General features: G+C 45.8%; 1 protein-coding gene across 2 annotated transcripts; it reads left to right on the forward strand.

The window, feature by feature from the left end:
* The first annotated feature begins 1,871 nt into the window (after positions 1-1,871).
* Positions 1,872-56,757, forward strand: LOC132388389 (NACHT, LRR and PYD domains-containing protein 14-like). 2 transcript variants are annotated; one of them, XM_059960735.1, is made up of 13 exons: positions 1,872-1,980; positions 19,639-19,790; positions 24,134-24,225; positions 25,822-25,988; positions 28,612-28,783; positions 28,882-28,947; positions 33,673-35,422; positions 49,928-50,014; positions 54,690-54,860; positions 55,016-55,186; positions 55,342-55,512; positions 55,668-55,835; positions 56,000-56,757. In XM_059960735.1, the coding sequence occupies exons 3-13, from the start codon at positions 24,216-24,218 to the stop codon at positions 56,085-56,087; spliced, it is 3,021 nt and encodes a 1,006-aa protein (XP_059816718.1). In that variant the 5' UTR covers positions 1,872-1,980; positions 19,639-19,790; positions 24,134-24,215; the 3' UTR covers positions 56,088-56,757. The 2 variants fall into 2 exon arrangements, with proteins under 2 accessions (XP_059816718.1, XP_059816719.1); XM_059960736.1 differs by lacking the exon at positions 1,872-1,980 and adding an exon at positions 6,165-6,350.
* Positions 56,758-72,089: the final 15,332 nt, after the last annotated feature.

The following is a 72,089-nucleotide window of genomic DNA, read 5'->3' on the forward strand; positions in this document are numbered from 1 at the left end:
CGAGGCTGGGGAGATAGCTAGATGGTGGCATTACTTTGGTACTGGTACAGGCCTCTAGGATTAGTGCGTGTCCCCGTTTACGAAAGGTGGGTGCTAGTACAGAGTGAAGCACACTAAAATACGAATTTTACTGTAAAAATTTTAGTATTTATCAAAAGTGTTAGGTTCTGTGTTGTTCCATAAATAGCTAAAATGACAAATCGAGCTAACCCCACCCCCCCCCTCATCCCTCCATCCAGTAGCTCCCCCTAACGGCCCAGCCCCGCATTCCCATGCTTTCACTCCAGCCTTCCTTTGACCTCCAGGCTACGGAATCCCCGAGCCCAGCAGCACGGCCAAACACACGAGTGCTCTGACTTCTGATCTCCCACCCACCGGACAGGCTCTCCCCCGTGGATCACGAAGTGAGGTAAATCTCCAATCTTCCCTCATCTTTTCTACAGTTTCTTCGGCCTCAGGACCTATCGACCCGAAACACTTCGCAAGCGAGGCCCCTCTGTATACACACTAGGGATGTTCCCGCTCCTTCAGCACCCTTACCGCCTGGAACAGGACTGCATACTGGAAAGAGGGCTGGCTGTATCCCATCCGCGTCCAACCTCACCCCCCCCCCGGGGCACTCCACCTCTCGCCGGCAGGCGGACACGGTCCCGATCGGGAAGGAGAAGGGGCGCCAAAGAGGGCAGGAAAGTCGATTTCAGTGGAGGGTCGCAGAGACAGTGAAGGTCAGGTCGGAGAAGGGAAGGGAGGGCGTCATGCAGAAGAGGGTAGGCGGGAGAGGAAGGGAGGGTCGTCGCGAAGGCGGGTTAGAGAAGCAGATCGCGAGATGGGGTGGAGCAGCGGATCAATCTGACAGGGAGGGATGGAGTTGTTACATACCGCGTAACGGGTTAAACAATCAGCAGAAATGGACACACCTGGATTCTGAGTCTTCCGTTATAAACTCTATTTTATCAGTAACTACGTGAATAAAGTAATATAAAACAAGATAAGGTGAACAGGTTAGCAAAGTATACAGGTGAGTAAATAAGCTTCCCCAGCTCAGGTGATTGGGTGATACAGTCTCACGGTGGGATGGTAAGTAATCAGTTCAGTTCTGGAATTTGGTTTGAGTAGAGTTGGAGAGAGAGAGTTCGAGTGTTGGTTTGTCTTTCACTGCCGATACTGATCCTTCACGTCGTCCTACTTGCTTCCAAAACTTATTTAAAGTCACCAACTTGTGGCCACAGAAAGGGGACCGTTTCCACGGTAACGCAATCCACCCAGGCCAGGATTAAACACACCGATATCTCCCCACCGGCCACTCCTTTGTCACACTGTGAGCAAAAACCCCACCCTTGTCGTGGGCACACAAAGCTCACCAGTGTCCTCCTTGCCTCTGGAGTCGTGTGTCTCCTGTGATGTGTGTCTGATTAAAATGTGAACTGACCTTGTATATATCTCCAAGTGCTGAACGCAAGCTGTCCATCACATTGCTCCGCCTTTCAGTTTCCAAGGCAACTCACAGACATTCTGTCTCCCTGCTGCTGAATTATCAAACAAGCTGTTCGCTCCCCCTCTCTCACTCGTTTAAAGGAACAGTCCACTTTAGAATAGTCCTTCAGATCTCGTCACAGTCTAAACATAGCTACAAGATCTGTGATATATTCGCAAATTCTTAAGAAAGTTTTGTTTATATATTCTCAGCTGACGGCGGAAATTGCAAATATTTGCAAAATTTCATGGACCTACATGTATGTGTAAGTCACGTGAACCTTTCCCCGCTCCCATTTTACCGCAGATCTGCCTTGTTTCCGAGGCTCCGCCCCCAGCTCTGATGACATAAATTACAGTCCGGACTTTCCTTCAGTTCTGTGTTGAAGCGGGTCGGCGGCGGCGGCGGATCGTCTGTAGGGTCCGGATTAGGAGACGACCATCACCCCCAGAGTCGGGAATCCGGGGGAGGGTTCACTGTCCGTGCGTGAAAACAAGTTCTCATCGGTGAGTACCGAGGCCCGTCCCGAGTGTGGACGTCTGATGTAAGGTAATGCACCCAGTTAACTTCCCCGATCTGGCGGCCTCTCTGCGCTTGCTGGACAGAACCTGCCGGGGTCGGTCTGTATTGTGGGACCTTCACAACATACCGACTGAGATGAGCCGCCGCTCAGCCCCTCTTGCCCTGGTCCGGGGAGTGTGATGGGGTGGTGATACCGAGACTGCACTCATCCATTGGGGTTTATCCCGGGAACTTTACCTTCATCACCCGGCCCCACATCGGGTCCAAACTTCACCTGGATCGATATCCGGTGCCTACAATGGAACAGCTTCTGCACTGCTGAAGATCTGCAGAACTGGAACTGCCAGCAGATTTATTGCACCTCGAAGGGGTTAAAACAGCAACTGGCATTTTAGTTTAACCGTTACAGAATGTCAGAGTGTTCAGTGTTCATTGTGGTCATAAGGGAACTCAGAGCATGTGATGTTGAGAATGTAACTTCCTTTTTTTGTTTAGATCTGGTGGGCCTCTTCCTCAGTCACCAGGGAAACAGCCCAGCACAGCTTCAAGGAGTGTTGAAGATCTTTATCACTCTACACAGCCCTTTAGCAGAAACTCAGTGGCCACAGGATCCAGTGTGGATCCGAGGATGATTTGAGCATTTACTGTACGGAATATATAATGTCTGTGCTGGAATGAACAGATGACTAATGAATGTTGGGATTGTATTTATGCAAATCTTTTTTAGAATGTCACAAACATCTTGTAATCGGTCACTATTTGTGAATCAAAAAAAAATAGATAAATCTCTATACTCTGTTTCCAGGCCTATATTTACGATTTAATATTGAAATATATTGTTCCTGTTCCACTAGGGGAAACGTGGCGGCCAGCTGATTTGGTGTAGATTTCACTCAACAATATAATAATCAATAATATGCCCAGAGACATGATGAAATGTATCCGGGGCCATTTTGTAAATCACGGAACGAAAGTCAACTCGACCCCCGTCCAGACAATGGGTTCCTCAGGTTACAATTCTGTCATGGGTTGGTGTAGGAGTGTTATTTATTTTTTTTTTTGAACTGGGAATAGCTGAGGCACTGCACGGCAGAAAAGCCCTGGGAGGGCTGGGCCATTCGTTATCATCCTGGGATGAGGAGTCCAGGAACATGGAATTGTCAATGTTTGGTGTTCGCCCGATCTTGTTGCTTCTACATCTGGACTGGACATTCCTCCTTCAGCGATGAAGCAGACGGGTCACAGGTTGCAGGGAATTCTGATTACTGTGTGAGACAGGGGAAAGATGTGTGATCATCTTGAGGTAGGTTGGGACCCTGTGAGGATGGGTCCTGGGATATCACACACGTTTTGATACATGTATAATGGACCCGTCGTTCAAGCTGCCCAGGAGTATGAGGTGATGCGTTAGTATTAATGTTCTGTGCTCAGATGTTTGGTTCTGGAGTTCCTTTGGAAGCAAAGAAGGGAATAATTTGCCACTCCTTCCCTCACAGTGACAGGCTGTGAGTTAATGGGCAGTTCCGTGTTTGCAGCAGTAAACCCGGGGTTTAGTGTTCAATCCGTGTTTGGGAAGTCCCTCTCACTGTCCCCTACAGGCAGCTAGTGGGACTCAAATAGAAACTGCAGAAGGAGAAGATAAAGACAGACGCATTGATATTACAGAAGTACCAGCTTTGCAGTGGTGTACAGGGAATTACCGAGGCAGGAGAGGGGAATTGGCCAGAATCACTCGCAGGGATGGCAGCAGAGCAGCAACTTGTGGGAAGTTGGAGGATTGGTGTGGTTGTAAAAACAAACAAAAGGCAACAAAAGTTGTTAAAAAAGCAGAGGTAGTATACCAAAGTAAATGAGCCAATAACATTAAAGAGGTTCCTGAACGTTTCTTCAGATACATAAGTTGTAAAAGAGAGGCACGACGGGATATCAGAACGCTGCAAACTGGGGATATAGTAAATGGGACAAGGAAAGGCGGACAAACTGAAGAAGTATTTTGCACTGATCTTCATTGAGGAAGTCACTAGCAGTATATTGGAAGTTCAGGGGGCATCAAGTGTGTGAAGTTACCAGACCAGAGAGAAGTTTCTTGGGAAACTGAAAGGTCTGACATTAGATATGTCACCTGGACTTCATGGCGGGTACGACAAAATGTGGTCTCAGGGTACTTGGAGACCCGTCATAAAATAGGCCATAGTCTTGTCTGACAAAACTGATCGAGCTCTTTGAAGAAATAACAAGCAGGATAGACAAAGGGGAATCGGTTGATGCTGTGTATTTGGATTTTCAGAAGGTCTTTGTTACGCTTCAGCACGTAAGGTTGCTTAACAAGCTATGAGATCATGGTATTACAAGAAAGATACTAACATTGATATAGCAGTGGTTGATTGCAAAGGGGCAAAGCGTCGGAATAAAATGAAGCTTTTCTGGATTGGTCCCAGTGACAGTGATTTTCCACAGGAGTCTGTGTTGGGACCGATTCTTATACGTCATATGCTAATGATTTGGACGATGGAATTGATGGCTTTGTTGCAAAGTTTGCAGACAGAACGAAGATAGGTAGAGGGGCAAGCGGTTTTCAGGAATTAGAAAGTCTACAGAAGGACTTACACAGTTAGGAAATTGAGCAAGGAAATGGAATAATGTGTCGAGAAATGTATGGTCATGCACTTTGGCAGACGAACGAAAGGGTTAGTTATTTTCTAAGTACAAAAGAAAACTGAGGTGTCAAGGGATTTAGGGGTCGTTGTGCAGGATTCCCTGAAGGTTAATTTGCAGGTTGAGTCTGTGGTGAGGAAGGGAAATGCGATGTCAGCATTCATCTCAACAGGACGAGAATATCAAGCAACGATGTAATGTTGAATCTGTATAAAGCACTGCTGAGGCAGCACTTGGAGTATTCTGAGCAGGTCTGGGCCTCTTAATTTCGAAAGGAATGTGGTGAAACTGCAACGGGTTCAAAGGGTGTTCGCAAAAGCGATTCGAAGATTGAATGGCTTGTCATGTGAACCGCGTTTGATGGCTCTGGGCCAGTACTCACTGGAATTCAGAAGAAACATTGGTGACTTTATTGAAATATATGGAATGTTGAATAGCCTTGATAGAGTTGATGTGGAGATAATGTTTCCTCTGGTGGGATACTATACGAGCAGATAACCCTACTTCAAAATACAGGGCCCCCTATTAGAACATGGCGAGCAGGGATTTATTTTACCAGAGAATGTTGAATCTGTGGAAGTTTTTTTTTGCCTCAAGCAGCTATGCAGGTCATATCTTTATATATATTTAAGACAGTGGTTTATTGGCTCTTGAATGGTGAGGGCATGAAAGGATTTGATGAGATGGCAGGAGATTGGGAATGTCAGGCAAACTGGACCAGCCATTCTGAAAATGTGGAGCAGACTCGATGGGCCAAACGGCCTAATTCTGCTCTTCTATTGTATGGTCGAATGGAGATAGGACATAACTTAGGACATAGAATAGTACATCACCGGAACACGCTCTTTGGAATCAAATCTGGAATCATTTTCCTGAAACACCTTTTAACCCTCCCCATTCCAAACATCCTTTCTCATGTTATCGGCCCGAACCTGCGCACAGTACTCTCAGTGTCGCCTCATCAGGACTCTATAAATTCTCAACAGTACCTCCTTTTTTTTATTATAGTCCTCTTGAAGTAAATGCAAACATCACGTTTACCTTCTTCATCACTGGCACCGCCTGTATAATAAACCTGTTGGGAAAACTGCTCAAGCACTCCCAAGTCTCTTTGTGCCTTGGTATTTTTTTTTTAATTTCGAAATTTTGGCCCAACCTGTCCATGATCTCCACACAATTAAAATGGGAAATCTGTTTATTTTTATCTTGTACTGAGGCGCAATTAAAATATTGTTTTGCATACCATCCATACTGATCAATAGAGCACAACAGAACATTGAGATTATATAGGGTAAGTGGAGCTACAGAGTGTAACAAAGCATCATCGTTTCAGAGAAACCAAAGTGCACTTTGGCATACGGTGCAAGGTCATAGTAAGTTACATTGTGAGGTTAAAGTGCATCTTATCCTGCTGGGGTCCATTCAGTATGCTTAAGGCAGCAGAATGAAAGCCGTTCTTGAGTAAGGTGATTTGTGTTTTCCAGTGAGTGCTTAATCTTCGTCCCAGGTGGAAAGCGAGAATGTCCAAGACTGTGAGGTTATTCTGCCTGCTTTACTGATACAACAGGAAGTTCATACACACCTCATGGTGGGCAGTCTGGTTTTCGCGATGTCGACAGCTCTCTGCAGTTCCTGGCAGTCATGAGTAAAACAGTGGCAGTATGAACGCGTAAAGTACCCTCTTGGGATACTTTCTATGGTAGGTTGATGAAGTTTAGTGAACGAAAATAGTTACATGCCAAATTTCCTTTTGTTAGTTCCATCTCTGTCATTTTAGAATCTTTTCCATGCAATAGTAGGTGTTGTAAATTTATTGACTGTGTATTGCTGGAGGACCACTTGTGATTGAGCTTGATCCCTTCTCCCACCTGTTTCATTCAGTATATTCCATGCCGATTTTGTTCAATCTCTGTCCAGCCTGTATCCCACCACCACAATGATATATATCAGTCATCTTGTTCAAGCTCTGTCCAGTCTGTATCCCACCACCTCAATAATATCCCACCACCTATTAGCACCAGCTAAATGATGTATATCAGTAATATTTCTTCCAATCTTTCCTTTCATTGTGAAGTACAGTTTTGCACCTCTCATAGCAATGGATCATCCCGGACTCGATTGTTGTTAGCTAGAACTACCAGCGTTTTAATGGAATAAACACAAAGCAAGGTAAATCAGACATTACAATACTTGTTTCACAGTTACAAATTTTCTGCTGTGGTAATCTTTGTGATATTGAAACTCACAACACATGATGTGAAGTTTGTTACTTCGCCTTTTGTTTATTTTCGGTTCCTTATCTTCTGACTGTGCCTTGCATTTGTAGCTTCTGAAAGCAGCTAACAGTGGAGTCATTTTCAAAGAATTGTGGATCTGTATTCCATGTCAGTTTCTTTTGTCACTTAGACAGACCATTGGGATTCACAATATCAGTTATCGAACATAGAACATAAACTAGTACAGTGCAGTACTGGCCCTTCGGCCTTCAATGTTGTGCAGACCCTTAAGCCCTGCCTCCCATAAATCTTCCACCATAAATGCCTCCTTATACCTGCCCAGTATTCTCTTAAATTTCACTAGTGTATCTGCCTCCACCACTGACTCACAGTGCATTCTACGCACCAACCACTCTCTGGGTGAGAAAACTTCCTCCTACATCCCCCTTGAACTTCCCACTCCTTACTTTGAAGCCATGCCCTCTTGTCTGAACAGTAGTCCACTAGGGAAGAGACGCTGGCTGTCCACTCTATCTATTCCTCCTAATATCTTGTATACCTCTATCATGTCACCTCTCATCTTCCTTCTCTACAAAGAGTAAAGCCCTGGCTCCCTTAATGTCTAATCATAATGCATACTCTCTAAACCAAGTAGCATCCTGCTAAATCTCCTCTGTACCCATTCCAATGCTTCCATTTCCTTCCTATAGTGAGGAGACCAGAACTGGACACAAGTGCTGCCTAGTCAGAGATTTATAGTGCTGCCTCATTACCTTCCGACTCTTAAACTCTATCCCTCGAATTATGAAGGCTAGCATCCCATAAGCTTTCTTAACTACGCAATGTACCTGTGAGGAAAATATCAGGGATCTGTGGACATGTACCCCCAGATCCCTTTGCTCCTCCACACGACCAAGTATCCTGCCATTTACTTTATACTCTGCTTTAGAGTTTGTCATTCCAAAGTGTACCAGCTCACACTTCTCCGGGTTGAACTCCATCTGCTACTTCTCAGCCCACTTCGGCATCCTACCAATGTCTCTCTTCAAATTTAGACAGTCCTCCACACTATCCACAACTCTACCAACCTTTGTGTCGTCCGAAAACGTGTAAACCCACCCTTCTACACCCTCATCCAGGTAGTTAATAAAAACATTCCTCAATATACCCGTCTGTTCCTTGCTTCCTAAAGCTCTGATATTCTGCCTTCTTCCACCTGACTAGATTTTCCACCTCACATGTCACACATGGTTCCTTCACCCTACCGTCCTTTATCTTCCTTACCGAGCCAAATTTATCCCTAACATCCGGCAAGAGATCCCTAAACAATGATCACATGTCCATAGTACATTTCCCTGCCAGAATACATCATCCCAATTCACACCCGCAAGTTCTAGCCTTATTGCCTCACAGTTTGTCCTTCCCCAATTAAAAAAAAAACTTTTCCTCTCCGATTCTATTCTTTTCCATGATAATGGTAATAGCCAGAGAACGGTGATTACTGAACCCATATGCTCACCCACTGTGAAAACTGTGACCTGACCCCGTTCGTTACCTAATACTAGATCTAACATTCGCCCTCGTCGGCCTGTCAACATACTGTGATAGGAATCCGTCCTGGACACACTTAACACACTCTGCCCCGTCTAAACCATTGGAACTGATCAGGTGGCAATCAATATTAAGGAAGTTAAAGTCACCAATGATAACAACCCTGTTATTTTTACATGTTTCCAAAATCTGCATTCCAATCTGCTCCTACCAAGGGGCCTACAGAATACTCCCACTGGATTAGCTGCTTCCTTCCTGTTCCAGATTCCCACCCATACTGACTCAAAGGGGATCCTCCTACATAACCTACACTTCCTGCAGCTGTAAAAGTATCCCTGACCAGTAATGCCACCCCTCCTCCCTTCTCCCCCCTCTCTATCCCATTTAAAACCCTGAAACCCAGGAATATTGAGAATCCATTCCTGCCCTGGTGCCAGCCAAATCTCCGTAAAAGTCACTACATCATAATTCCATCTGGGTATCCAAGCTCTCAGTTCATCACTTTTGTTCCTGATGCTTCTTGCATTGAAGTACACACACTTTGGCCCTTCGCCCTTACTACCTTTATATCCTTTATTCTGCTTCTCTGTCCTCAAAGTCTATCAATATGTTAGATCTGGCTTTACTCCATGAACTTCTTCTGCTGCTCTTATCTTTCTCTATTTGAGAGCCAGACGCCTCTTCCCCAGTCTTTTCAGTTTGACACCTGAGTACATTTCTATCACATACAAACCTTTGATTTCAGTCCACACAAGCAGTCCTCGCATGACTTTTATTTTCCTGCTCTAACACACTGCTTCCCTTCCCTCTGCAAATCCAGTTTAAACATCCCGGAGCAGCACTAGCTAACCTACGCGCAAGGATATTAGTTCTCCTCAAGTTCATGTGTAACCCGTCCCGTCGGGACGGCCCCACCTTCTCTGGTACAAGGCCCTATTATCCAGAAACATGAAGCCACCCTCTGCACCATCTCCTTAGCCACGTATTTAGCTGTATTATCTTCCTACTTCTAGCCTCATTAGCACTTGACACAGGGAGAAATCCTGAAATTGCAACCCTGGAGATTGTGTCATTCAACTTTGCACAAAACTCCCTAAACTCTCTTTGCAAGACGTCCTCCTCCGTCTTCCTATCCACATCCTACGACATCTGTCTGCTCACCCTCCCTCCTGAGAATACCAAGAACTCGATCCGAGACATCTTGGACCCTGACACTGGGGAGGCAACAGACCATCCAAGAATATCGATCTCTCCAACAGAACCTCGTATCTGTCCCCCTAACTATCGAATCCCCTATCTCTACTGCTCTCCTCTTTTCCTTCCTTCCCTTCTGAGCTGAGGGTCCAGTCTCGGTGCCAGAGAGGCCACACTTCAATTTGTCCATGGTAGGTCGTCCCCACCAACAGTATCCAAAACGCTTTCCTTACTGTTGATGAGAACAGCCACAGGGGTGCTCTGCTCTTCCTGTCTATTCCCCTTCCCTCTCCTGACAGTCAGCCAGCTACCTGCCTCCTGACGCTTAGGGATAACTATCTCGCTGAAACTCCTGTCTATTTCTGCCTCTTCCTCCCGAATGATCCGACGTTCATCCAGCTCCAGCTCCAGCTCCAGTTCCATAATTCGGTTTGTCAGGAGCTTCAGCTGGATGCACCTTTTGCAGGTGTAGTCATCAGGGACAATTGCCCTCTCCCTGACTTCCCACATCCTGTATACGGAGCACTCCACTGCCCTAACTGCTGCCTCCATTACCTACTCCTAATTTAATTAATGGAACTTAATCGGCCTTACCTCACTGGCAGCAACCTCGTCCTCAGTTGCTCTCCGAAGCCTTTCGAGCCAAAGCTTCAAAGCTCCACTCCTACGCTGAGCCACTGATACACTGGCCGCTCCTCTTCAGATACCCTTCGTTTTATTTGTTCCTGCCAATTATCTTACGAGCTCCTTCACTCCTCCTGTTCCTGCTGCAACGGTTTCTCGGTCAAAATGTCATACCCTGTTTTTTTTCAATTTTTTTTCAAATTGCAATAGCCCACTGCTTCAGTAAATTCCCTCTACTAGAGTGTAACCTAACTTATCAGCTGCTCCAGAGCACAATGTACATTTGGTAGTCTTTCCCTCTGCCTACTACATCCCCATCTCGGTTTAATCCACATGTTTGCTGCTCCAGTTTGCCACAATTTCATCTGATATCTAAATCATTAACATCACTACCAAGCACCCAGTCTCTTTCCCTGCTGCATCCCGCGAGTCTCATGCCTCCATTGGGAGAGACGACCATCTGCAAGCACTCCCCAGCTTCTCCACTTGCTTCATCCTGAAATCTAACCACACTTACCTTTTGGACCCGACAGCCCTGTCAAACGCCCTGTTAATGTCAATGACCGCCAGATTCCTTCATCAGGCTTCTTGATAACTTCCTCGAATATCTTAATAACTTGATTAGACATGATCTGTCAAGTTGACTATCCTTCATCAAGCCCAGTCTTCCGAAATCCTATGGATTTCGTTTCATAAATTTCCTTCCAAAGACATACCCAAAACTGAATTCAGGATCACGTGCCTACGGTATCCCTTTTTATTTTCCGAGCCTTTCTTACACACATGAGTACAACTAGCTATCCTCCCATCCTCTGGATATCACCCATACGTCTCTGCCAGAGTTCGATCCCTTTCGTTCCTTGTCTAGATGAGCACGCTGATCTTCAGGAGATTTTGTTTGACAGTTAATTGACAGTAAAAGAACCAAACGTTTTCTCAATAAATTATCCTGCCACCAAATTGTCTGTATTTGTAGAAATTTGCTCATTACAGTTGTTGTTTACAAAGTTCACAAGAATGATTCTGGAATGGAAAAGTTTTTATATATGAGGAGCATTTGGTGTGTCTGGGCCTCTTCTGAATGGAGGGGTGGCGACTCTGGGAACAGAAACATCAATGAAATCCTGAGGTCTGCATAGAGTGGATGGGGACAATATGTTTTCAACTGTAGGTGAGTCTAGGATCTACGGTCGCAATCTCAATCTATTCAATTGTATCTGGGGACCTTCCCTTCCATCATTCTATCCAGTAGCGGGATCTGAATTGCACCTGTTTCAATTCCTGGGATTAATACAGATACAGGAATATGATGAAATTTTAACAACATTTTTCTACAAAGAAGGAAACTTCATGGTTATCACCACAATGCATTGCGTGAGGACCATTCTAAATATCCCATAGTTGACATTTGGAGCAGACAGAACGATTCCAAGAATGTATTTTGATTTCGGAACAGTTTCAGCGCTGCTGGAAGATCAGCAGAGATGGAAATACCAACAGATTTACTGAATACACCTCGAGGCAGGGTTGAAACAGCCACTAGAATTTTAGCTTCTCCGTTACAAAATGGCAGAGTGTTTGGTATTCATCTTCCTCATAATGAAACTCAGAGCATGTGAAGTTGAGTCTGTTAGTTCCTATTTTGAGTTAGTTCTGCTGAGCCACTTCCTCCATCACCAGGGTAACAGCCCACCAGAGCTACAGAGATTTTTATCGCTCTCTGGTCACCGTCCTTCAGTGGCCTTAGGAGCCGGTGTGGATGCGAGGAAGCCTTGAGCATTCACTGTATGGAGTATATGATGTCTGTGTTGGAATGGAGAGCTGACTAATGGATGGAAGTAGGGATTGCATTTATGTAAATCTGTTCAGAATAGCACAAACATCTTTCAGTCAGTCAATATTTGTGCATCAAAAAGAAAACAAAAACCTGCATTGTTTCCAGTGATTTATTTCCAATTTTATATTAAAAGCATTTTGTTATTATCTTTTCTACGAGAAACGTGGCGCCGAATTGCGCTGCTCCAGATCCCGCTCAGCAATAACTTAGTGAACAAATGTACCCAATTTCCCTGCTGGAGACAAGTTAAGATACTGCATATTCACACCTGCCCAGTTAAAGCATCATCAGGTTCCCATTCTGTTTTGAGCTGGAGGGTGCGTTAATATCAGAACGGGGGATAGCCAAGACACTGCAGTATATTACCGACAGGAAAGTGTCCTGGGAGAGTTGTTGCTCGGGCTATAACGTGAGATGATATGAAACTGGCAGTGTTAGGGTTTGGCGTTGGCCCAGGATTGAGCTTCTACAGATGGGGCTAGATGTTTCTCCTTCTGCAATAAAGCAGTTTTCCAGTCGGGCGGGTGGATATAGGTTGTAGGGCATGAGCTATAATGAGAGGTTGGACAAGCACTGTGCTACAGAGAAATAAATTTAAACTGAGAGTAATTCTCAGGTCCATTTCCCAGGAAATATTCCGATATAAAACCTGGGTTGTTTCTCTAGAGTGATGCAGGCTGTGGTGAGTCTTAACAGATTTCTATAAGATTATGAGAGGCATAGGTAGTGTAGATAGACAATATCTTTATCCCAGGGTTGAAATCTGTGATACCGGATGGTATACATTTAAAATGTAGGATTGGTTCATAGGAGGTATGAGAGGCAAGTATTTTTTTCACACAGAGAGTGGTGTGGCTGGAATGTGCTTCCTGCGCTGGTGGTAGAGGCAGATATATTGGGGATTTGTAAGGTGTGTTTAGATTGACTCGTGAATGTGAGGTAAGTGAAACGATTGGCATTGTGCAGGCAGACATTTGGACATTTGATGACGAACTTAAATGGTTCGGTACAACATTGGGGTCGAAGGGTCTGTTCCTGTGTTGTACTGTTCTGGGTTCAGTGTCTCTTGTCGGGGTAATGGAGGCAAAACAGTGAGTGGGATCAGCAGGTCAACTGGAGGCCTGTTCCTGTGTTGTACTGTTCTAGGTTCTGTGTCTCTTGTCGGGGTAATGGAGGCAAAACAGTGAGTGGGATCAGCAGGTCAACTGGAGCCCATTGTGGAAAACGAGATCACTCACTTCTCTCGGCGAAACAGAAATGCAGAGTGTGTTTTAATGGTGAGTGAATGAGTTGCAGTGGGTAGAGAGAGAATTCAAAGGTACATTGTATTTATTGTAAGCGTTATTGAGTATAATTTAATCCACCAGCTCATAATCCTTTCCCTTTCCTGTTCGCTCTCTGTCTCCATCTCTGGAGATAGATTTTCAACCAACTTATTTTATAAACCTATAGATACCTTTGGTAATCTCGACCGGACCTCTTCCCAACCAAACACCCGTAAAGTGTTCTTTCCTCTTCCCAGTTTCTTTGCTTCCGCCGCTTCTGTTGCCAGGATGTGGCTGTCCTCCCTCCGCTATTGGTGTAGTTCTCACTCATGTCTCCTCCATTCCCCGTAGTTCGTGCTCACCACATCTTTTACCACCGTAATAGTGATAGAGTTCCGCTTGTCCTTACCTACCACACCTTCAGACTGTGCAACTTCCACCATCTCCGAAGAGATCTTACAACTAAACATACCTTAACCTTTCTCGCCCTCCCAGCCTCTTGTTTCAAGAGGGATCACTCTCTCAACAATTGCCTTGCTCATTCATCCCTCCTCCCTTTCTGCTCACCAGCTTATTACTTCCCCCCGGGTCTCCTCTTTCCCTTTTTTCTATTGACAATGTTCCTATTCTTTCTTCACCAGCTCATGACCTGTCCATCACTTGACTTCATCTGTGACATCCAAGCTCGCCTCGTTCTCCTCCCGAAACTTTTTATTCAGGTATCTTCCCCCTCCCTTTGCAGTAATGAAGACTCTTTGCCCAAAATGTTTACTCTTTTCCGAGGATACTGTCTGTTGTGCTAAATTCCGCCAGCATTGTGTGTGTTGCTTTGGATTTCCAGCATCTGCAGGCGTTCTCGTGATTAGGGTAATTATTTGGACTGGAGATAGTAACTTTGTTGGAGTAAAATCCCGCTCCCCGTAAATACGGGTTATACAGACCAAAGAACAAACTGCTGGAGGAACTCAGAGGGTCGGGCAGCATCTGTGGAGGGAAATGGACCGTCAACATTTCGGGCCGAGACCCTCCCTCTGGACTGAGAGTGGACGGGAAATAGTCAGAGAAAAGAGGTGAGGGGTGGGGATGGGGCAAGAGCTGGGGAGTGAGAGGTGGATACAGGTGAGGGGGGATGTGGGGAGGTGGAAATAGTGACAGGGGTGGGATGAGAGGGGTTGGGGCAGCACGGGGCTGCAGAAATGAATTTAATTCCTTGGAGGATTATCCAAGAGGTTAGAGAGTATTTGTTATAGAGATTCACCAGACAGATTCCTGGAGGACGATGAAGATCAGTGAAGGACAGAGGCCGGCAGATGAGTGGAGACCCAAGGGATCGAAGAAATGGTAATCAGGCCATGTGTCTGAGATTGAGGAGCAGCCGTCATCTAGTAGATGGCTTAATGGCCACCTGTTGCTGTTTCTCACTTGATGTTTCAGTGTTCCTGTCCAGTGAAGTCCCGGACGTAGTTTTTCGTGGCCCCGTCCCTGCTTTCACAGTCCCCGGATGGGCGGGGGTTTTCTGTCCTTTCTGTGTTGAAGCAACCCTAACGGAGTTGGTCCGGGTTGTGGGACCTCCACGCCGAACCGCATGAGATGAGCCGCCGCTCAGTCCCTGTTGTTCGGGTCACAGGAGCGGGATGAGGTGGTGATGCCGGGTCTAGTCCATCCGGTCAGTTGTACCTGGGGAACTTTATCTCCATCACCCAGCCCGGTGTCGGAACCAAACTTCAGCTGGATCGATGCCTGGGGTCGACAATAGTTTTACAGCACATTGAAAGCGGCCATTTGGCCTTTTTGTAGTCTTTCAGACAGAGAAGTTTAACCAGAGTAATCGCACCCTCGGGAGACCCCTCCACGTGTATCAGTAGTTCCATCTTTCCCCGTTCAGACAGGACAGTGAGATCCAGATCTCTCACGTCCTCCCGGGGGACTGGGAAGTTTATTTCCATCTTCTTTCCATTGCTACGGCTAGCCGACATGCAGCCAATGTTTCCCGATATATGGCCCTATTAATGCGAGAATTAAGACTTTTTTCATTTATCTGAGTTTCCCGGAAATGTGAACACTCCCTCCAGAATTTCCAAAGGAGCTACCCAGGCTGTCGCACACGGTTAAAATTGGGAATCTCGTTTTTTTTTCATAAACGAACCGAGGGACAGTGAAAATCCTGTCTTTGCCATCACCCATATAGATCAATACATCACACCAGTACATTGAGGTGATAAATGGTTAAATACGTTCACAGAGAAAGTAGAGTACAGGTAGATATATGGTGCAAAGTCACATTTAGTTAGACTGTGAGGTCAGGGGTCTATCTCATCACACTGGGGAACATTCATTTCGCTTCTAACAGGAGAACGGAAACTGTCCTTGAGCCTGGTGTTACGTTTCAGTGTTATTTTATTTTCGATAAAGAATGGGAGACTGAGAAGTGAGGGGGATCTTATGCTGGCTGATAGCCTACATGCATTCACCCGAATTATACCACAATAGGTTTGTATACCTCGAGCAGGGCTTCCCAACTTGGGGTCCAGAGGCCCCACCGTTGACACATAGCATAAAAAAGGCTGAGAACCCCTGCGAGCATCTCTCCTGATTCTCATGTTCTCCAAGTTATCAATTTGTAATCGGTTCAACCTGCCCCTGTAACCCAGTTTCTTAAATGACAGCAACATCTGTGTCTGCCAGTCCTCCTGCACCAGCCTGTCACAGGGTCCGAGGGAGACCTTGTCAGGCCCTGGGGATTTATCCATCCTAATTCTCCTCAAGGCAGCAAACACCTGTGGTGTTATCCGTACACAATCCATGACTTGACTGGATTTCCTCATTTCTATAGTCTCTATCTGTCTCCCAAGTAAACACAGGCGCAAAGATATCATAAACGATCTCTCCCATCGCTTACAGCTCAATGCGTAGGTGAGCACGCTGATCTTTAGAAGATACTTCCTAACTGTTAGCGGGGCGGGGAGGAAATAACGGGTTTTCTCAATAATTTATCCTACTCCCACTTTGTCTGTTATTCGTGAAAATTTTGTTATTGTTTGCAAGTGATTCTGGTCTGCAATCCTTTATCTATGTCGAACTTTTGGTGTCTCTGGGCCTGTTCTCAATGGAGGGGTGGTGACCCTGGGAACAGGAACCTCAATGAAATCCTGAGATCTGGATAGAGTCGATGATGACAAGATGTTTTTCAACAGTAGGGGAGCCTAGAACCTGAAGTCACAATCTCAATCCATTTAATTGTATCTGGGAACCCACCCTTCCATCATACTGTCCAGCATCAGGATCTGAATTCCTCCTGTATCAATGCCGGGGGATGATCGAAGTTGTAAGATATTTGTAGACACAGGAATATGATGAAACGTTTAACCACTTAACTGAACAAGGAAGGAAACTTAATGGCTATTACCACAATGCATTGTGTGATGCCATTTTTAAATATCCCAAAGCTGACAAATGTGTTTCGATTTTTGGACCAGTTTCTGCACTGCTGGAAGTTCTGTAGATATGGGACTACCAACAGATTTAATTGATGCACTTCGAGGCCAGGTTAAACCAGCCACGGAATTTTAGCTTCCATATTACAAAATAGCTGACAGCTCCGTATTCATCTTTGTCATAATGAAACAGAGCATGCGAGGTTGAGTTCCTTATTTCCAATTTTCAGTTAGTTCTGCTTCCTTCATCACCAGGGTAACAGACCACCAGAGCTCCAAGGAGAGTTGAACATTTGGGCTTTATTGAGATTGTACCTGGAATATGGTGTAAAATCCAGCTCCCCATACACACACGGGTTATACAAACCAAATAATTAACTGCCGGAGGAACTCAGTGGGTCGGGCAGCATCTGTGGAGGAAAATGGGCCGTCAACGTTTTGGTCCGAGAACCTCCCTCTGGGCTAAGAGTGGACTGGAAATAGTCAGAGAAAAGAGGTGAGGGGTGGCGATGGGGCAAGAGCTGGGGAGTGAGAGGTGGATACAAATAACGGGGGAGGTGAGAGTTGGAAAGAGTATCGGGGGGTGGGAAGTGAGTGGTTTTGTCAATACGTGACTGCAGAAGATGGAAATTAATTATATAGAGGATTAACAAAGTGCTTGGAGAGTATTTGTTTTAGAGATTCACCAGCCTGTTTCCTGGATGGAAACAGAGATCAACAGATGTGTGGCGACCGAAGAAATCGAGGAGGAACATATGGCTGAGATTGGAGAGCAGCCGTAATCATGTTGATTGTGTGAGAAACAGCACCTCCTGGTGTTTCTCACCTGATGTTTCAGTGTTCCTGTCCAGTAAGTCTCCAGAGGAATGTGAATAGATATTAGTGTTTATAAATATAGAAGTGGTTTGAATGAAACTTGCACAATTCCTGCTTTGGTCTGAATTGTGTGTCAGACAGGAATGAGATATGAACACATAACTCTGACACTGGGCGATGGCGTGTGTGGAGCTAGAGGGACGGGGAAGATACACAGGGAAGCTTTAAATGTAGTTGGTGTAAATATGAAATAATATGAAAAATGTGTCAGGCAGCTTGTGAGGGGCGAGGAGCTGAGTCACCAGTTCAGGTGGTAGACCCCCCCCCCCACATCATGCGTTCCAGCTTGTCACTCCCATTTCAAATGCAGATCTGCAGCATCTGCGGGTTTTTCCTTCAGAGGCCCCGCCCCGCTCTGATGACTATCACTTTGCAGATACTCCAGTCTCCAGATGAGCGGTGGCTTTCTTTCCGTTCGTGTTGAAACGGTTTGCCGGCGGGGAGCCGCGGGACGGACTGCTGTCTGCGGCAAATAGACCAAGTTTCCATCGCTCAGTCCGGAGAGGAAAACGCGAACGACAATTTTCCATCGGTGAGGGGACAGACCTGATGTTGGGCAGTGAGTCCCGTTAATTTCCCCGAACTGATGGCCTTGTCCCGCTTCCTAGATACATCCGGCCAGGGTTGCTCAGTATTGTGGAAATATTACACCGAATCACCTCAGATGAACCGTTGGTCTGGCTCCAGCAGGGGTTGAGGTGGTGATGCCGGGACTCAATGCATCCGTTCAGTTGCACCTCCAGAACCTGTTTCTAGCCACCCCAGTGATATATATCTCTGATTACACCACCCTGAGTGAGATGTGGGAAAGGTGAGCATGGATCTCTGTGTGAGCTGTGACCCTGTGAGGTTGGAGCCTGGGATACCACACGTTTTGACCCAGGTAAAATAGATGTGGGGATGAAGTTGCCCCGGTTTATGAGATGTTGAACGAGTATTTCTGTTCTGTGCTCAGACGTTTGGTTCCAGTGTTCCTTGGGAAGCAAAACAGAGAATGAGTTTCCATTCCGTCATTCACAGGAAAAAGTTTTTAAATACGCTCTTTTGTGGTTCCATCAGTAGAAATGGAGCCGGGGCTTCATTGTCCCATCCATGTTTGGAAATTTCGCCTCACTGTCTATCGGCCAGTGGGAGTCGAACAGAAACTCAAGACGCTGAAGATGGAACAGAACATGGAACAGTACATCACAGGAACAGGCCCTTCGGCCACAATGGTGTGCTACTCCAGCTGAAGAGTAAATCAACCCCCTCCCTCAAAATCTAGGATTGGTGGGGGGGGGTGGGGTTGAAATTAGGGCGGGGGTGATTATTTACCAACTGAATTACAACAAGCCCGGATACATTGGGAATGGAGAGTATGTCTGGATTAGACGGAGAGTCTGGGATCTGAGAGTGCCACCTCAGAATAAAGAAGCTTCACTTTAAAACTGAGATGAGAGACATTACTTCAGCCAAAGGTTGTTTGATCTGTGGAATTTGAAAATGTGATGGAGGCGATCGCTGGTTATATTCATGTTCTGGCTTGCTAAATAGGTTGAGAATTATAGCAGGAAGCAAGAATACGGTGTTGGAAAGTAATCCTCCATGATTGATTATGGAACAGACTAGAATGACTTTATCAGATAATTCTCCTGTTATATATTATGACTTGTATCTTATGTCATGACTGAATGATGACTTCCTTGTATTCCATCACAAATAAGAGAAAATCTTCAGATGCTGGAAATCTAAGCAACACCCACAAAATGCTGGAGGAACTAAGCAGCTGGAAGAGAGGAACATTGACATCCAGATGCTGACTGGCTTGATGAGTTCCTCCAGCATTTTGTCTGTGTTCCTTTGTACCCCATGTCAGGCTTTGTAAAGGCTGAGGGACAGTTACAGATTTCTTCACTCGGATCATGACATATGCGTTCAAAATTGAAATTTCAGGTTAATGCTTTGTTCTCGTTTGTTTTAGTAACATACTTCATTCCTTCTTTCATTGAAGTTAGACCTGCGGTGAGAAGTTTATTGGAAGAAACGCCCACAACTGAAAACGAGTGAACAGCAACAAGTGAACCAGCCCGAGGACTGAGATCATCAATTCAACAGAACTCTTCTGACTCGGAGTTTCCATTGACTCAGTCAGGAGAAAGTTTGGTGAGTCTCACTTAACCAAACACTGTTCCTTTAGACATAACATTTCTGTACCAAGGAAGATAGGAAATAGCTGGAGTGAGACTGAATACACCGAGAAATAGCAGTTATGCCAGTTGCAATAATCACAGATCAGCTAGTGAGCTGTCAGCATCAGCTCTGTGAAGCCACACACATTCCCTCATATCGTTTGCTCATTTAAACTTGTCACTCCTCATGTTTCCTTGCTTTTCTGTGTTACGTCATAATAATCTCAACATGCTTTGAGAATTTCCTCCCTTTATAAGATGCCGCAGTCGTTTCCTGCTGTAGTGATTGCGGAACTGTGGAATTACCATGAACTGCAGCAACATGTCGTTGACTCCTCTGTCTATTGCAAGCTGCAATGATATACTTGCCCTCGAGTATATCGCCTTGCAAGCCTCTGTTAAGAGCAAACCCTCTGGAAGTCAGATGTCCTGGCACCGCATTTCATTCAGTCTGAACTAGCAAATGTCAACCAATAATTTACATATACTTAAATTAATCAAACACTTTTCTGCTAATAAGTTCTCAGAACCTATGAATCTGTGATTAAGCAGAAATAGGTTTTATAATTAAGTTATGTTCCCATTTAATCCTGTATCAAAGCCATGGGTTATACCTGTACTTGAGTTGAACGAATGTACTTGCAGCCAGGACTACTAGAGCTGCCGGAGTCGGTTTAAACTCAGTAAGGGAAGCAGCGTGTTGGATCAGATGATGGAGGAGTTGATATAAAGGTAGATGCAATGTTCAGAGAGACTGTGGAAAGATTGGCTGTGGAGAGGGCATCGCAGCAACAGTTTCCCCTCCCCCCCCCACACTCACCCTCTCACCCTCCTATTCTTTTGCCAGTATTGATCGCGGGAGTTAGGAACTCTTTCTACTCACTGCCCAGAGAAATTAAAGCCTTTGATTCCATTCAAAGCTCTGTTTGTCTATAAAGAGTGGCTTTGAAGTATTATCGAAATGAACATGGGAGAATGCGTAACGAAAGTTTAAATCAGATCAGCAGCATGTTCGGTAGGCCGAGTGGTCTACTTATGCACTTGGTGTGTTGATTAGAAAAATTCTGACAGTTTAATTAGTGTAAGCCAATATAAGTTCAAGTGAAAAGAAATCATACATTGATTAAGTATATACATCAAGATTTGTGTGTTAATGTTGTATCCCAGCAGGTTGCAGATCGACCATGACCCAATCGGTGAGCTGGTCCGCACGGTACGGGACCGAGGGACGCGCTCCCCGTTCCCTGTTACTGACTCTACAGTCTCCCCATCTACCGCGCGCCCTCTCGCGGAGCTTCGTCAGTTTCGGCTGATGTTGAGACGATTTCAGCATGCTGCGCGTGCCCGGTATCTCTCGTGAAGTGACGTGACATTTACTTGTCTCTCATTGGTGACACCAAATACCAATTTAGTATACCAACCAATGGGGATATGGGTTTCGTCATTAAGGGGTTTCCTTAACAAGGAGTTGGCGAAGCTGTAAGGGCGACGGATTGAAATGGGAGTTCAGGGGGTTTATCTCCTCAGTATGAGCAAGGATGGAGAAGACTTCAGCATATTTTTAGTGGACACCGATAAAGTGTTGCCTGCAAGTGCGGAGTCGGGGTGATTTTGACAGCAAGTCACGATCTTACTATCTGACACGGTGGGCTGGAGGGACCCGGTGGCTGCCTTTTGTTTGAGGTGTCTGGGTTTAAACGGCGGAGTAAACAGACCCACCTCGGGCCAGCAGGCTGTCTCAGTGGGTGTTGTGTGGTCAGATGCTTGGAGTATGGTTGCTCCCTGTCTGCATTAGGGACAAAATGCAACAAGTCTGTTATTGACTGAAAACATCTATATCCATTCTTTTTTTTGTTTATGATACAATCATTGTCCAATTTATGTTCAAGTTTAATAGTAATTCAAAACATACATGAAAACACATGAACACAGCCAAATACAACCGCGTTAATGCACACAAAGCCTCCTTGCTGGAAACTGCCTCTCTAAGATACCCCAAGGTCATAGGCATTTTCTGATTAATATTATCTATCCATCGTAGCCTCAGTCATCCTCTCCTTCTTTTGCCTTCTGTTTCCCCGAACATGAGAGTCTTCTCTAAGGAATCCTGTCCCCTCATGATGTGGTCAAAATAGCTGAGCTTTTCAAGCTTCCTAGTGAGCAGTCTGGCGTATTTCTCCAAGTATTGACTTGTTGGATCTTCTTGCTGTCCAGCGAACACTTTCCCCCAACATCCAAGTTCAGAGGCGTTGATTATTTTGTATTCAGCCTTATTAATACTCCAGCTGTTACAGCCTTACATCACAACTGGAAATACTATATACTTGACTCTCCGGTCCTTCGCAGACAATGTTATGTCTCTGCACTTCAGTATTTTATCTAAATTTGCCATTGCTACCCTCCCCAGAAGTAAGCGCCGTTTAATACACTTCATTTACCATTATTTTCAATCTTTCTTTATTGATTAAAAATTTATATGAATAGATACGAATCAGAGGTGAAGTTATATCAAATACATAATAGAATAAACGTACAAACAAAGAAAATGATATACATTGTCAAAATCATGTGTAATATAATATTAGGCTATTATATATAAACAGAGAAACACAACTCCTCTTGACAATTCATTCAAAAAAAGACTGGAAATGTTCTATTTATAGGAGAGAAAAAAAACACTAAACAAACTAAAAACTAAAACAAAAAAAAAAGTGGGGAACTGGGTAGTCCACTTGAGGACAAGATTACAAAAAAAGAAGAAAGCGTCCTTCTAGTCAAATCTGAAACTTCACGGAGGGAGAAAGAAAAGAAAGAAAAAAACTAAAGAAAAAAATTAAAAAAGATAAGAAATTAGATCTTCTGAAAATATTGAATGAAAGGTGGCCAGGTTTGTTCAAATTTGAAAGATGTATCGAACGTCCGACTTCTAATTTTCTCCAGGTTTAAACAAAACATAATGGAGGAGAGCCAGAAAAAAGCAGTAGGTGGATTAGGATCCTTCCAATGCAACAAAATAGCTATTACCGTTACCATCTATAGAAATCTTTGAACCAGGGACGAAAAAATCCGTCTCTGCTTCCACTTCCTTTCCATTTATTACCACAAAATTAATAGGACTGGCTGGTCTTCTTAATATTGAGCAAGAAGCCAGCTTTCAACTTTCTTCTTTCACTTTCATTAGAAGCTTCTTCAGATCCTCCTTTCTTTCAGCCATTAGAATAGTATCACCTGCATATCTGAGGTTGTTAATATTCTGTCTGGAAATTTTCACTGCAACATTTTGAGTCGCCTGGACCAGCATTCCTCATATGATCAGCATATAGATTAAATAAGCTGGGTGACAGTATGCAGACTGGTCATACTCCTTTCCAAATCTTGAACCAGTTTGTTGTTCTGTGTCTGGCAACTGTTGCTTCTTGATCTTTGTACAAATTTCTCATAAGGCAGAACAGATGTCCAGGTATTCCCATTTCTTTAAGTATTTGCCATAGTATATTATGGACCGCACTGCTGAAGGATTTAGAGTAGTCAATAAAACATAGATAAATACTTTTCTGAAATTCTCGCGATTTCTCCATTATCCAGCGTAGGTTAGCAATTTGGTCTCTGGTGCCTCTGCCTCTTCTAAAAGCAGCTTCTATCTGGTAGTTCGTGTTCCATATATCGCTAGGGTCTTGCTTGCATAATCTTTAGCTTTACCTTTCTAGCACGTGAATACTTGACTAAAAGTCATTGTTGTTTATATTTTCCCAGGTCTGCTGGAAAATTGCATGCAACACTTTTACAGCATCACCTTTTAGAATTTTTAACAATTTTACTGGAATCCTGTCACATCCTGCAGCCTTATTATTGGCAATGTTTTCTATCACCCATTCGACTTCACTTTCCAGAATGTCTGGCTCCAGATCGATGAGGAAGTCATTGCAGATATCTTCGCTGTTGGATCTTTCTACAATTCTTCTGTGTGTTCCTGCCAACTCCCTTTGATGTCCTTTGCTTCTGTAAGGTCCTTCCCTTCTTTGTCTTTTCCTATGCTCATTTTACATGAAATGTTCCTTTGATGTCTCTAATCTTCTGCAACAGATCTCTTCTTTTTTCCAATTCTGTTGGCTTCTTCAGCTTCAGTGCATCGCTCCTTTAAGAAAGTTTCCTTATATTTCCTTGCTATCTTCTTGAAATTTGTGTTCAGTTGGAGGTCTTTGCTCCAATCTCCATTTGCTCCCTAGAATGTAGGAGAGTGAGCAGTGACGTTACAAAAGTGTTTTAAATTTGAAGGACAGAGTAACTGACTCATACTTTTTTATTTGTGTAATTCAGGTCATTGCCAGCAGGTGGGGCTTTCTTCCACCCGGACGTCGGACAAGCAGACGATAATCAACCAACGTCAGTCAGAGTCAGAATGGACACAGGTATGTTCATTGGGCTCTTTCTCATTAAATCTGTCATCGTGGTACACGTGTAATCAAATCATCAATAATTCAGAGGGATAAACTTGGGAGATAAAGGGGCAGAGAGAAGGTACCATCAAAAGGAGTCATTGATCCAACTGGTAAAGTGTCCATGAGCACTGGAACAATTCACTAGCTCCAGCGCTGGGACCTAACGAGGGGAATGATCGAATCGCTCCCCTCACCACACAGATCTTCACCTGAGTGAAAGGAGAAGGAGCCCCTAAATAAGGTGGCTGTGGGTAACACTCAGACAGGAATACAACAGCGGGCAATGTAACAGTCGAGGGAACAGATAGAATTTCTGTCAGCATTTGGTACGCCCTGATGTGGGAAATGCCTCCAACAGCCAGTGAGAGAAACAGGAGGTGTTTTCTGTTTGGAAGGGCAATGTAGAATTCTCCCCAGATTAACGGGTTGTTGCACAATGGAGGTGAGGGGAGTTCCCGGTGTTTGTTTTCTGTGGCCGAGTTAAAGGACGTTATATTGAGGGAGGACGGGCTGGGTGCAGGAGACAGTGAACAAGAGAAATTGTACACAGGGAATCTGGGGCGGGGGCGGGGGGTGGCTACTGAAGCAATGAAATGCTCTTGGCGAATAGGATGAAAGTAAAACAAAATAGTAAGTGGAGAGGGCATCGTACAAAATGCTGGAGGAACTCAGCAGGTCAGGAAGCACCTATAGTGAAAAAAATAACCTTCAATGTTTCGGGCTGAGAATCTGTAAGTTGATTTCAAAGTCGCCTTGGGTACATAAAATGGAGTCAGCACGAGAGGAGCGTTGTTCTGGCTGAAGGTCTGTGACCAGCAGTGTCCGCAAGGATCACTGTTTCGCCATGCGTCGTGTGTGTGAATCAAACAGGTTAATCATATGATATACTGGGTGGACTTATTCGTTGATTTACAGAGTTGGAGGAGATGAATAAATTTGGGACTGTTGTCAAAGTGTTCGGCATCCAGTTAAAAATAGGAACAGAGAGTCACCAAGTACAGATAATTCAGGCAAATGTGAGAAGTTGCATTTTGAGAGGTCAAATTCGCGAGCAATGTGCACGGTGAATGTTGGGACTAATAACAAGATTGATGTACTGTCGGGTCCTGTGATGGGTGTGCACAGCTCCCTTAAGGTGGCAACACAATTGGTAGTGTGCTAACGATGAGTTGAGGTATTTGTTAAAGTTAGACTGTAACTGGATACGCGTTGGTTAAGAGACAATTTCAGTATTGTGCGCAAATCGAGAATGATGTGGAGGGTCTGTAGAGGGTGTAGACGAGTTTCACCACAAAAACCTGAGGTAACAGGTCTGTTTAGATGGTAAAGTTTAAAGGGGATTTACGATGCAGGTTTTCCACAGAGAGTGATCGGTGTCTGGAATGAGCTGCCGAGGGTTGGACTGGAAACAGATACTCAGCAGCGTCTGAGAGGCGTTTGAACTCATGAGTAGGCCGGGAACGGGGGACATTGACCTTGTTCCTGAAAATGGGATTGGTTTAAAATGGCATCGTGTCCGCATACGCATGGTACATCTACTATTTTATGTTCTATGACCGACTACAGATCTGAACTCCGCCATCTGCGCCTTCCTGTCAAATTGTGACGATCACCAACTGTTCCGGTTGACGAGATTCTACATGGAGAGACTGGAGCAGGCGATTGAGGAGGGCGTGGAGGGAGTCAGCTTCATGTTAATGGGCGAGGATCACTTCACCGGGCAGGAGTATCACGTAAGTGGAAGGGACATACACTGACTGTATATTCTACTGAATCTATCACAAACCGACAGAACCGTTGTAACGACACCTCTGGGCTGCAAAAATCCTGTAACGCTTATGGTCAACATCAAGAAAAGAGTTTTCATCTGCGAAAAACCCTGAACTTTTATTAACCAACACAACCTTCTCTCCAGTTTTCTGATCACATTCATTTATAGACAGATTAGGATACAGGCAATGATTGACTGGTGAATTTAGTGATGTGACACTTGACGGACATTGCAAGTGGACAGATAACCACTCTACACCACTCATCACATCATGTTCCCAATGTTCGACCTTAATGGCCACTGACCAGTCTGCGTTCTCCTGATGACCCACGGGTTTCCCACAAATCAAATATATAGTGACTTATTTCTCAGCTCATTCTCGGTCTACCTTCAACCCCATTGTCAGTTCAACACTGACTGTCATCTCTCATTTGAACTGCTGACCCTTTTTTTGATCAATATCCCAACATGCCTCATGGTTCTGTTACCTTCTGTTCCTTGTGACTTCCAATTTGAGTTTGTAATTACCATAGCATATACTGTTAATATGGGAAGTGCAACATTAGTGCCACTGAAAATATTCCAAACATCTACAGCTAACATAGAATTACAAGGAAACAGCTTTCCAATGGTCCTCGTGCTACTGGAGTGCGTTCACCTATTACCACCCAGAATGAATATTAGTGAAGAGCCAGACACCATACTGAACACAACATTCCACGTGAGGCAGCTGATAATTTCAGTCTAAACTTCTTACTCAACATTACCACCGGTCGGCTTTGGTCTGTCAGACATACACAATAGTCCTGAGTTTGCTGGCTGCTCCTCACTGCCAGTTTCCAGCTGTTGGCTGGCACTGGAACCCCTCATGGAGCCTGGCAGTGAAGGGTGAAGCTGCTGCGGTTCACCAAGGATTACCCTGGCAAAAATCAACAGTGGCCCGGCCATAGTTTCACCTAGTCATAGTCATCAAACACTGCAGTACAGCAACAGGCTCTTCTGCCCATCTAGCCCACACCAACCTATTATCTGCTTAGTCCCATTGATCTGAACCCGGACTGGAGACATCCAAAACTCCCCCATTGAATGAACTTATCCAAGCTGATCTTAAATAATCAACTCGAATGTACATCGACTAATTAAGATGGCAGCACGTTCCGCGCTCTTCAGCAACCTCTGAGTGAACAGGTTCCCCTTCACTTTGCCTTTCACCTGTCATCATTACCCTATGCTCTCTAATTCCAGTCTCACTCAACCTCAGTAATAAATGCATTTTCGCAATAACTCTCTGTATACCTTTTATAAACTTGTATATCTCTTTCACATCTCTCATGGTCCTCCTACACTCTATGGAATAATGTCCTAGCCTATTCACACTTCCTCTATATCTTAGATCCTCAACTCCTGGTAACAATCTGTATTTAATTCAGCATTCGTTCAATCTTATTGATATCCTTTCAGGAGGTAGATGTACACATTGCTTCAATTTAGCCTCTGAAACATCAACTTCGACATAATATCCCAACGTCTGTATTCAATATTTCGATTTATGAAGCCCCATGTCCAAAAAGCTTTACAACGCCATCTACCTTCGATAATACTTTCAAGAAATTTTGGATCTGTATAACTTTGTAGTATCTCATCACACTTCCTACTCTTGTCATTGGTACCAACGTGGACCAAGACCTGCTCATCCTGCCCTTAAGGAAGTTTCAGAGTCGATACGAGATATCACTGACCTTGGTAACACACTATCCAAAAATCCTGTTCTCGTAAACAGAATCTCCAGTCTATTCTCCTGATCATTGTATTCCCCGTCAGTGCATCTCAGCACTTCTCATCCCTTCCGAGTCACAAAGCCAAACTCAGAGCCAGAGGCATAATCACCGTGGCTTTCCTCTGCTAGGCCATACCCCGAAACAGAAAGCCGTATCCCTGTTACAAAGAGTTTCCTGTAGTGGCTGCCTGTTCCCTTCCCCCTCCTGACAGTCACCCAGTTCCCTGTGTTCCGGGCCTTGTGCACAGCTCCCTCCCTGTATAGCCTGAGTCAATCTCTCAGCCTCCGGAATGATCCTGAGTTCACCCAGCTCCAGCTCCGATTCCTCAGCACAGTCTGTATTAAGCTGCAGCTGGATGAAATTCCTGAAGGTGTAGTTATCGGGGACACTGAACGTCTTCCTGTCTTGCCGCACCCTGTAGGAAGAGCATCCCACTATCCTGCCTGGCTTTCCCACTGTTCTAACCGTGAAAAAGAGAAGGGAAATATTACCCAAGATCAACCCAAGCCTCCGCCTCTCCTCAATGAACCCTCTCTGACACAAAGCATCAATAACCTACTCTATCTCTGGCTCACTCACACTATGACTGCTTTGCTTAAACCTTGCCAAGTGGATAAGTACCCCGCAATCTGTGGCGTTCAGAAAGTCATCATTGGCCATGCTAACTTCTTTTAATTTCTTTTTCCTGCTGCGAACAATTGCTGTCAGTGATTTGCGACGAGCAGAATGTGCTGGGTCTGTCCATGTTCAGGGTAGATTTGAACCCATCCCTCCGTTCCTCAATATATTTCCCATTGTTCATTACAGAGCGTGACTGAGCTCGCGGAGAAGGGAAACCGAGCGGGCGCTTCCAAACTCCTCCTGGATCTGGTGATGGAGAAGGGCTCCGGGGCCCGGAAAGTGATGTGGGAATCCTTTGTGAAACTACATCACCATTTACCGAAGCTGAGCAGAATATTGAATGAAATACGGGAGCGAGGTACGGTGAACAATACACTGTGTGTTACAGATGTAAATGCTGATGAATTTACAGTATTACACAGAACCGACTTCATGCAGGTTAATCTGTTTGAACAGGTAACGGCCAGTTCGCCTACATGGACACTGAGCGGGGTTTCTCTGAAGTGCCCAAGCATCTGGAAGGTAAGTGATGGAACGGAAATCTGAAAGTCTGTATTTCACACTGAGAGTCTGAATACGTCTTTGTAGAGGCCTGTTTAGAGACCGTCAGAGTCTGGGAGACAGGTTTTTGTTGTTATTTCACTCTGAGAGTCTGAGTACGTGTCTTTAGAGGCCTGTTTAGAGACTGTCAGAGTCTGGGAGACAGGTTTTTGTTGTTATTTCACACTGAGAGTCTGAGTACGTGTCTTTAGAGGCCTGTTTAGAGACGGTCAGAGTCTGGGAGACAGGTTTTTGTTGTTATTTCACACTGAGAGTCTGAATACGTCTCTTTAGAGGCCTGTTTAGAGACTGTCAGAGTCTGGGAGACAGGTTTTTGTTGTTATTTCACTCTGAGAGTCTGAGTACGTGTCTTTGGAGGCCTGTTTAGAGACTGTCAGAGTCTGGGAGACAGGTTTTTGTTGTTATTTCACACTGAGAGTCTGAGTAAGTGTCTTTAGAGGCCTGTTTAGAGACTGTCAGAGTCTGGGAGACAGGTTTTTGTTGTTATTTCACACTGAGAGTCTGAGTACGTGTCTTTAGAGGCCTGTTTAGAGACGGTCAGAGTCTGGGAGACAGGTTTTTGTTGCTGAGGCTGGAGGACACGAAGCAATTTGCATTTGTCACAACACCTTTTCTGTAGGGCCGAGTATCTGGAGATTTGACAAAACTGAAGCCAAACCATTCCAATTAGAACATCCAACTCCAGCAAGGGAAATCTCGCACATCTGATCCAAAGTGGAGCTGAGATTTGCTGTTATTCCTCCATAAGACATAGGGGCAGAATTAGGCCATTCAGCCCATTAGTCTGCTCCGCCATTCCATCATGGCTGATCCCAGATTCCACGCAACACCATACACCTGCCTTCTCGCCATATCCTTTGATGCCCTGACCGATGAGGAACTTCTGCCTTCATTACATCCATGGACTCGGCCTCCACTGCAGTCTGAGGCAGAGCCTTACAGACGGTCATTATTCTCTGGCTCAAAGAGTCCTCCCTACCTGTTGTAAAGGATCACCCCTCAATTTTGAGGCCTTGGCCCCTTGTTCTGGATGCACCTGCCACAGGAAACATCCTTTCCACATCCACCCTATCTGGTCCTTTCAACCTTCTGCAGGTTTAAAAGAGATTCCCTTGCATTCCTTAAAATTCCAGTGAGTACAGGCCCAAAGTTGCCAAAACACACCTCATATGTTAACCCCTTCATTCCCAGAGTCATCCTCTTGAATCTCCTCGGGACTCTCTCTAATGACCACACATCTTTTGAGAGGTACTGAAAAGCTGTTGACAACACGCCTGTAGTGCAGCCTGACTACACAGTCTTGTACAGGCTCAGCATTTATATTCGATTCTCTTTTTTGCCGCCTTTACCACAGACTCGACCTCTAAATTAATCTTCTGTGAGTGTTGCTCGAGGCTCCGAGGTCCCACTGAAGTCGCTCTGCACATCTGATCCTTGGACCTTCTGCCCATTTAGATAATAGTCCGCTCCTTTCACCAAAATGCATTATCATACATTTCCAACACTGTATTCCATCTGCCACCTCTTTGCCCATTTTTTTCCAATTTGCCTCAGTCCTGTTGCAATCGCACTACCGACCCCTCCACCTATCTCTGTATCATCCGCAAACTTTGCCACAAATCCATTCATTCCATCATCTAAATCACTGACAAGAAATCTGAAAGTCAGCGGTCCCAATACTAATCCCTGCGGAACACCACCGGTCACTGGCAGCCAACCAGAAAAGGCCCCTTTTATTCCCACTCGCTGTCTGTTGCCTGTCAGCAATTCCGCTCCACGTGCCAGTATCTTTCCTGTGACGCCATAGATTTTTATCTGGTTAAGCAGACTCCTGTGCGGCAGCTTATCAAATGCCTTCTGAAAATCCAAGTAAATGGTATCCACTAACTCCTTTGTCCACCCTGCTTCTTACTTCCATAATGAATTCTGACAGAAACCATGCTAACTTATATTGTCATTAGTCTCCAAGTACCTCAAAACCTCAAACTTAATAAGAGATTCCAACTCTTTCCCAGTCGCTGAGGATTGGCTAACTGGCCTATAATTTCCCTTCTTTTGCCTTCCTCCCTTCTTAAAGAGTAGAGTGACAATAGCAATCTTCCAGTCCTCCGGACCATGCCATAATAAAGTGATTCTTCAAAGATCATGACCAATCCAGTTGTCATCCCTTCAGCAACCTCTCTCAGATCTCTGGGATGCAGTCCATCTGGCCCAGGTGACTTTGCACCTTAAGAGTTTTCAGTATGCCGAGATGTTTTTCCTTTGTAATAGCAATGGCACTCACTGCTACTGCCTGTCACTCGCAAACCAATGCATGCTGGTAGCGTCTTCCACAGTGAAGATATATGTAGAGTGCACATTCTCCAGTGTTCCAGCATGGACTCTCACCTCTCTTTTAATCTTTATATAACTGAAAAAAAGTGTTTATTATCCTGCTTTATATCATTGGCTTTTCTGCTCTCATATTTCATCTTTTCCTTACTTATAGCTTCTTTAGTTGACTATTGTTATCTTGTATGCCCTTTCCTCGGCTTTTATGCAATCCTTAACTTCCATTGTCACCCATGGTTGCCTACACGTGTCACTTGAGAACTTCTTCCTCCATGGGCCGTATCCATCCTGCAACTTGAGACCTATTCCCAGAAGCTTCAGCCATCTCCGCTAGTATCCTTCTCCAATCTACCTGGGAAAGCTACTCTCTCCTGCCTCTGTAATTCGCTTTATTCCATTGCGATACTGATACTGTAAGTTATGCTTCTCCCTCTCAATCTGTATTATGAATTCACTCATATTATGATCACTATCTCTTAATGGTTCTTTTACATTACGCTCCCTCATCAGATCAGGGCTATTACACAACACCCAATCAAAGACGTCGTCTCAAGCACAAGCTGCTCTGCAACCCTATCTCGTGGGAATTCAATAAATTCCCTCTCTTGCAATCTGATTCCTGACGTTTGTTTGATTTTCTTATTCCCCGTGCACATTGAAGTCCTTCATTACAACTGCGTCATTGGCTTTAACACATGCCTTTTCCAACTCCCTTTGCAATCTCAACCCCACACATTCGCTATTTTCAGGCCAATATAGGATCCCCATAAAGCTTTTTTTTAACTCTTACAGTTTCCTACCTCCACCCACAAAGCTTCATCATTCTCTAAGCCTATGTCACCTCTTTCTGCAGATGTGATTCCACCTCGAACCAGCACAGCCACATCACCAACGCCTATGCCTTCCTGCCTGTCCTTTCGATAAGATGTAAATCTTCTAACGTTAAGCTCCCAGCTATGGTCTTCTTTCAGCCACGACTCAGTGATGCCCACGACATCATACTGACCAATCTCTAATTGCACCAAAAGTTCGTCCACCTTATTCTGAATGTTGCGTGCATTTAAATATAATGCGTTTAGTCCAGCATCTCCACCCTTTTGAATGTTGTCGATGTGGTACAATTTAACAGTTTGCTCCGTCTGTATTTGAACCAAGTCATTGGCTTGTCCTTCCTTACATTCATGTTAAACCCGTCATCTACTTGTAAAACTGCTGGTTCATCCACAGCTCTGTCATCCTAGGTCCAGTCCCCCGGCCATTTTAGGTTAAAACACTCCCAACAGCTCCAGTAAATCAGCCCATAAGAATATTGGTCCTCATCGGATTCACGTGCAACCTGTGCCTTTTGTACTGGTCCTACCTACCCCGGAAGTGGTCCCAATTATCCAGAAATCTGAATTCCTGCCCCCTGCTCCAAATGCTCTGCCACACATTTTTCTGCCACCTCATTCTATTCCTATTGCCACTGTCGGGTGGTACAGGCAGCAATCCTGAGATCACTACTTTTGAGTTCCTGCTCCTCAGCTTTTTTCCTAACCCCCTGTGTTCTGTTTTCCAGACCTCTTCCCTTTTCTCTTCCTTTGTCGTTGTTACCAACGTTTGTCATGACTTCTGGCTGCTCAACCTCCCTTCTCAGGATATTGTGACACGTCCAGAAACATTTCGGACAATGGCACCTGAGAGGCAAAGTGCCATCGGTGTCCACAGAATCGCCGACCTGCCCTCCTGACTTCAGAGTTCCCCATTACCACTGCCATCCTCTTCAGCTTCCTGCTCTTCTGCACATCATCGGGGAATTGCCTGGGTTCATGTACCAGCTCCTCAGAGAATAAGAGACTGTAGACCAGTGCGGGGTGTGTCACATCGTGACTGTCTCAGCCTGGAAAAGGAAACTGAAATTATGTTCCTTTTCTGTGGCTCAGTACTGACAGCTTAATCCTAAAGGAGTGTCAAGAACATGGGTTCCATTGTGAGAGAAGTAAAAGTCAGTAGAACAAGTAAATGCCCCCCCCCCCCCACTGTTACCCTCTGCGGTGTTGCACAGTTCAGCAGAAGCTGAGCAGTGAAAGCAGTGAAACCACCCGCTCCACACAACACTCTCCTCTCCAGAATCACGTGTGCACTGGGTGCTCGCTGGAACACCGGGGAATCTGCAAACTACCAACAGAGGGGAGAGTGGAGCCTTTAACAGCGGATCTGAGTCAGATCAGAACTGTTTCTGGGCCGTCGTTCATTTTCAGACACTCTAATCTCTGATCACCCGATTTCACCTGAACAGTGTCTTTAACGAGTATATGTTGTATGCTCCATGTACATCAGATCAGGCATTGACAACCTATTTCTTTCCGTCATAAGATGTTCGAAGGAAACACATGGAGACTTTGCGGACACAAACTGAAACACTGAGAGTGAACACGATCCTGATGAGGGAGAAGGTGAAGGTTTTCCAGCTGGTTGATCGATACGCTGAGCTCACGGTCATTTCTACTGTTCGAGATCGGAAACTGGTGGAACATGAGCTGCTGGCAAGAGGCAGAGATCACGAGGAGTGGAGAGAAAAAGATCTCCGTGGTAAGCTGGAAAAAATCCGTACTGATCAGTTATTCAAGAAGAGCTTTGTTCAAAAATTGCAAAGATATTTCTTTGGAAACAAATCAGGGATATCCGCAGCAGTGGCCGGAGTCCCAGGGATCGGGAAAACAACAATGGTACAAAAGATTGTTTATGACTGGGCCGCGGGGAAGATATACCAACAATTCCAGTTTGTCTTCAGTTTCAAATTCCGGGATTTAAACACCATTAACTGTAGAATAAACCTGAAAGAACTGATTCTGCATCATTACCCCTACTTTGGGAATATGCTGGGAGAGATCTGGAAACAGACAGAGGGACTGCTGTTCATATTCGATGGTTTGGATGAATTCAAGGACAAAATCAACTTTGTTGATCGTCGGAGAGACACAGAATCACAGTACACAGATCCTGAATTCAAGTGCAAGGTGTCTGATATTGTGTACAGTTTAATCCAGGGCAAGCTGCTCCCAGGGTGTTCAGTGCTGGTGACCACCCGTCCCACTGCGTTACATTTATTGGAAAAGGCAGACATCAGTGTCTGGGCTGAAATCCTGGGATTTGTTGGTGAGGAACGGAAGGAATATTTCATCAGGTATTTTGAAGATCAGACGGTGGCGGAAGCTGTTTTCAAACATGTGAAGGAGAACGAGGTCCTGTATACCATGAGCTACAACCCCTCCTACTGCTGGATCCTAGCTCTGGCACTGGGCCCCTTCTTCACACAAAGAGTCAGGGACCCACTGCGTGTTCCCAAGACCATCACCCAACTGTACTCCTACTATATTTACAACATCCTGAAAAACCATGGCCGTGAGATTGAGAACCCGCGTGATGTGTTACTCAGGGTTGGTCAGATGGCCTTCAGAGGAGTGCACGAGAGGAAGATTGTGTTTACAGATGGAGATTTGATCAACTACAATCTGCAGCCTTCCCAGTTCCTGTCTGGGTTCCTGATGGAGCTTTTGGAGAGAGAGGATTCTGCCCGGAGCGTGGTGTACACATTCCCACACCTCACTATCCAAGAGTTTGTAGCTGCAGTCGCACAATTCCTGAATCCACATCCCGGGGATATCCTGAAATTCCTCACTGAAGCCCACAACACGACAGATGGACGATTTGAGGTATTTCTTCGTTTTGTTGCTGGTCTCTCCTCCCCAATGACAGCTCGGGGCCTGGAGGAGTTTCTGGGTCCATTTCCTCATCAAACAACCTGCCGGGTGATTGACTGGGTGAAGGAGGAGGTTCAACGCCAGAGTGGAAACACAGAGAGTGAAGCTGGTAAAAGGAGCCTCCTGAACACATTGCACTACCTGTTTGAGTCTCAGAATCGTGGACTGGCTCAGGCCGCACTGGAATCTGTGGAAATGCTTTCATTCAGTGGAATGACACTGACCCCGATGGACTGCGCGGTCCTGTCTCATGTCATCGGACTCTGTGATGCAATAAAACACCTGTACCTGGGGATCTGCCACATTCAGTGTGAAGGAATCCAGCGGCTGGGACCCGGGCTGCACAAGTGCCAGGATTTGAGGTAACTTGGTTTATCTCTCACTCTGAACTGTGAGACTGTCTCATTGTGTTGTTTCAATGTAAAGGGATTTCGGTAAATTTGTAGTAAATCAGATTGTGAAAAATTGTGACAAATGCCCAGGGGATCGGTCAGTAATTCCCCAAGGACGGGAGGGTTCTGAGGTTCCTTGTGAAGGGATGTTGGAGACTTCATCAGATCAGTGAACAACGACTATTGGTTTAATGGTAGTAAATCACAGGAATGGCCGTGTTTCTCGCTGCCTGTGACACGTCCATTGACAATGTTCCTTCTCACTGTTACTGACACCCAGACCGACACTGATTGCAGCAGGTGGGTCAGAGATTCACACCCCCTTCCCGGTGAGGGAAAAGAGACCGTCAGCAGACTGTCCCAGTGAGAAGGAAAGAAATACCATTGTGAGATTGTCCTCCCACTGCCATTCCCCGTGTGTGACTTTGCTCACTTCCAGATACGCAAAGAGCGAGGGTGCATCTCCTCTGGGCCTCTGTTCAGACCCAACACACACGTACAAAAAAATTCTGCATCCTCTCATCTTGCAGGATTATCGTTTACCCTTGGAATCCTCCTGTGGGACCTCTCATCCCAAACCCCCTTCCATTCTTTGGAATCTCGCCCCCATTCCCATTTTCTCATCCTTCTGTGGAATGTCTTTTCCACACAACCCCACCCCGTGAAATCTCTCCTCCCCATCCTCCTTCCTCCTGTGGGATCTCTCCTCCCCATCCCCCTTCCTCCTGTGGGATCTCTCCTCCCCATCCCCCTTCCTCCTGTGGGATCTCTCTTCCACATCTCCCTTTCATCCCGTGGGATTTCTCTTCCCCAACCCCCTTCCCAGTGTGGGATCTCTCCTCCCCATCCCACATCCACCTGTGGGATCTCTCTTCCCCATCTCCCTTTCACCTCTGAGATCACTCTTCCCCATCCCCCTTCCTTCTATGGATTCTCTTCCCCATCCCCCTTCCTCCTATGGGATCTCTCTCCCCCATTGACTTCTTCCTGTTGGATCTCTCTTTGGCATGCCCCATTGTCCTGTGGAATTTCTCTACCCAACCCTCTTCCCCCTATGAGATTTCTCTTCCTAATCCCACATCCTCCTGTGGGAACTCTCTTCCACATCCCTCCTACTCCTGGCCAATCTCTCAACCCCTTCCCCCTTAATCCTGTTTAATCTCTCTCTATATCCCCCTTCCTCCCATGGGATCTCTCTTCCCATGCCTCATCCTGCTGTGGGATCTATCTTCCACACTCCCATGCGGTCTGTGGGATCTCCCTTCCCCGTCCCCTTCTTCCTGTGGGGTCTCCCTTCCCCGTCCCCTTCTTCCTGTGGGCTCTCTCTTCCCCATTCCCCTTCGTCCTGTGGGATCCCTCTTCCCCATCCCCCTTCCTCCTGTGGGTTCTCTCTACCCCATCCCCCTTCCTCCTTTGGGATCTCTCCTCCCTATCCCCATCTCGCCTGTGGGAACTCTCCTCCCCATAGAATCATAAAATCATAGAACACTACAGCACAGAAAACAAGCCATTCGGTCCTTCTAGTCTGTACCGAAACCTTATTCTGCTAGTCCCATTGACCTGCACCCAGTCCATAACCCTCCAGTCCTCTCCCATCCATGTATCTATCCAATTTATTCTTAAAGCTTAACAGTGAGTCCATATTTTCCACATCAGATGGCAGCTCGTTCCACACTCTCACCACCCTCTGAGTGAAGAAGTTCCTCCTAATGCTCCCCCCAAACCTTTCCCCTTTCACGCTGAAGCCATGTCTGCTCATATTTATCTCTCCTAATCTATGTGGAAAGAGCCTATTCGCATTTACCCTGTCTATACCCTCATAATATTGTAAACCTCTATCAAATCTCCCTTCATTCTTCTATGCTACAAGGAATAAAGTCCTAATCTGTTCAATCTTTCCTTGTAACTCAACTCCTGATGACCCGGCAACATCCTAGTAAATTTTCTCTGCACTTTATCAAACTTACTGATATCCTTCCTATAGTTCAGTGACCAGAACTGCACACAATACTCCAAATTTTGCCTCACCAATGTCTCATACAACCTCACCATAATATTCCAACTCCTATACTCAGTACTTTTATTTATGAATGCCAGGATGCCAAAAGCCTTCTTTACAGCCCTGTCCACCTGTGATGCCACTTTCAGGGAATTATGTATCTGAACCCCCAGCTCCCTTTGTTCCTCCGCTCTCTTCAGTGCCCTACTGTTTATCGGGTATGTCGTACCTTGATTTGTCCTTCCAAAATGGAACACCTCACACTTGTCTGCATTAAATTCCATCTGCCATTTTCTGGCCCATTCTTCCAGTTGGTTCAGATCCCTCTGCAAGCTTTGAAAGCCTTCCTCGCTGTCCACAACACCTCTATCTTAGTGTCATCCACAAACCTGCTCATCCAATTTATCACATTATCATCTACATCATTGATATAGACAACAAACAACGATGGTCCCAGCACAGATCCCTGAGACACACCACTAGTCACAGGCCTCCAGTCTGAGAAGCAATCATCCAATACCACTCTCTGTCTTCTCCCACACAGATAATTCGAATCCAGTTTACAACCTCTCCATGGATACCTAGTGTCTGGACCTTTAGAACTAACTTATTACGTGGGACCTTGTCAAAGGCCTTACAAAAGTCAATGTAGACAACATCCACAGCCTTGCCTTCATATGCATTCTTGGTAACCTCCTCGAAAAACTACAGGATTCATTAAACACAATCTACCACACACAAATTCATGCTGACTATCTTTAATCAGCCCTTGGCTGTCCAAATCCTTGTATATCCGATCTCTCAGAAAACCTTCCAATAATTTACCTACTACTGATGTCAGGCTCACTGGCCTGTGTTACGTATTCAGGCAACAATAAATATATGAGTTCGGCAAGGGTTTCTTATAACAATCAACACGTTTATTAAACACAGAAAACAAACACCCCAAAAGTAAACAAACACTACCGTAACCGGAAACAGCTGCTGAGCGGCAGTCCAAACAGTTCGTAAAGTGATATTCCAGAAACAGTTCTTTAAAGTGGTATTGCCAAAAGTTCGATATGCTCACAGTCCATCTAAAAGGAGAGACTTTATAAGACGATTTAGGTTCTCTTTCACGTCGTTTGCTTCGATCCCCGACGTCGAACTTCCCACGAAGAATTCACGAAACAGAACGGCTTAAAGGCACTGACCTTTCCTTCTCCACTACCTTCAATCCTTTCTAGTTAAACCTAGGGATTAACAAGAAGATAGTCAATGAAATCCTTCCAAATAAGGATCAAACAAAGGTCGCCCCCGTTTCACCGTAGAAAGCGATTCTCCTCGATCTTCACTCTCCACTAATTCCGAACTAGCAGAATCGTAAAGAACCTGCTGGCAATGACCTCTTAAACTTTAGGCATTAAATAAAAACTTCATCCTTCAGCTAAACTGCGTCATCACTTCAAACACGCAGTGGCATGAAATCAACCTGGCAAATCCAGCCACGAACTGCCCCTCCTCACAGGGTGGGGTCTACCTTTTATAACCTGTAAAAAAAAACCATCACATGATCTCTACTGGCGGGAAAATGACGTCATTCCACCATCACAAGACCATCACCTCAAGACCAGCACAGCTTCAAACCCAGTCACGTGACAAGGGCTCCACTGTCATGTGTCACGAGTACATAACACCTGTAATTGCCTGGTGTACTTTAGAGCCTTTTTCAAACAACGGAAGAACATGAGCTACCCTCCTATCCTCCGGCACCGCACCCGTGGCTGAGGACATTTTAAGTATTTCTGCCAGGGCCCCTGCAATTTCTACATTAGTCTCTCTCAAGATCCGAGAAAATATCAAGTCAGGCCCGGAGATTTATCTACCTTTATTCACTGTAAGGCAGCAAGCAGCTCCTCCTCTTTAATCTCTATATGTTCCATGACACTACTGTTGGTTTCCCTTAATTCTATATCCGCTATGCCAGTTTCCTGAGTAAACACTGACACAAAAAACTGTTTAAGATCTCCCCCATCTCGTGAGGCTCCAACATAGACAACCACTCTGATCTTCCAGGGGACCAATTTTGTTCTTTACTATCCTTTTACTCTTAATTTACTTGAAGAAACCCTTTGGGTTTACCTTCATATTATCTGCCAAAGCAACCTCATGTCTTCTTTTTGCTTTCCTGATTTCCTTCTTTAATATTACCTTACATTTTCTATACACTTCAAGTACCTCATTTGTCCCTTGTTGCCTATACCTGCTAAACACCTGCTTAACCACATCGCCAATATCCGTTGAAAACCAAGGTTCCCTCTGCCTGTTAACTTTGCCTTTATTCCTGGCAGGAACATGCAGACTCTGCGCTCTCAAAATTTCACCCTTGAAGGTGTTCCACTTACTGAACACATCCTTGCCAGAAAACAACTTATCCCAATCCACTTTTCCCAGATCCTCTCTCATTTCCACAAAATTGGCCCTTCTCCATTTTAGAACCTTAACTGGTGGACCAGTCCTATCCTGATCCAAAATTATCTTGAAACTAATGACATTATGGTGACTGGACCAAAAATGTTTGCTTAAAGATACTGCTGTCACCAGACCAGTCTGGTTCCCTAATAGGAGATCAGGTACTGCACCCTCTCTCGTTGGTACCTCAACATATTGATTTAGAAAACTTTCCTGAACATATTTGATAAACTCCACGCCATCTGACTCTTTCTCAGACTGGGCGTCCCCATCAATATGCGGAAAGTTAAAATCCCCTTCTATTACAACTTTCTGTTTCTTACATTGGTCTGCTACCTCTCTACAGATTTGCTCCTCCAATTCTCTCTGCCTATTGGGCGGTCTATAATACAACCCTATTAGTGTGGTCACACCTTTCCCGTTCCTCAGCTCCACCCATATGGCCTCTGTAGACGAACCCTCTGGGCTCTCCCGTCTACACACAGCTGTGATATTCTCCCTGACTGGTAATGCCACTCCATCCCCTTTCATCCCTCCCCCCTATCACATCTGAAACAATGGAAACCCAGAACATGAAGCTGCCAGTCCTGCCCCTCCTGCACACCGTCTTAAAATAGCAATAATGTCAAAATTATCATGTGCCAATCCACGCCCTAAACTCATCGGCCTTACCTACAATACTCCTTGCATGGAAATAGATGCACCTGAGAACATTTCTATCACGTACACACCTTTGATATCTGCCTATACAAGCAGTCATTGCATGACCCTTACCCTCCACCACCTCACTATCTGCTCTCACACTCTACCCCCTCCACCTACAATCTAGTTTAAAACCCCCGGAGCAGAACTTGCTAAGCTACGGGCAAGGATATTAGTCCCCTCCAGTTCAGATGCAACCTGTCCAATTCAAACTGGTCGCACCTCCCCTGGAAGAAATCCCAATTGTCCAGAACCATGAACTCCTCCCTCATGCACCATCTCCTCAGCCACGTATTTAGCTGCATTATCTTCCTATTTCTAGCCTCACTAGCACACGGCACAGTTAGCAATCCACCTGTGTGATCTCGCGTTCCCAACGCCCTTTCATCCTCTGGGCTCTCTGTTCCCACTCCCCCTTCCTTCCAACAGTTGGATCTCTCCTCAGCATCCACCTTCCTCCTGTGGGATCTCTCATTCCCATCCCCCTTCCTTCTGTGGGATCTCTCACTACCATCCCCCTTCCTGCCGTGGAATCTTTCTTCCCCATCCCCCTTCCTTCTGTGGGATCGCTCATCCCCATACCCCTTCCTCCTGTGGGCTCTTTGTTCCCTATACACCTTCCACCTGTGGGATCTCTCATCACCAGCTCCCTTCCTCCTGATGAATTTCTCTTCCCCATCCCCATTCCTAAAGTGGAATCTCTCTTCTCCACACCCCATGCTCCTGTAGGATCTCTCTTCCGCATCCCATTTCACCCTCTGGGGCCTCTGTTCCCATCCCACTTCCATCTGTGGGATCTCACTTCCCCATCAACTTCCTGCTGTTGGATCTCTCTTCCGCATCCCCCTTCCTCCTGTGGCATTTAACCTCCCCACCCATTTCTTCCTGTGGGATCTCTCTTCCCTATCCCATTTCCTACTGTGGGTTCCCCATCCCACTTCCTCCCGTAGCATTTATTTTCCCCATCCCTCTCCCTCCTATGGGATCTCTCCTACTCATCCCCCAACCTCCTGTATGATCCCGCTTCCCCACCCACTTCCTTCTGTTTCGTTTCTCGTCCCCATCCCCATCATCCTATGGGATCTCTATTCCCCATTCCCCTTCCTTCTGTGAGATCTCTCTTCCCCATCCCACTTCCTCCTGTGGGACCTCTCTTCCCAATCCCCCTTCCTCCTGTGGGATCTCTCTTCCACATCCCCCTTCCTCCGGTGGGATTGCTTTTCCCCCTCCCCTTTCCTCCTGTGGGATCTCTCTTCCCCTTCCCACATCCTGCTGTGGGATATCCCTTCCGCATCTTCCCGCCTGAGTGAACTCTCCTCCCCACACCCCTTCATAGAATCATAAAATCATAAAACACCAGCACACAGAAAACAAGCCATTCGGCCCTTCTGCTCTGTGCTGAAACTTTATTCCACTTGTCCCATTGACCTGAACCCAGTCTATAACCTTCCAGACCTCTCCCATCCATGTATCTATCCAATTTATTCTTAAAGCTTAAGAGTGAGTCCACATTTTCTACATCAGATGGCAGCTCGTTCCACATTCTCACCACATTCTCAGTGAAGAATTTCCCCCGATACCTTTCCCCTTTCACCCCGAAGCCAAGTCCTCTTGTAATTTATCTCACCTAATCTATGTGGAAAGAGCCTATTCACATTTACCCTGTCTATACCCCTCAGAGTTTTGTAAACCGCTTTGAAATATTCCCGCATTCTTCTATGCTCCAAGGAATAAAGTCCTAACCTGTTCAATCATTCGCTGTAACTCAACTCCTGAAGACCGGGCAACATCCTAGTAAATCTTCTCTGCACTCTTTCAATCTTACTGATATCCTTCCAATAGTTCAGTGACCAGAACTGCACAGAATACTCCAGATTTGGCCTTACCGATGTCCTATACAACCTCAACATAACATTCCAACTCCTATACTCAGTACTTTGAGTTATGAATGCTAGGATGCCAAAAGCCTTCTTTACAACCCTGTCCACCTGTGACGCCACTTTCAGGGAATTATGTATCTGAACTCCCAGATCCCTTTGACCCTCCGCACTCCTCAGTGCCCTACCAGTTACTGTGTATGTCTTACCTTGATTTGTCCTTCCGAAATGCAACACCTCACACATTTCTGTATTAAAGTGGTGAATAGTGGTGTGTCTCAGGGATCTGTACTGGGTCCAATGTTGTTTGTCATATACATTAATGTTCTGGATGAAGGAATGGTAAATTGGATTAGGAAGTATGCAGATAATACTCAGATAGTTGTTGTGGATAATGAAGGTTTTCAAATCTTGTTGTTCAAAGATTTAGGCCACTGCGAAGAGTGGGCTGAAAGATGGTATATGGAGTTTAATGCTGATATGTGTGAGGTGATACATTTTGGTAGGAATAATCCAAAAAGGACATATATGGTAAATGGTAGGGCACTGAGGAATGCAGTAGAACAGTGATCCAGGAATAATGGTGCATAATTCCCAGAAGGTTGAATCTCATGTGGATAGGGTGGTGCAGAAAACTTTTGGTATGCTGGTCTTTATAAATCAGAGCATTGAGTATAAGAGTTGGGATGTAATGTTAAAATTGTACAAGGCATTGTTAAGGCCAAATTTGGAGTATTGTGTACAGTTCTGGTCACCTAATTATAGGAAAGATGTCAACAAAACAGAGAGAGTATAGAATAAATTTACCAGAATGTTACCTGGGTTTCAGCACCTACGTTACAGGGAAAGATTGAACAAGTTAGGTCTTTATCCTTCGGAGCATAGAAGGATGAGGGGGGACTTGAAAGAGGTATTTAAAATTATGAGGGGGATAGATAGAGTTGATGTAGATAGTCTTTTTCCATTCAGAGTAGGGGAGATTCGAACAAGAGGGAATGAGTTGAGAGTGAAAGGGCAAAAGTTTAGGGGTAACACAAGGGAGAACTTCTTTACTCAGAGAGTGGTAGCTATGTGGAATGAGCTTCCAGTCAATGTGGTAGAGGCAGGTTCAATTTTGTCATTTAAAAAAAAAATTGGATAGGTATATGGACAGGAAAGGAATGGAATGGGGGGTTATTGGCTGAGTGCAAGTAGGTGGGGCTAGGTGAGAGTAAGCATTCGGCACAGACCAGAAAGGCTGAGATGGCCTGTTTCCGTGCTGTGATTGTTATATTGTTAAATGTCATACGTCATAAATTCCATCTGCCATTTTTTGGCTCATTTTTCCAGTTGGTCCAGATCCCTCTGCAAGCTTTGAAAGCCTTCCTCGCTCTCCACAACGCCTCCAATCTTAGTGTCATCAGCAAACCTGCTGATCCAATTTATCACATTATCTTCTAGATCATTGATACAGACAACAAACAACAATGGTCCCAGCACAGATCCCTGAGACACACCACCAGTCTGTGAAACAATCATCCACTACCACTCTCTGTCTTCTCCCACACAGCCAATTTGAATCCAGTTTACAACCTCTCCATGGATACCTAGTGTCTGAACATTTTGAACTAACTTATTACGTGGGACCTTGTCAGAGGCCTTACAAAAGTCCATGTAGACAACATCCACAGCCTTTCCTTCATATGCATTCTTGGTAACCTCCTCGAAAAACACTACAGGATTCATTAAACACAATCTAACACATACAAAGCCATGTTGACTATCGTTAATCAGCCCTTGGCTGTCCAAATCCTTGTATATCCGATCTCTCAGAACAACTTCTGACAATTTACCTAGTACTGATGTCAGGCTCACTGGTCTGTAATTACCTGGTGTACATTTGGAGCCTTTTTCAAACAACGGAACAAAATGAGCTACCCTCCAATCCTCCGGCACCGCACCCCTGGCTGAGGATATTTTAAATATCTCTGCCAGGGCCCCTGCAATTTCTACATTAGTCTCTCTCAAGATACGAGGGAATATCATGTCAGTTCCGGGGGATTTATCTACCTTTATTCGCTGTAAGGCAGCAAGCAGCTCCTCCTCTTTAATCTCTATATGTTCCATGACACTGCTGCTTGTTTGCCTTCATTCCATATCCGCTATGGCAGTTTCCTGAGTAAACACTGACGCAAAAAAACTGTTTAAGAACTCCCCCATCTCGTGAGGCTCCAACATAGACGACCACTCTGATCTTCTAGGGGACCAATTTTATCCTTAAAATCCTTTTACTGTCAATATACTTGTAGAAACCCTTTGGGTTTACCTTAGCATTATCTGCCAAAGCAACCTCATGTCTTCTTTTTGCCTTCCTGATTTCCTTCTTTAGTATTTGCTTACATTTTCTATACTCTTCAAGTACCTCATTTGTTCCTTGTTTCCTATAGCTGCTAAACACCTACTTAAGTAGATCGCCAATATCCCTTGAAAACCAAGGTTCCCTCTGCCTGTTAACTTTACCTTTAATGCTGGCAGGAACACGCAAACTCTGCACTCTCAAAATTTCACCCTTGAAGGCGTTCCACTTACTGAACACATCCTTGCCAGAAAACAACTTATCCCAATCCACTCTTCCCAGATCCTCTCTCATTTCCACAAAATTGGCCCTTCTCCAATTCAGAACCTTAACTGGTGGACCAGTCTGATCCTTATCCATAATTATCTTGAAACTAATAACATTATGGTCACTGGACCCAAAATGTTCACCTACACATACTTCTGTCACCTGACCTGTCTGGGTCCGTAATAGGAGATCAGGTACTGCACCCTCTTTCGTTGGTACCTCAACATATTGATTTAGAAAACTTTCCTGAACACATTTGACAAACTCCACACCATCTAACCCTTTCTCAGAGTGGGAGACCCCGTCAATATGTGGAAAGTTAAAATCCCCTAACGATTACAACTTTCTGTTTCTTATATTGATGTACTACCTATCTACAGATTTGCTCCTCCAATTCTCTCTGACTATTGGGCGGTCTATTATACAACCCTATTAGTGTGCTCACACATTTCCCGTTCCTCAGCTCCACCCATATGGCCTCTGTAGACAATCCCTCCATCTACCCACAGCTGTCCTATTCTCCGTGAATCGTCATGCCACTCCTTCCCCTTTCATCCCTACCCCCATCACCTCTGAAACAACGGAACATGAAGCTGGCCTTTTAAAAAAATATAAAAGTGGATAATTCTCCGGATCCTGACAGGATATTCCCTAAGACCATGAGGGAGGTTAGTGTAGAAATAGCAGGGGCTCTGACAGAAATATTTCAAATTTCATTAGAAACAGGGATGGTGCCGGAGGATTGGCGTATTGCTCACGTGGTTCCATTGTTTAAAACGGGTTCTAAGAGTAAACCTAGCAATTAAAGGCCTGTCAGTTTGACATCAGTGGTTGGTAAATTAATGGAAAGTATTCTTAGAGATGGTATATATAATTATCTGGATAGACAGCGTCTGATTAAGAACAGTCAACATGGATTTGTGCGTGGAAGGTCATGTTTGACAAATCTGATTGATTTTTTTTAAGGGGTTACGAGGAAATTTGACGAGGGTCAAGCAGTGGATATTGTCTATATGGACTTCAGTAAGGCCTTTGACAAGGTTCTGCACAAAAGTTTAGTCAAGACGATTCAATCGTTAGGTATTAATATTGAATTAGTAAAATGGATTCAACAGTGGCTACATGGGAGATGCCAGAGAGTAGTGGTGGATAACAGTTTGTCAGGTTGGAGGCCGGTGACTAGTGGTGTGCCTGAGGGATCTGTATTGGGTCCAATGTTGTTTGTCATATACATTAATGATCTGGATGATGGAGTGGTAAATTGGGTAAAGTAAGTATGCAGATGATACTAAGGTAGGTGGTGTTGTGGATATTGAAGAAGGTTTAATAACTCTTTAGAGATATTTAGGTCACTTAGAAGAGTGGGCTTAAAGATGACAGATGGAGATTAATGCTGATAAGTGTGAGGTGCTACATTTTAGTAGGAATAATCCAAATAGGACATACATGGTAAATTATAGGGAATTGAAGATTGCAGTAGAACTGAGTGATCCAGGAATAATGGTGCATAGTTCCCAGAAGGTTGAATCTCATGTGGATAGGGTGGTGAAGAAAACTTTAGGTATGCTGGCCTTTGTAAACCAGGGAATTGAGTTTAGGAGTTGAGATGTAATGTTAAAATTGTACAAGGCATTGGTAAGGCCGAATTTGGAATACTGTGTACAGTTCTTGTCGCTGAATTATAGGAAAGATATCAACAAAATAGAGAAAGTATAGTGACGATTTAATTGAATGTTACCTGGGTTTCAGCACCTAAGTTACAGGGAAAGATTGAACAAGTTAGGTCTTTATACTTTGGAGCTTAGAAGGTTCAGAGGGGACTTGAAAGAGGTATTTCAAATTATGAGGGGGGTAGATAGAGTTGACGTGGATAGGCTCTTTCCATTGAGAATAGGGGAGATTCAAACAAGAGGACATGAGTTGAGAGTTAGGGGGCAAACGTTTCAGGGTAACACAAGGGGGAATTTCTTTACTCAGAGAGTGGTAGCTGTGTGGAACGATCTTCCAGTAGAAGTGGTAGAGGCAGGTTCAGTATTGTCATTTAAAGTAAAATTGGATAGGTAAATGGACAGGAAAGGAATGGAGGGTTATGGGCTGAGTGCGGGTCAGTGGACTGGGTAAGAAAATGCGTTCGGCACGGACTAGAAGGGCCGAAATGGGCTGTTACCATGCTGTAATTGCTATATGGTTATGTAGTTATTAGTCCTGCCCCTCCTGCAACCAAGTCTTACTAATAGCAATAATGTCGAAATCATCATGTGCCAATCCACAACCGAAACTCATCTGCCTTACACACAATACTCCTTGCATTGAAATAGATGCAACTGAGAACATTTCTGTCACATACGATTCATTGATATCTGTCTATACAAGCAGTCCTCGCATGACCCTTATCCTCCTCCATCTCACGATCTAATCTAACAATCTGGTTCCCGTCCCACTGTGATCTAGTATAAAACCCCCGGAGCAGAACTTGCTCACCTACCGGCAAGGATGTTACTCCCCTCCAGTTCAGGTGTAAACTATCCAATTCAAACTGGCCCCACATCCCCTGGAAGAAAGCCGAATTGTCCAGAAACATGAACCCCTCCCTCATGCACCATCCCCTCAGCCATGTATTTAGCTGCATTATCTTCCTACTTCTAGCCTCAGTAGCACATGGCACGGGTAGCAATCCACCGGTGGGAACTCGCTTCTCCATCCCCCTTCGTCCTGTGCGATATCCCTTCCCTATCCGGCATCCTCCTGTGGGATCTCTTCCCCAACCCCTCCCTCCTGTGGGATCTCTCTTGCCCATCCCCTTCCTCCTGTGGGATCTCTCTTGCCCATCCCCATTCCTCCTCTGGGATCTCTCTTCCCCTTTCTCCTTCCTCTGTGGAAACTCTCTTCCCAATCCCCTTCCTCCTGTGGGATCTCTCTTGCCCATCCCCCTTCTTCCTGTAGGATCTCTCTTCCCCATCCCCTTCCTCCTGTGGGATCTTGCTTGCCCATCCCCATTCCTCCTGTGGGATCTCTCTTCCACATCCTCCATCCTGCTCTGGGATCTCTATTCCCCATCCCCCATCCTCGGGTGGTATTTCTCTCTCCCACCCCCCTTCCTCCTGTGGGTTCTCTCTACACCATCCCCCTTCCCTCTGTGGGATCCCTCTTCCCCATCCCCAATCCTCCTGTGGGATCTTTCTTACCCATCCCCCTTCCTAATCTGGGAACACTCTCTTCGCCATACCCCTTCCTCCTGTGGGATCTCTCCTCCCCATCCCCCTTCCTCCTGTGGGATCTCTCCACCCCATCCCCCTTCCTCCTGTGGGGTCTCTCTTCACCATCCCCCTTCCTCCTGTGGCATCTCTCTCCCCCATCCCCCTTCCTCCTGTGGGGTCTCTCTTTCACATCCCTCTTCCTCCTGTGGGATCTCCGTTCCCCATTCCCCTTCCTCCTGTGGGATCTCTCTTCCACAACCCCTTTCCTCCTGTGGGTTCTCTCTTCCCCATCCCCCATCCTCTTGTGGATCTCACTTCCCCATCTCCCTTCCTCCTGTGGGCTCTCTCTTCCCCATCCCCCTTCCTCCTGAGGGATCTCTCTTCCCCATCCTCCTATGGGATCTCTCTTCCCCATCCCCCTTCCTCCTGTGGGGTCTCTCTTCCACGTCCAACTTATTCTGGTGGGGTCTCTCTTTCGCATCCCTCTTCCTCCTGTGGGGTCTCTCTTCCCCATCCCCCTTCCTCCTGTGGGATCTCTCTTCCCCATCTCCCTTCCTCCTGTGGGCTCTCTCTTCCCCATCCCCCTTCCTCCTGTGGGGTCTCTCTTCCCCATCCCCTTCCTCCTGTGGGGTCTCTCTTCCCCATCCCCCTTCCTCCTGTGGGGTCTCTCTTCCCCATCCCCTTCCTCCTGTGTGGTCTCTCTACCCCATCCCCCTTTCTCCTGTGGGCTCTCTCTTCTGCATCCCGATTCTCCTGTGGGATCTCTCTTCCCCGTCCACCTACCTCCTGTGGGAACTCTCTTCCCCGTCCCCCTTCCTCCTGTGGGATCTCTCCTCCCCGTCCCCCTTCCTCCGGTGGGATCTCTCTTCCCCATCCCTCTTCGTCCTGTGGGATATCTCTTCCCCATCCCCCTTCCTCCTGTGGGGTCTCTCTTCACCAACCCCCTTCCTCCTTTGGGATCTCTTTCCCCCATCCCCCTTCCTCCTATGGAGTCTCTCTCCCCCATCCCCCTTCCTCCTTTGGGGTCTCTATTCTGCATTCCCCTTCCTCCTGTGAGATCTCTCTTCCCCATCCCTCTTCCTCCTGTGGGATCTCTCTTCCCCATCCCCCTTCCTCCTGTTGGGTCTCTCTTCCCCATCCTCCTTCCTCCTGGGGGATCTGTCTTCCCCATCCCCCTTTCTCCTGGGGGACCTATTTTCCCCATCCCCCTTCCTCTTGTGGGATCTCTCTTCCCCATCCCGCTTCCTCCTGTGGGGTCTCTCTGCAACATCCCCCTTCCTCCTGTGGGATCTTTCTCCCCCATCCCCCTTCCTTCTGTGGGGTCTCTCTTCACCATCCCTTTAGCTGGGGTCAGTCTATTTCACTGTGTCCCATTGACATTTCTGCATTTCTGTGTGGAACATTTTGTTGAGCCATCTGGAAATGAGAGAGAATATGTGGACTTTACAGGGTCACACTGACAGACTACATTTTCGACATTCGTCGAATACCCTGGAGCTGGGCAGTGAGGGTCATTGACAGTGATGGGAACTCCGATCAGTGATTTACTGGACAGTTTAATGTTTCCTGAAATATCCGAGTGAGAGAAATTCCCTCAGATCCACGGTTTGAATCACTTTGTTCATCAATCTGTCTGTTTGTGTTTAGACTTGGGGAGAACGACTTGGGAGATTCAGGAGTGAAACTGGTGTCTGCGGCTCTGAGGAACCCGGAGTGTAAAGTACAGAAACTGGGGTAAGTACCAGACTGTGGGAGATTGTGTTTACAGTCACTGGGAGTCTGACACTGAACATTACTGTGATCAGTAGAAACAAACAAACATAGAAATCATACAGGACAATACAGGCCCTTTGGTCCACAAAGCTGTGCTGAACATGTTTCTACCTTAGAATTACCTCGGTTTTACCCATCGCCCTCTATATTTCTAAGCTCCATGTAACCATCCTGGAGTTTAAAGATCCTATCGTTTCCGCCTGCACCACCGCTGCCAGCAGCCCATTCCACACACTCACCACTCTCTGTGTAAAAAATCTTACCCCTGACCTCTCCTCTGTACCTACTTCCAAGCACCTTAAAACTATGCCCTCTCATGCTAGCCATTTCAGCCCTGGGAAAAAGCCTCTGACTATCTGCATGATCAATTCCTCTCATTATCTTGTACACCACTATCAAATCACCTCTCATCTTCCGTCACTCCAAGAGAAAAGGCCGAGTTCACTCAACCTATTCTCATAAGGAATGCTCCCCGATCCAGGCAAAATCCTTGTAAATCTCCTCTGCACCCTTTCTATGGTTCCCACATCCTTTCTGTAGTGAGGCGACCAGAACTGAGCACAGTACTCCAAGTGGGGTCTGACCAACGTCCTGCATAGCTGCAACATTTCATCATAAAACAATTATAGCATGGAAACAGGCCATCTCGGCCCTTCTAGTCCGTGCCGAACGCTTACTCTCACCTAGTCCCACCGACCTGCACTCAGCCCATAATCCTCCTTTCCTGTCCATTTACCTATCCAATTTTACTTTAAATGACAATACCGAACCTGCCTCTACCACCTCTACTGGAAGCTCATTCCATACAGCTCCCACTCTCTGACTAAAGAAATTCCCCCTCGTGTTACCCATTTAACTTTTGCCTCCTAACTCTCAAATCATGTTCTTTTGTTTGAATCTCTCCTACTCTCAATGGAAAAAGCCTATCCACGTCAACTCGATCTATCCCTCTTAAAACCTCTCAACTCTTAAACGTTACTTCTCGACTCTTAAACAATCCTACAACTGATGAAGGCCAATACACTGTATGCCTTCTTAACTCCAGAGTCAACCTGCATAGCAGCTTTGAGTGTCCTATGTACTCGGACCCCAAGATCCTTCTGATCCTCCACACTGCCAAGTCTTACCATTAATACTATATTCTGCCATCATATTTGACCTACCAAAGTGAACCACTTCACACTTATTTGGTTTGAACTCCATCTGCCACTTCTCAGCACAGTTTTGCGTCCTATCAATGTCCCGTTGTAACCTCTGACAGCCCTCCACACTATCCACAACACCCCAAACCTTTGTGTCATCATCAAATTTACTAACCCATCCCTCCACTTCCTCATTTATTGTGATTTATAAAATTCACAAAGACTTGGGGTCCCAGAACAGATCCCTGAGGCACTCCACTGGTCACCGGCCTCCATGCAGTATATGACCCATCTACAACCACTCTTTGTCTTCTGTGGACAAGCCAGTTCTGGATCCACAAAGCAATGTCCCCTTGGATCCCATGCCTCCTTACTTTCTCAATAGGCCTTGCATGGTGTACCTTATCAAATGCCTTGCTGAAATCAATATACACTGCAACTTTTTCCTTCCTTCATCAATGTGTTTAGTCACATCCTCAACAAAATCATTCAGACTCGGAAGGCACAACCTGCCATTGACAAAGCCATGCTGTCTATTCCTGATCATATTTTGCCTCTCCAGATGTTCATAAATACTACCTCTCAGGATCTTCTCATCAACTTACCAACCACTGAAGTAAGACTCCCTGGCCTATAATTTCCTGAGCTATCCCTACTCCCTTTCTTGAAAAAGTGAAAAACATCCGCAAACCTCCAATCCTCCGAAACCTCTCAGATCCTCAGTGATGATGCAAAGATCATCGTCAGAGGCTCAGCAATCTCCCCTCTCCCTTCCCACAGTAGCCTGGGGTACATCCTTCATGGCCCTGTGACTTATCCAACTTGATGCTTTCCAAATGCCCCAGCACAGTTTCTTTCTTAATATCTACATTCTCAAGCTTTTCAGTCCACTGCAATTCATCCTTACAATTGCCAAGATCCTTTTCCATCATGAATGCTGAAGCAAATGATTCATTAAATACCTCCGCTATTTCCTCCGGTTCCATACGCACTTTTCCATTGTCACACTTGTTTGGTCCTATTCTCTCACGTCTTTTCCTCTTGCTCTTCACATACTTGCAGAATGCTTTGGGGTTTTCCTTAATCCTGTCTGCCAAGGCCTTCTCATGGCCCCTTCTAGCTCTCCTGATTTCATTCTTAAGCTCCTTCCTGCTAGCCTTATAATCTTCCAGATTCATATCATTACCTCATTTTTTGAATCTTTAGTAAGCTCTTTTCTTCTTGACTAGAATTACAAAGGCCTTTGTGCACCATGGATCTTGTACCCTACCATCCTTTCCATGTCTCATTGGAACGTACCTACTCAGAACCCCACGCAAATATCCCCTGAATATTTTCTACATTTCTTCGGTATGTTTCCCTGAGAACATCTGTTTCCAATTTATGCTTACAAGTTCCCGCCTGATAGCCTCATAGTTCTCCTTACTCCAATTAAAGGTTTTCCTAACTTACCTAATCCTATACCTGTCGAAGGGTATGGTAAAAGAGACAGAACTGTGATCACTATCTCCAAAATGCTGTCCCACTGAGAGACCTGATACCTGGCGTGTTTCATTTCCCAATACCAGATCAAGTACAGCCTCCCCTCTTGTAGGCTTATCTACATATTGCGTCACAAAACCTTCCTGAACACACCTAACTAACTCCACCCCATCAAAACACCTCAATCTAGGGAGATGCCAATCAATATTTGGGAGATTAAAATCTCACACCTCAACAACCCTGTTATTATTACTCCTTTCCAGAATTTGACTCCCTATCTGCTCCTCGATGTCCCTGTTACAGTTGGGTGGTCTATACAAAACACCCAGTAAAGTTATTGACCCCCTTCCTGTTCCTAACTTTCACCCACAAAGACTCCGTAGACAACCCCTCCATGACATCCTCCTTTTCTGCAGCCGTGCCTCTATCTCTGGTTAACAGTGCCACGTCCCCACCTCTTTTGCCTCCCTCCCTGTCCTTTCTGAAACATTTAAAGCCTGACACTTGAAGTAGCCATTCCTGCCCCTGAGCCATCCACGTCTCTCTAATGACCACAACATCATAGCTCCAAGAGCAGATCCACATTCGGAGCTCATCCACTTTATTCATCATACTCCTTGCATTAAAATGGACACATCTCAAATGATTGGACTGAATGTGTCCCTTCTCTATCTCCTGTCTATCCTCCCTTTCGCATTCTCTCCAAATTTTCTCTATTAGTGAGCCAACCTTCCTCTCCTCCATCACATCAGCTCATTTCCCACCCCCAGCAATTCTATTTAAACTCTCCGCAACAGCCTTAGCAAACCTTGCTGCCAGGATATTGCTCCCCCCCCCGGAATTCCAGTGCAACCCGTCCTTTCTGTGCAGGTCACACCTGCTCCAAAAGAGGTCCCAATGATCCAGAAATCTGAATCCCTGCCTCCTGCTCCAATCCCTCGGCCACATGTTTATCCTTAACCTCATCCTAATCTTATTCACACTGTCTAGTTGCACAGGCAGTAATCCTTTTTCTGAACTTACATCCTAACGCCCTGTAGTCTGTTTTCAGGACCTCTTCCCTTTTCCTACCTATGTTATTTGGAACAATATGTACCACGACCTCTGGCTGTTCTCACTCCCACTGCAGGCTATCTTGGATGCGATCTGAAAATCCCGGAGCCTGGCACCTGGGAGGCAAACTACCATCATTCATGTGTTTCATTCCTGCATCCAAAGAATCACCTGTCTGACCTGCTAACTACAGAATCCCCTATCTCTACTGCCATCCTCTTCCTTTCCCTGCCCTTCTGAACCACAGGGCCAGACTCTGTGCCAGAGACAAGTCCACTGTTGCTTCCCCACCACCCTCCCCCCCTCCCGAGGCCGTCCCTCCCTCCAGCAGCACATGATCAGGAGTACTTATTGTCAAGGTGTACAGCCACTGGGGTACTCTCTAGTATCTCCTTCTTGCTCTCTAGTGCCTGCTTGTTGCCCTTCCTTCTCCTGACTGTGACCCACTTCTTCAGTCTCCCGTGGCTCTGGTGTGACCACCTGCCTGTAACTCCTCTCTATCACCTCCTCGCTCTCCCTGACCAGATGAAGGTCATCGAGCTGCATCTCCAGTTCCCTAACTCCGTCCCTAAGGAACTGCAGCTCGATACGCCGGGTGCAGATGTTGCCGTCCGGGAGGCTGGGAGTCTCCAGGATCTCCCACATCTGACACCGAGCACAGAAACCCAGCCTCACACACATACTCTCTGTCTGTATTGTAAACAGATAACCTACCTCGCCTCGACCCTTTATCGCCAAAGCCCCGTTGAGCCAAAGCCTTCCTACTCTGTCTCCCGCTCCTCTGACGCTCGCTCTGTAAATCTGTCTTCCTTTTAAACTCTTCTCGCTGTTCTCACTGGCCGACTTGCGCAGTCGTGCTGAAGAAAAAATATCAGTAATTGTGTTACTGATAAACAACGGGGATTTGTACCATCTCCTGTCTCTCTGTGTCCTTCACCCTCACTCTCTCTCATCTCCAGGCTGAGGGAGGTCGGTCTCACAGATTCTGGTGCCGAGGATCTCGCCTCCGCTCTCAGTACAAACCGATCACTGACGGGGCTGAGCCTGAGTTATAATAAACTGGGAGATTCAGGAGTGAAACTGGTGTCTGCGGCTCTGAGGAAGTCAGAGTGTAAAATACAGAAACTGGGGTAAGTACCAGACTGTGGGAGATTGTGTTTACAGTCACTGGGTGCCTGACACTGAACATTAATGTGATCAGTAATCGTGTTACTGATAAACACTGGGGATTTGTACCGTCTCCTGTCTCTCTGTGTCCTTCACCCTCACTCTCTCTCATCTCCAGGCTGAGGGATGTCGGTCTCACAGATTCTGGTGCCGAGGATCTCGCCTCCGCTCTCAGTACAAAACCATCACTGACGGGGCTGAACCTGGGTGATAATAAACTGGGAGATTCAGGAGTGAAACTGGTGTCTGCGGCTCTGAGGAAGTCAGAGTGTAAAATACAGAAACTGGGGTAAGTACCAGACTGTGGGAGATTGTATTTACAGTCACTGGGTGTCTGACACTGAACATTAATGTGATCAGTAATTGTGTTACTGATAAACACTGGGGATTTGTACCGTTTCCTGTCTCTCTCTGTCCTTCACCCTCACTCTCTCTCATCTCCAGGCTGAACAATGTCGGTCTCACAGATTCTGGTGCCGAGGATCTCGTCTCCGCTCTCAGTACAAACCCATCACTGACGGAGCTGAACCTGAGTGATAATAAACTGGGAGATTCAGGAGTGAAACTGGTGTCTGCGGCTCTGAGGAACCGGGAGTGTAAAATACAGAAACTGTGGTAAGTACCAGACTGTGGGAGATCGTGTTTACAGTCACTGGGTGTCTGACACTGAATATTAATGTGATTAGTAATTGTGTTACTGATAAACACTGGGGATTTGTACTGTCTCCTGTCTTTCTATGTCCTTCACCCTCACTCTCTCTCATCTCCAGGCTGAACAATGTCGGTCTCACAGATTCTGGTGCCGAGGATCTTGTCTCCGCTCTCAGTACAAACCCATCACTGACGGAGCTGAACCTGAGTGAAAACTCTCTGACAGACCGATCTGTCCCCGGTCTCCGCCGCCTCATACTGACCCTCCCGAGTCTGAAGTGGATCTGGTGAGTGTTTTTGTTAATGTTCAATGTGATAAAATATCAGCGGATCCGCGGGTTTTCTGGTGATATTTGTCTGTGAGTGTTGTTGAAACATTAACCCCGGTCCCCTGTTACTGACACTGTTGTGTAATCTGTTTATTTCATCTTTATTCTCCCATCTGTTTCAGGCTGTTGGTGAATCAGTTCAGTGAGACCGGGAAGAAGGAACTGAGATCTCTGCAGGAACCCAGACCCGGACTGACAGTGGATCTGTGAACATCCGAATGTGTGAACATCCCCGCCCGCGGGATGGGGACATTTGGCCGACTCCCCGCCCTCCCCTTTAACTCCCGCCCTTACCTTTAACGCCGCCTTTAACGGCCGCGCGCCGGGGCTGATTCCCAACGGTTTTAACTGGACCGGCTCAAGCCTCGCGCTGTGTGCGTCGCTCGGAGAGGTCCCGCAGTGACGTGTTTCCGCCTGTTGTCCGGCGGGGCAGCTTCCGCCGGAAGTGCGTGTACGAGACTCCCCACGTGGCACCCCGGGGAATTACCCGGACGGGAAGAGCCCGGGGGTCCGGGGCTCAGTCTGGGACTCCAGTGTCCCGGGGTGGGGGGGATGATCCCGGGAGAGAATCCTTTTGCCCCCTTTGCTGAGGACGGTGCATTCGGCAGCCTGGCCCATATAATGATGTTAAATGGACAAATCCCTCGGCAGTGACCCTGGATCTGCAGCGATCCCGGACACGGCCCTGAAGTGTGATTTTATAATCATCGGTTCCCCGATGCAGAGTGACGGTGAGAAACGGGACTGATTATTCAACCGGTCACCCGTTGTCGCTGGTCAGTTAATTGTGTCTGACTGTGAGTGAGTCGGGAGCAGCTTATTTATTCCCGCACGTCAGCAGCTCACACATTGTTTAATTACATTTGTCTTGATGAAATCAATAAACCACTGTAACTTCCTGTCTTGGTGTTGGACTTGAGTCTCATTAGAGGTTCTTTGATGAAATAACAGGCAGGATAGACAAAAGAAATACAGTGGATGCTGTTTGCTTGGATTTTCAGATGGTCTTTGACAAGGTCTTCCACATGAAGCTGCTGAACAAGATCACACCTCATGGTATTACAGGAAAGATACTAGCATCGGTCGAAGATTGGTTTACTGGCAGGAGATGGCCAGAACAATGCAAACCGATTCTATTTGCTGCCGGTGGCGAATGGCGTTCCGCTGGGTCGGTATTGAGACCGCTTCTTTTCATGTTAAATCTGAATGATAGGGATGACGGAATTGATCCCTTAGTGAGGAACTTTGCAGTTGATACAAGGATAGGTACGGGACATGTAGTTTAGAGCAAAGCAGGAGTCTGCAGCAGGTCTTCGGTAGGTTTGGAGAACAGGCAACGAAGTAGCAGATGAAATACAGTGTATGCGGGTGTACGGTCATGTACACTTGTTAGAAGGAATAAGGGCGTAGTAAGACAATTAAATGGGAGTAAATTCAAAAATCGGAGAGGCATAGGTGCTTGGGAATCCTTGAGCAGGAGTCCCTAAAGTTTTGCTTGCAGATTGTGTTGATGAAGGATGACAACTGTAATGTCAGCATATCAAATCAAGGTTGTGACACTATTGTTTTAAAACGCATTGGTCAGATCGCTCTTGGTGTTTTGTGAACAGTTTCCGGCCTTCTATCTGAGAAACAGATGTGCTCGTATTGGAAGGGGATCCGGAGAAGGTTCGCGAGAATGATTCCAGTAACGAATGAGGAGCGATAGATAGCTTTGACCCTGTACTCGCTGGTCTGGAAGAAAGAGAGGGGATCTGATTGAAACCTATTAAATATTGAAAGGCCTCGACAGAGTGGCCATGAAGAAGATGCACCCTGTACTGTGTGAGTCTGGGACCAGAGGCCACGGCCTCAATATACAGAGCACCCACTGAGAGCAGAGATGAGGAGGAATTTCTTTAGTCAGGGAGTGGTAAATCTTTAGAATTCATTACCACGGTCGGAGTAGACACCAGGTCACTGAGTGTATTTTAAATAGATGTTCAAGGGTTATGGGGATAAGGCAGGAGAATGGGGTTGAGAGATAATCAATTGGACACGAAGGAATGGCGGAGCAGACTTGATTGGCTGAGCAGCCCCTGTATGATATCTCATGGCTCATGGTCTGAAGAAGAGGCCAGTGAAATTGCATTTGGGTTCGCATATTGTTAGGGTATCCACGCCTGGATTATTGTATTCAGTTTTGGTCAGTCTGCTATAGGAGAGAGGACGTCAAGTTGGAATGAGTGCAGGGGAGATTTACGAGAATGGTTCCGGCACTCGAGGGACTGAGTTCTGGAGAGAGGTTGGACAGGTTGGGACTTCACACCTTGAAGTGCAGGAGATTGAGGTGACCTTATGCAGGTGTTCCAAACTATCAGTGTACAGAAATGGGGAATGTGTGCAGTCCTTTTCCCCACCTTTGTGGAATCAGCAACCAGAGGGTACCAGCTTAAGGTGAGAGGGAATTGATTTAATAGGGATCCCAGGGGAAAATTATTAACCCACTCTCTCTTCCGTTTCATTGTTTAACTAACACGATGAGCGCACTATCAGGTTGGAGGAGCAACACCTCATATTACATCCGGGTAGTTTACAACCTGATGGCAGGATCATCGGTATCTTTAACCACTACCTCCATCTTTTCTTTCATCAACCCACATGCCAGTCTCCTCCATTCTGCCTCCTCACTTCTCTCTTCTCCACTGCGGATCGACTCCCTTTGGTTCCTCTTTTACTTCCTTTTCTCCCCATTGTCCGCTCTCATTTCCGATCAGATTCCTTCTTTTCCGTCCTTTACATTTTCCACTTACCACCTCACAGCGTCTCACTTCATCTCCCACCTCGCCCACCCACTCACCTTCGCTCTTATCTGGCTTCACCTATCACCTACCAGCTTGGGCTCTTTCCAGTCCCCGCACCATCTTATTCTGGCTTCTCCCCACTTCCAGTCCTCATGTAGGGTCTCGGCAGGAAATCCCCTCTATAGAAGCTACCGGACCTCCTGACTTCCTCCAACATTTTGTGTCTGTGACTCTGCATCTCCAACATCTGCAGAATCTCATCGGGATGGAGAGCAGAATGCAGAGACTACATCGGGTCTCACTGATGTCGAGGAAAACCTGGAAAACTGGAAACAGCAGATGACCCCAACAGGCACGATGTTGAAAAGTTGCCTCAGATGGAAGGTTCGTTTCGGACCCTAACTCTTGGTGAGGAGTGTAGTTTGGGGCAGGTCTAGTACTTCATCCACGTGCAGAATTGGCTTCCAGCACTCTCCACCCCGCCTTATCGCCGCAAACCTCTCAGTTTTGTGGACAACACTGCCCCTTGGCGGTGATTTGCCGCAATAACAGGAGCCCCTGATTTGTGGACTCCATTGTCACCAGGTGGCGCTCTGCCGCAATAATTCTGAGAGACAGAAAAGTGACGCTTCAGCCTGCTGAAATGTTTATTCAAGATTCAGGGTTGTTTAATTCCATTTTCAGCAGACAAATGTGATGGAGGTCGAAATAATTCTTACTCCAGCACCAATGCAACACAACAACACAATAGTTAAAACATATCTCCACAGCTTACATACTGTGCACGGTTTGATTGCATGTTCATAAAGTGAATAAAAACGGGGTGGGTGAGGAAGGATAACTATCGTTCACACTGTCAGAGGGTTGGGTTTACCAGGAGACAAAGACTGCAGGGACGAGAGGTTTTCTTTTGACTAATACACTGTGTGTGGACCACGCTGGCAATTCTGGTGTTGTGACCCGAATAGAGACAAACACCACGCTGTCCACTCCACCAACAACATGGCACAGCCGGACACATAACAGGGGACTTTACAGTGGGTCGGGCAGCATCTGCGGTTGGAAATGGACCGTCAAAATTTCAGGCCGAGACCGTCGCTCTGGACTGAGAGTGGAGGGGAAATAGTCAGAGAAAAGAGGTGTGGTGTGGGGATGGGCAAGAGCTGGAGAGTGAGAGGTGGATCCAGGTGAGGGGGGAGGTTGGAAGGTGGAAATAGTGACAGGGGTGGGAGGTGAGTGGTTGGGGCAACACGGGGCTGCAGAAGATTGAAAATAATTCCACAGAGGATTAACAAAGAGGTTAGAGAGTATTTGTTATAGAGAGTGCAATGAGGATTCACCAGACTGATCCCTGGAGTGGTGGGTCATCATATGAAGAAAGATCAAATGCGATAACCCTTTCATTTAGAGAATCGAGGACTGAGAGGTGAACACATTGAAATGCACAACATCATTAACGGTTGAACCAGGGATCCCAGTCTCTGAAAAAGGGGGTGTACAGTCCGGGACTGAGATGAGGGGAAATGTCTCCACTCCGAAGGAGATGAATGTCCGTAAATCCCCACCACAGAAGTAGAATCCCCTACCTGGAGATTCTACACCCTCCACCCCGATACAACCTCTTTCTGACGAGTTTATTTAATATTTTACTAAAAAAGCAACGCATCCCTACTACCAACAGGACACACAAAATGCTGGTGGAACACAGCAGGCCAGGCAGCATTTATAGGGAGAAGCGCTGTCGACGTTTCGGGCAGAGACCCTTCGTCAGGACTGACTGAAAGGAAAGATAGTAAGAGATTTGAAAGTAGTGGGGGAGGGGGAAATGCGAAATGATAGCAGAAGACCGGAGGGGGTGGGATGAAGCTAAGAGCTGGAAAGGTGATTGGCGAAAGTGATACAGAGCTGGAGACGGGAAAGGATCATGGGACGGGAGGCCTCGAGAGAAAGAAAGGGGTTAAGGAAGCACCTGAGGGAGATGGAGAACAGGCAAACAACTAACTATGTCAGGGATAGGGTAGGAAGGGGAGGAAGGGCATTAACGGAATTTAGAGAAGTCAATGTTCATGCCATCAGGTTGGAGGCTACCCAGCCAGTATATCAGGTGCTGCTCCTCCAACCTGAGTGTCTCGAAGCTCTTCGCTTCTTTTTGGATTCCAGACCTAACCAATTCCCCTCTACCGCCACTCTCCTCCGTCTAGCGGAATTAGTTCTTACTCTCAATAATTTCTCCTTTGGCTCCTCCCACTTCCTCCAAACCAAGGGTGTAGCCATGGACACCCGTATGGGTCCCAGTTATGCCTGCGTTATTGTTGGCTGTGTGGAACAATCCATGTCCAAGTCTGTACGGGTATCCATCCCCCTCTTTTCCTTCGCTACATCGAGGACTGCATTGGCACTGCCTCCTGCACGCATGCTGAGCTCGCTGACTTCATTAACTTTGCCTTCAACTTTCACCCTGCCCTCAAATTTACCTGGTCCATTTCCGATACCTCCCTCCCCTTTCTTGATCTTTCTGTCTCCATCTCTGGAGACGGCCTATCTACTGATATCTACTATAAGCCTACAGACTCTCACAGCTACCTGGACTATTCTTCTTCCCACCTTGTCTCTTGCAAAAATGCTATCCCCTTCTCACAATTCCTCCGTCTCCGCCGCATCTGCTCTCAGGATGAGGATTTTCATGCCAGGACGAAGGAGATGTTTTTCATTTTAAACAAAGGGGCTTCCCTTCTTCCACCGTCAACTCTGCTCTGAAACGCATCTCTGCCGTTTCCCGCACATCTGCCCTCAACCCATCCGCTCGCCACCCCACTCGGGATAGGGTTCCCCTTGTCCTCATCAACCACCCCACCAGCCTCCAGGTCCAAAGTATAATTCTCAGTAACTTCCGCCACCTCCAACGGGGACCCACTACCAAGCACATCTTTTCCTCCCCTCCCCTTTCTGTTTTCCGCAGGGATCGCTCCCTACGCCACTACATTGTCCACTCGTCCCTCCCCCATCCCTTCCCACCGATCTCCCTCCTGGCACTTGAGGGCAGGGTGAAAGTTGGAGGCAAATTTCAAGCTGATTCTGGATCCACCATGCAAGGTTTCCTTGGATTCCATCTCTCCTTACTTTCCCAATGTGCTTTGCATCGGGAACCTTATCAAACGCTTCACTGCAATCCAAATACACTACATCTGCTGCTCTACCGTCATCAATATGTCCATTACATTCTCGAAGAATTAAAACAGGCTCGTGAGGCACGGTCTGCTCTTGACTAAGCCATGCTGACTATTCCTTATCAGGTTATGTCTCTCCAAATGTTCCAAGATCCTCTCAGGTTATTTTCCAACAACTTGCCCACCACTGAAGTATGACTCACTGGTCTATAATTTCCTGGGTTATCTCTTCTACTTTTCGTGAACAAGGTAAGAAAATTTGCATCCCTCTAATCTTCCGGTAATTCTCCCGTCCCTATTGATGATGAAACGATCATAACCAGAGGCTCAACAATCAGCTCCCTCAATTCGCACTGTAGCCTGAACAATATCTTGTCCGGTTCTGGCGAATGCTCTGACTTACCGCTTTTCGAAGCTTTTCGGTATGTTGTTACTATTGGGGTATATATGAAAGACACCCAGTACAGTTTCTGCTCCCTCCCCTTCTGTTCTGTAGTATTAACACGAATGCGGGTAATGTTGTTTGAATGGTAGTAATCAGTCATATCCAACTTCACTCGCGATCTGCATAGTACCCCAGCTTTATAAAACAGTCCAAAGCTAAATCGTCAATCAGTTTCGAAGAATGAATATTGAAGAAATAGGGAATATTTCTAAAAACAGAGCAGAACGCAACAGTATCTTTGGTACCATATTTTGCTATCAGCTGCTGCCAACAAATGGCGTCAAATCGATCAAACATAAAAGTGATAGTGAACCGGACAGAATATTCAGTGGCTACAACTCTCAGGACAGAGACCACACTGTATAGCGGGGTGATTTCCAAGAAAGTCACGGGTAAGTAATAATAGCTGAGCTGCAAGGTATGATCTCCAGGATGGTTGTAGGTAGATCGCCGATTGCATGGACACGAAGTACCGAGTAGAGCACGTGGAGGGACCGCACTTTCCCAGGGACTGGATCCCAATCCCTGTGTAGTTGGATTTTCAGAAGCCCTTTGACAAGGTACCACACGATCCTGCTTAACAGGCTACGGCAGGGGTCAGCAACCTTTACCACTGAAAGAGCCACTTGGACCCGTTTCCCACAGAAAAGAAAACACTGGGAGCCGCAAAACCCGTTTGACATTTAAAATGAAATAACACTGCATACAACGTTTTGTTTTGCCTTTATGCTTTGTATAAACAAACTATAATGCATTTATGAAATTGATGAACTCCTGCAGAGAAAACGAAATTACATTTCTGCATGCAACAAAAACATTTTGAACTCCGAAAAAAAGACGTTGGGTTGAAGGTTACTTTTAAGTAAAATACTCAACGTCTATTTGAGTCCTTCTTGTATTTATGAAAAACGCCAAACTTAAATTTGCCGCCAGCAGCAAACCAAAAATAACGTCAGCCAGCTGTCAACCTGAAAAATAAAAGGACTATTTCACTGAATAATGAAAACATATGAATATACGTAAAATAATAGGCAATTAAAATATTTATCATACTTGGTCAGGTTGACTCACACCTGACAATGCAGTCGTATTCAGTAGGGATGGATCGATGCTTAGGGGAGTGACCGGGAAGGATAATGTGTTTTTTTCCTCTCTGAACTCACAGAAGCGTTTCCCAAACGATGTTTGCATTGCGATGATTGCAGAATGTAAATACTCTGAATTTATCATGTCATGACCTTGTTTGAACTCTCTCAAATTGGGGAAGTGAGACAATGTGCCTTTCTGTAAATCTCTGGCAAGCACTTTCAACTTGCGCTCGAATGCCAAAACATCCTCCAACATGTGCAGGGCTGTACGTCCTTACCCCTGAAGAGCTGTGTTCAGCGTGTTCAGGTGCGCTCTCATGTCTACCATGAAGTGTAACTTTTCCAGCCACTCTGGCTGTTCCAGCTCAGGAAAGGTGGGCCCTTTGCTGCCCAGGAAAGTTTTCACTTCTTCCAGACACGCGACAAAGCGTTTCAGCACCTCCCCTCTGGACAGCCAGCGATAAAAGCACGTTGTAGCGGTGTGCTACACGCAGTCAGTAAACTGCAGTCAAAGATAGCTTTATTCGAACTAAACAGCCTTGCTTTTAAACCTCCCTCAACCCGCCCCCCATGGGCGCGGATGCTGCAAAAGCCACGTACTCACAAACCCCCGTAGGCTATCTCCCTTAGCCTGAACGCTGGCTAATTGTGAGCCGGTTCGGATGTGTCAGGAAATGGGTCGCCACAACGTCTTAATTAGGTTGTACAAGATCACCATAATCTTCAAATTTAGAATTACATTTCAAAAACTAACAAACTAACATAAAATACATTTTAATTAAATACTGACCAATTATTTCCCAAAGCAACAGGGAGCCACAGCACAGACGTAAAAGAGGCATATGTGGCTCCGGAGCCGCGGGTTGCCGACCCCCGGGCTACGGTCTCATGGTATAACTGGAACGAATGTAGTGTGGATAAAGCAATGGCTGAAAGAATGGGAATATTTCTGTTTGGCTGCCGGTAGCGTCCCACAGGGGTCTGTGTTGGGCCCGATTCTTTTCACATTAAATGTCAATTATTTGGGTGATAAGATTGATGGCTTTGTTGCAACGTTTGCAGACGATATGACGACAAGCGGAGGAGAAAGTAGGTTGTAGGAAGTAGAGAGGCTACAGAAGGACAAACAGGTTAGGTGAAAGGGCAAAGAAATGGCAGATGGAATACGGTGTTGGGGAGTGTATATTGGTAGAGGAAATGAAAGGATAGGGTATTTTCTCAATAGAGAGAAAACACAAAAACCTGAGGCGCAAAGAGACTTGGGAGTGCATGTGCAGGATTCCTTAAAGTTTAAGTTTCAGGTTGTGTATGTAGTGGGGAAGGCAAATATAAGGTTAGCATTCATTCCAAGGGGAATTGACTATAAAAAAGGATGTAATGTTGATGTGATTGCAGACAGAGACAGCGACAGTATGGGTCAAATGATTTCAACCGTTACTTTAATAGTCCGAGGCGCTCTTGCCACATACACTTCTTCGGGTTCACACTAAAATAGTCAGGCAAAGACTTCACAGAAAATATAAAGAAATGACTTCAGATAAACTGTCTCACGAGATCCCCGGCTTCAGGATGTAATCAGGCATGTCAGTCCACAAAATAAAGAGGTTGTTCCACAGTCTGGATACCAGCTAAGTCGCTTCACACAAACAGCAAGAGAGAATGATTGACTCTAGTCGTTTATTCAAACCAGCAGAGCGGCTGGTAGACGCAGCTTCCAGCTTCACACACAACACGATCAATGTCAGTGGTGACTCGTAATCCATTTGAGATTCCTCCCGGTGGAGAGGGGTAAGGATCTCGCTCAGAAAGGTGACTTCGTCGTTCTTGGATGTGTCAGCACCGCCTGTTTGACGTTTCATTTGTTAGAGTACAGACCTAATAAAGCATCGGTGAGATCTCACTTACAGTATTGTGAGCAGTTTTGGACGCCTTAGCTCAGCAGTTATGTAATGTAATCACAAAGGGTTGAAAGGTTGTTCACGAAAGTACCTCCAGGGCTGTCGTATGAAGAACATTTGATGGCATGAATTCACAAGAATTCATAAGAATGAAGGGTGAAAGGCCCTGATAGAGTAGATGTCAAGAAGATATTTCTTATGGTGGGAGAGTCAACCACAGGACACACCCTCACATCCTTTTATGAAGGAGATGAGAAGGAATTTATTTAGCCAGAGATCGACGAGCCTGTGAAATGTTTTGCCTCACGTAGCTTGCAGGACAATTCTTTAGGTATATTTAAGGCAGCATTGATAGATTCTTGATCGACACGGCATGAAGGTAAACGGGGAGAAGACAGGAGACTGGATCTGAGAGAAAAAAATGGATCTGCCATGATGATATGGCGGAACGGTCTTGATGATCTACATGGCCCAATTCTGCTCCAACATCTTATGCTGTGACAGCTTTATAACCTCCCGACTCCTGAAATCAGCCCCTCAGCTGATAAGGTCAAGAATGTCATATGCTTCCTGACGTCACGCTTTCCTCCTTTGCAGCCACATTGAGGGAGATGCGGACTCCGACACCAAGATCCACCTGCTCTCCAACGCTGCTAAGGGACTTGCTATTAACAGCAAGTTGTCCCTTGACATTTGATCTGTCAAAGTCCAACACTCCACATTCGCGCCATGTTAAACACCGTCTAATATTCAGAGAGTTCTGCTTAACCACGCAGATAATGGCGGGTGCCTGGAATGTGCTGACGGGTGTGGTAACAGAGGCAGCTACGTTAGAGTCTCTTTAGAGACGCTTGGATAGGCACATTAATATGAGGAATATGAGATTGTATATGTAGGAGGGATTAGATTTTGGTATGTTTACTTACCTTTTATCTGTTTCGGCACAACATTGTGGGCGGAAGTGCCTGTTCCTGGTCTGTACTGTTCCGTGTTCTGTGTTGTACAAGGAGATTATTGCTGACTTCAGGGAAATTCTGGCGATATATGTTCACATCCTGACCGGGTGTCATCTCCGCATTTGTGAAAAGCTGGCGCAGAAATTGCAGGGACCGTGGCAGAAATATTTCAAATGCTTATAGCCAAAAGTGATGAGGATTGCTGATGTTGTTCGGTTGTTCAAAAAAGTCCCGTTCGGGTAAGCAGGGGAATTAAAGGCAGCTCAGCCTAACATCAGTCGTGGTTAAATTGTTGGCAGGCCTTCGAAGGGATTGGATATAGAAAAAAAATGGATTTCCTTGGTACTGCGGTGTACTGCATTTGCAGAAGCCATCGAGATTCAGAGCATAGCGGCCAGTGGTCATTGCTGATAGAATTCAATGCAGACATAGAAACATAGAAAATAGATGCAGGAGTAGGCCATTCGGCCCTTCGAGCCTGCACCGCCATTCAGTATGATCATGGCTGACATCCAACTCAAAACCCTGTACCTGCTTTCTCTCCATACCCCCGATCCCTTTAGCCACAAGGGCCACATCTAACTTCCTCTTAAATATAGCCAATGAACCGGCCTCAACTGTTTCCCGTGGCAGATAATTCCACAGATTCACCACTCTCTGTGTGTCATCTCGGTCCTAAAAGGCTTCCCCTTTATCCTTAAGCTGTGACCCCTCGTTCTGGACTTCCCCAACATCGGAAACAATCTTCCTGCATCCAGCCTGTCCAATCCTTTTAGCATTTTATACGTTTCAATAAGATCCCCCCTCAATCTTCTAAATTCCGGTGAGTATAAGCCTAGTCGATCCAATCTTTCTTCATATGAAAGTCCTGCCATCCCAGGAATCAATCTGGTGAACCTTCTCTGTACTCCCTCTGTGGCAAGAATGTCTTTCCTCATATTAGGGGACCAAAACTGCACACAATACTCTACGTGCGGTCTCACCAAGACATTGTACAACTGCAGTAGAACCTCCCTGCTCCTGGACTCAAATCCTTTTGCTATGAATGCCAACATACCATTTGCCTTTTTCACCGCCTGCTTTACCTGCATGCCTACCTTCAATGACTGGTGTACAATGACACCCAGGTCTCGTTGCACCTCCCCTTTTCCTAATCGGCCACTATTCAGATAATAATCTGTTTTCCTGTTCTTGCAACCAAAGTGGATAACCTCACATTTATCCACATTAAATTGCATCTGCCATGCATTTTCCCACTCATCTAACCTATCCAAGTCACCCCGCATCCTCTTAGCATCCTCCTCACAGCTAACATCGCCGCCCCGCATCGTGTCATCGCAAACTTGGAGATGCTGCATTTAATTCCCTCGTCTAAATCATTAATATATATTGTAAACAACTGGGGTCCTAGCACTGAGCCTTGCGTACCCCACTAGTCACTGCTTGCCATCCTGAAAAGGTCCCGTTTACTCCCACCCTTCGCTTCCTGTCTGCCAACAAATTCTCTACCTACATCAATACCGTACCCCCAATACCGTGTGCTTTAAGTTTGCACACTAATCTCCTGTGTGGGACCTTGTCAAAGCCTTTTGAACATTTAAATATACCATATCCACTGGCACTCCCCTATCCACTCTACTAGTTACATCTTCACAAAAAATTCTATAAGATTAGTCAGACATGATTTTCCTTTCACAAATCCATGCTGACTTTGTTCGAAGATTTCGCCTCTTTCCAAATGTGCGGTTATAGCATCTTTGATAACCGACTCTAGCATTTTCCCCACCACTGATGTCAGACTAACTGGTCTATAATTCCCCGGTTTCTCTCTCCCTCCTTTTTTTAAAAAAAATGGAGTTACATTAGCCACCCTCCAATCCTCAGGAACTAATCCAGAATCTACGGAGTTTTGAAAATTATCACCAATGCATCCACTATTTCTTGGGCTACTTCCTTAAGCACTCTGGGATGCAGACCATCTGGCCCTGGGGATTTATCTGCCTTTAAGCCCTTCAATTTACCTAACACCACTGCCCTACTAACATGTATTTCTCTCAGTTCCTCCATCTCACTGGACCCTCGGTCCCTTACTATTTCTGGAAGATTATTTATGTCCTCCTTAGTGAAGACAGAACCAAAGTAGTTATTCAATTGGTCTCCCATGTCTTTGTTCCCTATGATCAATTCACCTGTTTCTGACTGTGTAGGACCTACATTTGTCTTGACCAATCTTTTTCTTTTCACGTATCTATAAAAACTTTTACAGTCAGTTTTTATGTTCCCTGCCAGCTTTCTCTCATAATATTTTTTCCCTTTCCTAATTAAGCCCTTTGTCCTCCTCTGCTGGTCTTTGAATTTCGCCCAGTCCTCAGGTGTGCCGCTTTTTTTTGCTAATTTTTTATCTTTCTTCTTTGGACTTGATACTATCCCTAATTTCCCTTGTCAGCCACGGGTGTACTACCTTCCCTGGTTTATTCTTTTGCCAAACTGGGATGAACAATTGTTGTAGTTCATCCATGCGATCTTTAAATGCTTGCCATTGCATATCCACCGTCAACCCTTTAAGTAACATTTGCCAGTCTATCTTAGCTAAATCACGTCTCATACCTTCAATGTTACCCTTCTTTAAGTTCAGAAACTTTGTTTCTGAATTAACTATGTAATTCTCCATCTTAATGAAGAATTCCACCATATTATGGTCACTCTTACCCAAGGGGCCTCGCACGACAAGATTGCTAACAAACCCTTCCTCACTGCTCAATACCCAATGAGTAGAATGGCCTGCTTTCTAATTAGTTCCTCGACATGTTGGTTCAGAAAACCATCCCGCATACATTCCAAGAAATGCTCTTCCTCAGTACCCTTACTGGCTGACTGACAGGAAACAAAGTTTAGCGATTAACGGGTCCCTTTCGGAATGTCAGGCTGTGACCAGTGGGGCACCGCAAGGTTCGGTGCTGGGACCGCAGCTGTTTACGACATACATTAGTGATTTAGATGAAGGGATTAAACGTAACATTAGCAAATTTGCTGCTGACACAAAGCTGGGTGGCAGTGTGAAATGTCAGGAAGATGTTATGAGAATGCAGGGTGACTTGGACAGGTTGGGTGAGTGGGCAAATATATGGCAGATGCAGTTGAATGTGGATAAATGTACGGTTATCCACTTTGGTGGCAAGAACAGGAAGGTAGATTACTATCTAAATAGAGTCAAGTTAGGAAAAGGGGAAGTACAAAAAGATCTAGGTGTTCTTGTACATCAGTCAATGAAAGCAAGCACGCAGGTACAGCAGGCAGTGAAAAAACTAATAGCATGCTGGCCCTCATAACAAGAGGCATTGAGCATAGGAGTAAAGAGGTCCTTCTGCAGCTGTACAGGTCCCTGGTGAGACCCCACCTGGAGTATTGTGTGCAGGTCTGGTCTCCAAATTTGAGGAAGGACATTCTTGCTATTGAGGGAGTGCAGTGTAGGTTCACAAGTTTAATTCCCGGAATGGCGGGACTGTCATATGTTGAAAGATTGGAGCGACTGGGCTTGTATACACTGGAATTTAGAAGGATGAGAGGGGATCTGATTGAAACAAATAAGATTATTAAGGGATTGGACACGCTGGAGGCAGGAAGCATGTTCCCGCTGATGGTTGAGTCCAGAACTACAGGCCACAGTTTAAGAGTAAGGGGTAGGCCATTCAGAACAGAGATACGGAAAAACCTATTCACCCAGAGAGTCGCGGATATGTGGAATGCTCTGCTCCAGAAGGCAGTGAAGGCCAAGTCTCTGGATGCTTTCAAGAGAGAGATAGATAGAGCTCTTATAGATAGTGGGGTCAAGGGATAAGGGGAGTGGGCAGGAACATGGAACTGATAGCGTACGATCAGCCATTATTACAGTGAATGGTGGTGCTGGCTAGAAGGGCCGAATGACTCCTCCTGGACCTACTGTCTATTGTATTTTGTCTATTACCAATTTGGTTCACCCAATCTATATGTAGATTGAAGTCACCCATCCATTTTAACTACTGTTCCTTTTTTGCACGCATTTCTAATTTCCTGTTTAATGCCATTCCCAACCTCACTATTACTGTTAAGTGGCCTGTTCACAACTCCCACCAGCGTTTTCTGCCCCTTAGTGTTATGCAGTTCTACCCATATCGATTCTACATCCTCCAGGCTAATGCCCTTCCATTCTATTGCGTTAATCTCCTCTCTAACCAGCAATGCTACTTCACCTCATTTTCTTTCCTGTGTATCCCTCTTGAATATTGAATATCCCTGGATGTTGTGCTCCCATCCTTGGTCACCCTGGAGCCATGTTTCTGTGATCTCAACTATATCATATTCACTAATAACTATCTGCACATTCAATTCATCCAGCTTGTTACGAATGCTCCTCGCACTGACACACAAAGCCTTCAGACTTGTTTTTACAACACCCTTAGCCCTTACACAATTATGTTGAAAATTGGCTCTTTTTGCTTTTTGCCCTGGATTTGCCTGCCTGCCACTTTTACTTTTCACCTTACTACTTTTTGCTTCTACCCTCACTTTACACCCCTCTGTCTCTCTGCACTTGTTCCCATCCCCCTGCCACATTAGTTTAAATCCTCCTGAACAGCAGTAACAAACGTACCCCCTAGGACATTGGTTCCAGTCCAGCCCAGATGCAGACTGTCCTGTTTGTACTGGTCCCACCTCCCCCAGAACTGGTTCCAATGCCCCAGAAGTTTGAATCCCTTCCCCTTGCACCATTTTCAAGCCACGTATTCGTCTGAAATATCCTCCTATTTCTACTCTGACTAGCACGTGACTGGTAGTAATCCAGAGATTATTGCCTTTGTGGTCCTACTTTTTAGTTTACCCCCTAACTCCCTAAATTCACCTTGTAGGACCTCATCCCGTTTTTTTAAAACCGATATCGTTGGCACGTATGTGCACCACGACGACTGGCTGTTCACCCTCCCATCCCAAAATGTCCTGCAGCCACTCAGAGACATCCTTGTCCCTTGCACCAGGGAGGCAACATACCATCCTGGAGTCTTTTTTGCGGCCGCAGAAACGCCTATCTATTCCCCTTACAATTGAATCCCCTATCACTATAGCTCTCCCACTCATTTTCCTTCCCTCCTGTGCCGCAGAGACACCCATGTTGCAATGAACTCGGTTGCTGCTGCCTTCCCCTGATGGGATATCGCCCCCAACAGTATCCAAAACAGTATATCTGTGTAGGAAGAGTATATCTGACACGTGTCATGTGTTGCCCTGTGGGAGGACCAGCCAGGCTAAGATTCACACAGCGAATGGTGGGGAAATGCGGTGTGCGGGAGAGCGGAGGGATCTGAGAATACAGTTCCGTAATGCCTAGATAGGCTCTTGGGACATTGGCCTTCATAAATCAAAGGGCTGAGGACAAAGATTGTGATGTTATGTTGAACTTGTTTAGGGATTTACCGAGGACATACCTGGAGTAATGTGTTCAACTCTGGTCACCCAACACAGGAAAGATACCAATACACTTGCAATATTACAGAGAAAGTATCTAATTCCAGAGTGCATGTATTTCAGGTGAAAGGGAGAACACTGCATCGTTTGTCATTTTACCACCATTCATGCATTGTTTAATTTCGTCTAATGTTTTCTCTTTGCCTTACAGAGCTACTGTAAGAATCAAGTTATATAAGACACCAATATTGAATCTGATTCAGAATAATTAACGGAGATGTGAATTGCAAGGTTTTCTTTCATACGCATAGTGGTGTGTGTCCAGCGTGAATGCCAGGGGTGTTGGTGGAGCCAGAAGAAATAGAAGCTACCATGAATGTGTGGAGATAGGAGGGTGCGATCCTGGTTTAGGCAGAGGGGATTGGTTCAGTTAGGC

This window comes from Hypanus sabinus, unplaced genomic scaffold, assembly GCF_030144855.1.
Source record: "Hypanus sabinus isolate sHypSab1 unplaced genomic scaffold, sHypSab1.hap1 scaffold_315, whole genome shotgun sequence".
NCBI classification, from domain to species: domain Eukaryota; kingdom Metazoa; phylum Chordata; class Chondrichthyes; order Myliobatiformes; family Dasyatidae; genus Hypanus; species Hypanus sabinus.

Excerpts from the sequence above, each read along its gene's own strand:
- LOC132388389 (XM_059960735.1), top strand. Across the intron at positions 54,861-55,015 it reads TGTAAAATACAGAAACTGGG|GCTGAGGGATGTCGGTCTCA; the intron begins GTAAGTACCAGA and ends TCTCATCTCCAG. Across the intron at positions 55,513-55,667 it reads TGTAAAATACAGAAACTGTG|GCTGAACAATGTCGGTCTCA; the intron begins GTAAGTACCAGA and ends TCTCATCTCCAG.